The sequence below is a fragment of the Coptis chinensis genome, chromosome 3, assembly GCF_015680905.1.
Source record: "Coptis chinensis isolate HL-2020 chromosome 3, ASM1568090v1, whole genome shotgun sequence".
Classification (NCBI taxonomy): domain Eukaryota; kingdom Viridiplantae; phylum Streptophyta; class Magnoliopsida; order Ranunculales; family Ranunculaceae; genus Coptis; species Coptis chinensis.
The window spans coordinates 109,774,093-109,835,040 of record NC_141458.1 but is presented as its reverse complement, the minus strand read 5'-3'; the positions used below and the strand labels follow the sequence as shown (position 1 = coordinate 109,835,040).

Genomic DNA, 60,948 nt, shown 5'->3' with positions numbered 1-60,948 from the left:
TCTTCCCTCTCCCCTCACCTCCGGGTTCGATGCGCGTCGCGGTTTCCCCTTCTGCCCCCTCGTTTCTTGTGCCTCCACGTGTCTTTCGCTGGCTGGCTCCTTTTGGTGTCCCCTCGATTTCAGCACCCCCCGCAATTACCCTTTTGCCCCCACCTCTTATAAAAGCCCGCCGATTTCTTTTCTCTCTCACGCTCTATCTTTCTTTCTTCTTCGGTTCCTCTTCCCCTCTTCCTCCATCTTTCTTCTATTTTTCCGATTCGGTTGCTTTCGGTCGTTAGTTTCTTCGGGTTTGTAGGTGACATTCTTTGCCGGTTGCTTTCCGCTTCTCCTCGGGTTGGTCTCCTTTTCTCCGGCTTCCTTTAATTGCTATAGTGCTCCTTGCTCCTTTGTGTTTGGAACCGTTCATCTCCACTTCCTTTTCGCCTTTGGGGTGGCCGTCGCCTTCCACCCCGTCCCCCGATGTTCCGCTCTAGATCCGCCACCTCCTCCTCCTCCCTACACCGCAGCCTTTGCCCCCTCCTGACCGAGGCCCCCTCTACCTCCGGGCAAGCTTTTGCCCTTCCGCCGCCACCACCACGTAGTCGTAGACCTAATCTTGAGGCTGTTAAAGCGGCGTACGGGATACCCGCTGACGTCACCTTAGAACACGTGCCTGACTTAACTTATTACCCCCATTTGGTCCCCCACAAGCCAGGGTGTCTCGTGGCCACGGTAGGACAGATCGTCGCCGGCCTTCGATTGCCCCTCACCCGTCTTGATGTCGAGGTGTGCAATCACTTCAACATCCCCCCGTGCCAAGGTATTGGCAATTTCTGGAGGGTCATGTATGCCGCGAACCATTACAACCGCTCAGAAGTACCCCGAATAACGGTTCGCGACATGACCGCCCACTTCTACCTCAAAAAGAGTACCAAGGAAGTCAGTGTGGGCTATCACTCATTTTGCCTCCGCCCTAGAAAAAAGCACTTTATCCTTCGCATCACTTCCTCCGACAAATTGTGGCATCACTACCCTCTTTATATCTCCGGGAATTTCCTCTCCGCGGACCTCCCACCTGAGTTGAATCTCCGTCACCTGGCCTTCCTCCCCAGTGGTGAGTCCTGCTCTTTATCTACCCTCATGGGAGTATGTCTTTTGGTCACTAATCCAACTTGTCGTTTATCTATTTCAGGTTGGCGGCCCGACTCGAGATCGCGACCGTACGACAACATCTTTTCCACGACCTTCCAGAGGATTCGTGACACTGGGTCGCGGCTTTCGATCCGTGCTACTTTCTGATTGACCACACGCCACCGCTACTCCCTTATTGTCTGATCCTGAGTTAGCATCCATAGGAAAATACAGCGCCCCATTTTTCCGTCCTCCTCCCCCTAAAGAAAGAAAGCCCCGTGTCACTTCCCCTCCCAAGAAAAAACGCCGCACCGCCGACCCATCACTCCGCCCCCACTTGTTCGCGTCATACCACTCTATCGCCCGCAGCCCCTCTCCCCCGGAGACTTGGGAAGACCAATACTCCCCTCTCATTCCTCTTCCACCACTTCTCCCCGCTTCAAGCATGGGCGCTTAACAAACGAACTCTTTGATAGCGACTTCGGATGAAGACGTGGTCGCCACTGCCCCCAATCCACCGCCGTTCCTCCATCTCCTCCCCACCCTCCAACGTCCACGCCTTCCGTCCCGGAGAAGGCCCCCATCTCAAGGCAGCGCCTCCACCTACAGCGCCCCTCAAGTGGAACAGCCCGGAAGGAGGTGGCGTCCCAAACTGAAAAGGAGGCCGACGAACCCATTCCTCCATTTTGCCCCTCCTTCAAGCTCCGGAATCGCACCCTGACTGTCAAGGACTCTGCTCAGAAGAACCCGGCAGTGGCTTCTTCCCTGTTCTATGGGTCTCACCTCCCTCGCAGATATGGCATACCGAAGGTGGTTCCTTTGAGTCCCACCGGACCTCCTTCCGCAACAGCCGGGAGAAGGTACTCCTCTCTTTGCATTCAATATCTTTCTTCCCTCTCTTTAAGTATTCTGACTTTTTCTCCCTTCTTCAGATGAGTTTGGATATCTCCTTTATGATCCGCGGCCTGTTTGGTGCCAGGGCGCGGATTGATGAACTTGATAAGGAGGTGGCCCATCTAGAAGAGAAGAACTCTGCCGCGGACCTAGACAAGCTAAGGGCCCAAGACTAGCTCAGGACCGCAGAGGCCCTTTTGGCGATATAACGCGGCCACCCTCCAGTAGCGAGACTCTTCAAGAGAAACATGTTGCCGCTCGACTCCCTTTTCTCAAAAGCACCAAGAAGCTCTTTTGCGATACTCCATGCGCAAAGATGAGGCCGACATGGATAAGCTCCGGGCATTTACCGGGCCCAAGCCGGTAGAAGAGGGTGGCCAAGAAGGTTAAGGAGGAGATGAACCGCTCGCTAAAGAAGGCCGCCTTCCGGAAGCTCCCGCCACCTCCCGCATCCGAGGTCGTTGTGCCCATACAGACTCTGCCCGGCAGGGAGAGATGTCGCTGATCTGGTAGCTGAGGCTTTAGACGTGGCTGCGGACATAGTTATAGAAGAAGCCGCCGCCCGTGATCCTAGAAAGTGATATGTCTTGAAAATAGCTTTGTTTGTGCCCCTCGCTAGGCTTCCCTTGATGCTATGTTGTCATACTCTTTTAGCTACTTTTGCTCAGTATTCTCACTCCCCGGTTGGGATGTTTACATTATGCTCGCCCTTTTATCTCCTTTTTTATCGATTGTTTTACGCCAACCCTCCCCTGTTTGTATGTCTGACTCAGTACTAACTGGCCTCTGTGAGCGCACTCCCCCCCGTCGGTTGGGGATGTTTGACTTGCCTGCCCCATGTCCAGATTGGGGCTCCTACTACTCTACCTCCCGGCAGTTCCTCGCCTGCGGCACGCTGGAAGCCTCTTCGCTTCGCCTGCCCCCTATCTCCCGGGGTCCGGCGACTCCTCACCCGCGCCCCGAGAGACCTCACCTTAGTGTGGAAACTCCTTTGCCCCTCTAAGGTTTGGACCTCTCGTCCTCGGGGCTCATCCCCCTTCCCCTTCACTCGAGGGGTAATGAAAACTCAAACAATAATATTCCACCTCAAAAGTGCTATGGTTTTATATATGTACAAATAGCTCATGCAGTTTTCAGTCTCTCATTACATTCACTCATGAAATATTTTCAACAACCTTACATTCCACGGCTTGTCCACCGCTGTTCCCTCCAAGGTTCGTAACCTGTAGGTGCCGGTTCCCCCTACCTCGACCACCACGTAAGGCCCCTCCCACGTCGGGCCCAACTTCCCCTCACTAGCTTTTTTGGTGCTGGGAGTCACTCTCCGAAGCACCTTGTCTCCCACCGCAAATATCCTCACTCTCAGCTTTTTGTCGTACTGCCTCTGTAGGCGGCGGTGATAGTCCTCCAATCTGATGCGCGCTGTGTCTCTCCTTTCCTCTGCTAGGTTCATGTCCCTGGCCAAAATGCCCCAGTTTGACTTATCCTCGACAGCCGCGGTCCTAGTGGTCGCCACCACCATCTCTGTTGGTATCACGGCTTCTACTCCATATGCCAATGCAAAAGGGGTTTCAGCGGTGGATGTTCGGGGGGTCGTCCGATAGGCCCAAAGCACCCGACTTAGTTCGTCGGCCCAGGATCCCTTCCTGCCCTCCAGTTTCCTCTTGAGATTGTTGAGTATGGTTTTGTTAGAGGATTCCGCCTGCCCATTTCCTTCGGGGTTGTATGGCTGAGAATCCCCGCTTGATGTGATACGTTTGTAGAAAACCCTAACCTTTGAACCCGTGAACCGGGTTCCATTATCCGCATTATAGCATAGAGGCTAACCCAAACGGCAAATGATATTTTCCCACAAGAACTTGATCACATGCACCTCTTTCACTGGCCATAACGCCATGCGGCTTCAATCCACTTTGTAAAATAGTCAGTATGCGACCAATAAGAACCTCCTCTTACCGCGGGCCATGGGCAGCGGTCCCACTATGTCAAGGGCCCACATCGCGAATGGCCATGGGCTAAACACACTGTGCAGCGGCTCGGCTGGGGCCCATATCAACTGAGAAAATCTCTGACACTTCTCGAATTTTTTAGAGAATTCCACAGCGTCTCTCTTCATGTGAGGCCAAAAGTAACCCCGAAGCCAAGAATCTTGTCGTCACCCCCCGCCGGTGGCTCCCGCAATCCTCTCCATGTAGCTCACTGAGCACCTCTCGAGCCAGTCCCGGCCCCAAGCATTTCAACAAAGGTCCCTTGAAATTTCTCCGATATAACTCTCCCCCTACTAATGTGTATCTCCGAAACATGCGTTTTCTCCAACCTTCGCCTCTCTCGGGACCAATATTCTCTCCTCCCCGTCAAAATCGCTTGATGGGCGACATCCATCCTTCGCCGTTAAATCTCTGCGGTATTCATTATTCCAAATTGGCTCCTCATTTCTTTCGGTCATTCCCGTCTTCTTACTTCTATAGTCCTTCCTTCGGACCGGCATGGCTGGCCACCACATAGGCGGGGCATCGGCGTGATTGGTTCTCCCCACGGTTCAAGTGTACAAACCGAATCGCCCGTGAACTTCGACGCCAACCCGGAGGACCCCAAGTATCTACGCCATCCCTAGGACACCGGGTCGCGAATCCACCATTCGCCTCGCACACCACCAAATTGAGTCGAGTTACCACGGTAAGTTCCTTCACCCCAAGCCTTCCTCGCCATTCTCATGCCCGCAATTACCGCCTCATACTCTGCCTCGTTATTAGATGCCGCGAACCCTAATTTCATCATCAGCTCTAGCCTATTATTGTCTGGCATGACCAATACTACGCCGATTCCGCTGCCGGCATCCGTGGCTGACCCGTCGGCAAACACTCTCCAACCGTTACCTTCATCCCACGGATCCGCGCTTCCCTGTTCTTTTTCTCCCTCATTTTCCAAAACCATCTCCTCCCCCCAAGTAGGGTCCTCTGCGGGGAACTCCGCCAAGAACTCAGCCAAGGCCTGAACCTTCTCCGCTGTCCTAACCTGATATTGGATCTCATATGCACTCAGCATCACGGCCCATTTCAACATTCTCCCCGATTTCTCGCCCTCGAGCACAGCTTTTAAGGCGGGGTTCGTGGACTCCACGATCACTGAGTGTGCTTCGAAGTAGGGCTTTAGTTTCAGGGCCGAAAATATCAAAGGCGGTACTTTCTCCACGCCGATCGTACCTGGTTTACGCATCCAACATTGTCTTGCTCTCAAAGTACACCGTCTTTCTATCTTATCCACTACTTTCGAACGAGGATCGAAATGATTAAGTAATCCGTGACCCCTAGATACTGATACAATTTCTCTCCCTCTTCCGGTCGCGACAACAAAGGGATCTCCCCCAGATACCTTTTGAGCCCCTGGAACGCCTGTTCACACTATGCCGTCCATGAGAAATCGGAGCAGTTCCTCAACAATGATCGATGCCTCGCGCATTTGTCGACGACTTCGATATGAATCTATTGAGAGCCGCGAACCCTTCCGCAAACAACCGCTGACCTCCTTTTTATCGGTCTGCTTGGCGAGGGCATCTCTATCAATGACCTAATCTGCCTGGTTTGCTTCTATCCTCGGCCGTGTCACAATATACCCTAGAAATTTCCCCGTGGTCACCCCAAATGTACATTTCTCGATTGAGCTTCAAATTGTGGGTCCGCGATTATCGGAATGTCTCCTCCAACCCCTCCAAATGTTCCTGCTCCGACATGCTCTTTTCCACCATATCATCGATGTATATCTCAATGCCCTTGCGAATTTTGCCCTCGAACATCTTCTCCGCCAGCGGTATTTGGAATGTTGCCCTGCATTTTTCAACCCAAACGGCATTCTCGTGTAACAGTATGTGCCTCCTTCCACTACGAAGGAGGTCTTCTCCTGATCCGGACCATACATCGCCACCTGGTTGTACCCCATCGATGCGTCCATAATGAGAACATGCTGAACCCCGCCGTCCTGTCTACCAACTCGTCAACTCGCGGCATTGGATAACTGTCTTTCGGGCACTCTAAATTTACATCCGTGAAAGTCAACACACATCCCCGACCTTCCCATTCTTCTTCGACCGACCGCGACTATGTTGAATGACCGGTCCGCGTGAATTCCACGTCCCTTATAATTCCCGCATTCTTTAATCTGGCAACTTCTTCTCGGATTCCTTCCGCGTATTTGGACCTCATACCCCTCATCTTCTGTCTCACTGGCTTCGCGTCCTCCCTCATATGCATGCGATGACATGCGAATTCCGGATCTAAACCAGTGATATCCTCTATTTCCCACGCAAAGACGTCTTTGTTTCTCACCAAGCATTGTATCAGTTTCTCCCTCCATTCCACTGCAAGACTCGACCCTATCGACGTGAACCTCTTCCTCTCCCTGCCCGAGGTTTACCATCTCTATCTCATCCAAAGTTTTGGGATCACCGACTTACTTGCCCCCCCCCTTCCGCCCCCCACCGTAATTTGCTCTCGCGGACCTCTTTCCCCGGAGCTCGTCGCTTCTCCTCCGGGTCCGCGGGACATCCTCTTGATTGTATTCTCGTGACTATTTTTAGATGCCACCTGATCTCCAGCGGACCTCATATGTTCCCGTGGGGTAGGGAATCGAATAACTTGATAGTATGCGTCGACGGCAGACCGCCCTCATCTCATGTATCCATCTCCTCCCCTGTGATCGCGTTATCGAGCCGGAATCGACCACCATAAACCTTTTGAGAACACCGCCACCGCCCCGCAGTTATCGGTAGCAAGAGCTCCCCATAGGCCCGGACGCTCCCATTGAATCCGTATAAACTTGTCCGCGGAGGTCTCGGTTGCCCCGGTCGATCCCCATCTCCTCTATAGCCCTCTCAACAAAGAAATCCACGGCGCTTACCGTAGTCTATCGGGACCCTTTTGACCACATAATTACCCATCGCTATCGTAATGACCAACGATCCTCATCGCGGTGTATCTACGGCTTCGAGGGTCTGCCTTGAGAATGTAATTGCCTCTTCCATTGCCTCTTCTCTGTATCTCCGTCCTCGGGGGCGACTCATTGACTTCTTTGGATACTCATTTGTCCGTCGACCTTGTCCCGTGGGCATTATGGCTCGATCTTCCCCGCTGAAAATAACATTTATAGTTCCCAGATTCGACCCGGCCAGCGGCACCGCTCCCTATTTTGGTGGTTCCCCACAAATTCCCTCAAAGATCCCCTTCTCTACCAATCTCGGACTAACCATTTTAAGGCATAACAATCGTTGGTCTCGTGATTGTGCACCCGCTGATAGTCGCAGATGGCTTGTTAGGCATTTCACGGAATGGTTCGCGGACCTTCGTATCCTTGCACATTTTTATCAATGGTAATATCTCACTCAACGGTCTTATCAGTAGGGGCCGGTCTCCATTCGCTGTATGGCTTCCTCTCCCTCTGCTCTCTCCGAACTACTTCCCTCCCTCTTTCCGCCCTCGATGATTGTCCGGTATCTCTCTTTGCCTCGGTCATTTCCCCCGGTCTTACCGCGTTCCCTCTCTTTCTCCACTGCTGATACTGTCTTGCCCCCCCCTCTTCGATTCCTTCTGCATGGTATCTTCGTACCTGATGTACTTCTCTACCCGCGGGTATAATTCGTGCAAGGTCGCAATCTCGTTTTTAGCCACGGACTGATGGACCGCCATCCCGGGTCGCAGCCCCCTTTCGAACGCTATTACCGCCGTTCTCTCGTCCAGATTTTCCACCTTTAAGGTCTCGGCCTTGAAGCGACACAGATACTCTCTGACAGACTCCGCGGATCTTTGTCTAACATTGAATAAGGCCGTGATGTCTACCACCCTCCTTTTCTGATGTATGAAATGGTCAACAAATGCCTGTTCTAGCTCTTTGGAAATTAGTTATGCTCTTTGAGGGTAATCGATAGTACCGGTCGGAAGCCCCCACCCTTACTAGCCGGAACATCATGCACCGCAGACCATCATACCTTCCTCTTGCCGAGGGCATCTGCTGTCTGAAATGATGGATGTGATCCGCCGGGTCCCCGTCTTGCCATACCTCTCGAATCTCGGCCGGTTGAAGCGTTTTGGTACCTCGACGCGTCCATATCGCGGCGTCCGCCCGATTCGCGATTCAACCCGCCACCACTTGATCGGCGCCCGTTTGAGCCCCTTTGCGTTGAAGATTAAGCCTCATTCGCTAATCATTTGGCCGGACTCGCTCCATTGTTAACCCGGTCACCGGATTGTCCACTGGTCGGTCCTTGCTCCTCATCCTCCGCTTTTCTCTCCGCTTCCTCTTCCGCCTCATCCCCGGATTCTTCCTCCCTTCTTTTTCTCTCCTCGGCTCCTCATTTTCCTCTCTCAACCTCCCATTTCTTCTCGCATGAGCCGCTTTCCTCCTCCGCTCTTTCCTCCTCCTCGTCCCTCTCCTTCTTCCATCCCCGCTCCCAAGCATTCGTTCCGGGACTCTCTTCTTTCGGGCCTACCCGCTGCCTTCTTTGGTGCCATTTCTACCCTGTTGCTCCCCACAGACGGCGCCAAATGTTATGACACAAAGATCAATGGCAAACTCTTATAACACAAATGTAGATTTCCGGTGTTACAACTCAACACTAGTTACAATCCTATTCTTGCTTTTCTCTCTTGGCTGTGATCCAAAATTTCTCTTCTCTTTCCTTTCCTCCTCCCTTCCTTTCTCCCCTCTCTTCACTTTTATATCCCCCCCTCTCATCTCAACCCTCCACTGTCCCTTTATCTCAAGGGTCCACTCCCATCCATGTGTAGGGTTTCAGGTACCACCGACCACCACTTTGGTATCACGCTTCGGTGCGTAGCGGCCTCGTGGGTTATGTTACGTCCGGCCCCACTCCCTATGATATTCTAGGACGGTACCATGCCACTACATTTCTGATTTCCCGTTAATTATTCTTTTAAGTGAGTTCAATTCAATGCAGTTGCATCCAGTTTCTGATTTATCATTAATTATTATTTGAGATTAGTTAAATGTATTTGTATCAAGTTTCTGATTTTCCATTAATTATTCAATGAGTTTGGTTCAATGAAGTTTCATCCACTTTCCAATTTTCCGTTAATTATTCTTCAAGATTAGTTCAATGCACGATTTGCCCGGTTTTCGATTTTCAAGCATTACTCTTTGAGATTAGTTTAATGTATTTGCATCAATTTTTCGATTTTTCGTAAAATACATCCAGTTTCCGATTAACAGTTATCCAATTTTAGATTTTTCGTTATTCTTCGAGGTTAGTTCAATGCATTTGCACCTAGTTTCTTATTTCCTGTTGAGTATTCTTTAAGGTTAAGTCAATGCATTTGTATCCAGTTTATGATTTCCCGTTATTTATTCTATGAGGTTAGTTCGATGTATTTCAATCCAATTTTCGATTTCACGTTAATTATTCATTGATGTTAGTTCGATGCAATTGCATCATGTTTCTGATTTTCCGTTAATTATTCTTTGAGGATAGTTCCTTGCATTTGCATCCAGTTTTCGATTTCTTATTAATTATTCTTTGAGGTTAATTTGATGTTCGGTGCATTTTTATATTTTTTTTTCCAATTTTCCGTTAATTTTTCTTAAATATTCGTTTGATGCAGTTTCATCTAGTTTCTAATTTTCCGTTAATTATTCTTTGAAGTTAGTTCAACTCAGTTGCTACGCAATATAAATTTTACCATTATCTATTAAGTATAACCATCCACCAAGTGGTTGAAGCCCCTCAAAGCTTGCATAATTTACGTACATAGGTTTTATCACTTGGTTGTTTTGGGCTGACGGATTTTGTTATTGATTTCTCTAGATCTATATCAAGTTACCAACCTGTGTTTAAGTGTTATATTAATGTGTTTCATACTATGTTGGATGAAATCGAGCTTTATTTTGGCTTTTAGCTCAAATTACATCAAAAGCTGAGATGAAACTCGGGTGGACGGTTAAAACTTCCATGTGATGGGTTGGATTTGGAGTCAACTCAATAGCAACCCATCTATACATCTAGCTTGGGCCCAAAATGAGCCTAAAAAAACTGTAAGGTAAATCTAACACAAAATACAAATTTCTTATACAACCCATATTGTAGGGTTCATACACATGTACTAAATTTAGTTGCCCTATCAATGTCTTGGTCATTCCATTCCGCACCAAGACCAAATAATGAGTCATAAACCTAGAAGCTAAACTAATCCAAGAAAAAGATAATAAATGTCCAATAAAGAAACTGTCAATCTCTTATTTGTATGATTTTCCTTAGTGTCAATTCCTTATTTGTCAGAATTTTCTTTCAAAGTCTCATATTTTTTTTTGAATTAGCCTAAGTGTTTAGCAAATATTGGAGACTTTGTGAAGGCTCAAAAAATAGAGCCAAGAGAGTATAGCTATAATACATATCTAAGGATTTAGTGAATTACTAGATTTTGGACCCGGGCATACGCTCAGGATCTATTAAATATTTTGTGTGCTGAAAAGGCTTTACAAAATGTCTCACACAAATTTTCGAATCAGAATATATTTTTATTAAAAATAAATAGAAATCGTTAATGACCAAATGATTATGGTGCATAAGTATTTGGAAACTAAGGGATCAAATTGAGATAGCCTCTTCACTTTGTGGTTTAGGATATTAATCCGTAATTTTCAAATATAATTATCTTAAACTCTATCTAGCTTGTATAATAATTTTCTTAGATTTATGGTGATTTAGTGGCACATTTTTGAATAAGAATATATTTTTATTGAAAATAAACCGAAATACGTTAGTGAGCAACGATTATAGTGCATAAGTACTTGAAAACTAAGGGATCAAATTGAGATAGCCTTATCACATTGTGGTTTAGAATATTAATCCGTAATTTTTAAATAAAATTATTTTAAACTCGATCTAGTTTGTATAATAGTTTTATTAGATTTATGGTGATTTAGCGATAAATCATCACCATTCGGCTTATGTAATGTGTACAAATCACTAAAACAGATTGATTGTTTCCATATCCTCAAAGAATACACTACTCCCACTTGAAAAGATTTTTCACATGAACGTGTCCTACGAACGGGTGTCATTATATTAAATTATTCTAAAAAATATTAGCAACTATGCATAGCTATGAGATATGAAAATTATACTAATTACTCATTTAAATTTCTTGACCACTCTCTATAAAAAGGAAGCACCAAGCCTTGATAAAACTTATCGACTTCTTTTTATTGTTAAGTTTAATAATAAAAGTTTGATTGAAGCTTTGTGAGAATGTCCAATATGACGAAGATAATATTGAAGCTACTTGAATAGCAAGACATTCCCAATTACAATAAAAGAATTATAATAAACACTATTTAAAATGTAAAACTATATTTGTTGAGACATTTATTCTCCCTACATATAATACAAATATGTTTTAAGATTATTAGTTTAATGCATTTGCACCAAGTTTTTTATTTTCCATTAATTATTCTTTGAGGTTAGTTTAATGTAGTTCGTTGCATCCAGTTTCCAATTTCTCATTAATTATTCTTTGAGGTTAGTTCAATGCAATTGCATCAAGTTTCCAATTTCCCGTTAATTATTATTTGAGGTTAGTTTAGTGCAATTGCATCTACTTATTTATGATTTCCCGTTAGTTATCCATTAAGGTTAATTCAAGATGGTTGCATCAAGTTTTCGATGTTTCGTTAATTAGTCTTTGAGATTAGTTCATTGCATTTGCATTCAGGTTCCAATCTCCCGTTAATTACTCTTTGAGGTTAGTTCAATACATCTGCATCTAGTTTCTGATTTCCCGTTAATTGCTTTTCTAGGTTAGTTCGATAGTTTATAATTTGTTTGCATACATGTAAGAATCTGTTTTTATAAACTCACTTTCGTTTTGGGTTCCTAATTACTCGTAATTGATAATGTGAGAAGGCTAAAAAAGTGGACATTTATGCTTTGAGGTCAGTGCGATGCAGTTATATCTGACTTCCGATTTCTAGTTAACTATTTTTTTTAGATTATTTCAATGCATTTGCATCTAATTTCTGATTTCCCGTTAGTTAATTTCTTATTTTAGTTTAATGCAGTTGCATCTAGTTTTTTGTTTTCCGTTAAATTTTTTTGAGGTTAGTTCAATGCAGTTGCATCCAATTTTCGATTTTATGTTAATTGTTCTTTGAGGTTAGTTCAATGCATTTGTATCAAGTTTTTAAATTTATAATTTACCGTTAATTATTCATTTAGGTTAGTTCAGTGCAGTTTCATCCATTTTTCAATGTTTCATTAATTAGTCTTTGAGATTAGTTCATTGCATTTAGATCTAGTTTCCGATTTCCTGTTAATAACTCTTTAAGGTTAGTCCAATACATCTGCATCTAGTTTCTAATTATTTGAGGTTAGTTCGATACAATTATATTCGGTTTCTGATTTCCCGCTAACTATTCTTTAAAGTTATTTCAATGCATTTGCATTTAGTTTCCGATTTTCCACCAATTATTCTATGAGGTTAGTTTAATGCAGTTGCATTCTGTTTTTGATTTTATGTTAATTATTTTTTGAATTAAGTTCAATGCATTTGCATCCAATTTTCGGTTTCCCATTAATTATTATTTGAGGTTTTTTTTATGTATTTGCATACCGTTTCCGATTTTCCGTTAAATATTTTTCAAAGATTTGCATTCAATTTATAATTTCCCGTTAGTTATTCTCTGTTATTAGTTTAATGCAATTTGCATAAAGTTTCCGATTTCCCATTAATTACTCATTAAGCTCAGTTATGTATTTGAATCCAGTTTTCGATTTTCTTATAATTATCCAATGTGGTGTGTAATACAAACTTCTACTGATCCATCTGTAGTGTCCTTGCAAACATGACATAAAAAATAAATTATGCTTAATTTACTATGTGGGATCATCGAAGATTATCCAGTTCCCGATTTTTCGTTAATTATTCTTTAAATTATGCATGACTCATTATGTGAAATCTTCAAAGATTATCTACGAACGGGTGCTGTTATATTAATTATTCTGAAAAATATTTACAAATATATAAAACTATTATATATTGATATTATATTGATCACTCAACCAAATTTTTTATAATGTGAAAATCTCACTCTCCATTAAAAAAAACATAACTCGCCTTTGATAAAACCCTTTAACTTCATTTTGTTGTTTAATAATAGAAGTTTGATTGAAGTTTTATGAGATTGCCTAATAAAAAAAAGTTAATATATATTGAAGCTACTCGAATAGCAAGGAGTTCTCAATCATACAGAAAGACATAATATAAACATCATTTTAAATGCAAAACTATACTTATCGAGATATTTCCATAACATATAACCCAACTATATTTTGAGGTTAGTTCAATGCATTTGCATACAGTTTCTGATTTTCCATTATTTATATTTTGAGGTTAGTTCAATGCATTTCCATACAGTTTCTGATTTTCCATTATTTATATTTTGAGGTTAGTTCAATGCAGTTGCATCCAATTTTCTATTCCCGTTATTTATTTTTTAAGATCACCAATACTGATTTGCATCCAGTTTCGATTTCTTTAATTATTATTTTCGGTTAGTTCAATACATTTGCTTCCAATTTCTTATTAATTGTTCTTTGAGGTTAGTTCAATGCATTTGCATCCAGTTTCTGATTTTTCGTTAATTATTCTGTGAGATTAGTTTAATGCATTTGCATCCAGTTTCCAATTTTTCGTTTATTATTTGATAAAGTTGCATTTGCATATAGTTTCTGATTTCATATTAATTATTGTTTGAGGTTAGTTCAATGAATTTGCAACCAGTTTCCGATTTCCCGTTAATTATTTCTTGAGGTTTTGCATCTAGTGTATTTTTTTAGATTAGTTCAATGCAATTGCATCCAGTTTTCGATTTCTTGTTAATTATTTTTTAAGATTAGTTCCACGTATTTGCATTATGTTTCCAATTTATAATTAATTTTTCTTTGAGGTTAGTTTAATGCAGTTGCATCTAGTTTCCGATTTCTCATTAATTTAATCTTTGAGGGTTAGCTCAATGCATTTGCATCCTGTTTTCGATTTTCCGACAATTATTTTTTTATGTTAGTTTGATGTATTTGCATCCAAGTTTTGATTTTCCATTAATTATTATTTGAGGTTAGTTTAATGCAATTGTATCCATATTTAGATTTTCTATTAATTACTTTTTAAGATTTGTTTAATGATTGCATTTGCATTCAGTTTCCGATTTTTCGTTAAATATTATTTGAGGTTAGTTCGATATATTTGCATCTAGTTTTCGGTTCCCCATTAATTGTTTTTTGACGTTAGTTTTATTCAGTATTATACATATTTTAAAATATTTGTCATTATTGTTTTGCCGTTATTATTATTATTATTTTCATTTTCTATTATATATTTTGTGATGTTATTTTTTGTATAATTGTTTTTAACTATGTTTTAATGCTGTGTTAAGGATATATTTGAAATAAGTCAGTGCTTTATCATAGACACTAAAATTGTATGATTTGTAATAGAGAATTAGTTTTTACAAATCACCTATTTTTTAGCAATTTTTTTTTATTTGATCAAATATATAAGAATTGGAACACTAAAAGTGTTTGATTCGTAATAGGAAATTATTTTCTACAAATCATTTATTTTTTAGCATTTTTTTTTATTTGATCAAATATATAAAAATTGGAAATATACTCAAATTCTCTAAATATAAGAATTAGAAATACACTCAAACTCTCCAAAGAGGTCCATGTACGTGGAATTGTAGGCTATTAGAAAATACTATCTTTCATATTGCTATATATGATAGAGAAAAGGCTAACTCTCATATTAGAGTGCCACATAGGAGAGAGAAAATCCTCTTTTAAAGGTCTCTGCTTTAGTATATAGATAGTAGATAAGAGCAAGTCCAATGGGAACATGCTATATGGCCATATGGGCATGCTAAAAAGGTTGTACCACAATAAAAGTTCATACTATTTCATCTTGAGTACCGATCTACTAGAAAACTATAAGTTTTGAGTCGTTGAAGTTTTAACAGTTGATTTCATATTTTGAATCAGAACTTAGCTTATTTAACCCCAAGTCCTAACTCACGGCGTCTTTTCGTTGGATCTGCCTCACAAATATGCTCTTCGAAGCTTTGAACGATGAGGTTGTCCGGCCTGTAGTAACAATGACCGCATGATCGGGTTTATTTTTGGACTACACTCCAGGTTTTGGGCCCTAATTAGGTGGGCCAACAATAAATATTGAACGGTATATATTTTGTTATCGAGACCCTAGTACAAAATGTTAAGATATGAGTATTTATCAATATTCAATTTCTCGATATGTATCGTGGATATATTCCTCTCTTTTAGGATATTTGACATTGTTTCACATGCAAATATCGTGGACATATCCAAAATATCGACAAATATCGTGGATATTGTAGATATTTTTTGATATATCATGATACATTATTTATATTTATTTGAAATATAATGGTAAATATTAAATAAAATTATTACATACACAAAATATCCCCAAATATCGCAAATATCGTTAAAATATCGCCGATATTTGCAGTCGTATATATCTATGAACATATCATGATATTTGTATATCTTAATCTGAAATCTCGATAGATATCAACAAATATCACGATATTTTTGTACTATGATCGAGACTATGTCAAATTTGATTTGGGTTTTGTTGGCCTCAAAGTCCCACTGAGTATGAACAATTAAATTTATCTTCGGGTCTTGAGAATTTTGACAATACTAAAGCTGGACTTCACAAAGAAATGAAGAATGATAGTGGGTCTAGGCACAGCGGTGAGGTGCTCCAGTTCATAGTACAAAATATCAGGATATGGGTATTTATCGATACTCAATTTCTGGATATGTATCGTGGATATATCTCTCTTTTTGGGGATATTTGACATTGTTTCACATGCAAATATCGTGGATATTGTGGATATTTCATGATATATCATGATACATTATTTATATTTATTTAAAATATAATGGTAAATATTAAATAAAATTGTTATATATACAAAATATCACTAAATATCGCTAAATATTGCAAATATCGTCAAAATATCGCCGATATTTGCAGTCGTATATATCTCTTAACATATCGTGATATTTATATATCTTTTTCTGAAATCTGGATAGATATCTCCAAATATCGCGATATATCGAGATATTTTGTACTATGCTCCAGTCTGACGTGGAGATCAAGGATTCTAGTTTGGAAACAGCTACTCCGCTTACAAAGATAAACCTGGTGGAGCCTTGTAGACTGAGTTGATTCTTACTACACAAATAATAATGAAGATGGTTAGGAGATCCTACATCTTACTTCTTTAAAGAAAACGGGGGGCTCTACTGTAAATAATCATCACGTTATTAATTTTTCTTTTCTACTTTGCCTCTTGTCAAATGCCAATATTACAGTTCATGTCATTTTTTGTTTCATTTTTATTTTGTTTTTTTTTTGAAGGGGTAAAATTATAATTTCACGTTCATAAATAAATTATTAAAGAAAAATAAACTAAATTTGGATGGGGTCCACCACGTGAGAAAAAAAATTGGAAATTGTTTGGATTGATTAGGTGGCGAAGACTCGTACAAAAAGGCTAGTTTATATATATAGTTTGGAAATGTAATTTGTTGGGCTCAACGAAGAGAGTTGACTCGGGAGATAGTCAAGGCCCATGGTCCAAACCATTTTTTGTCCAAGCTGTCTTTGTTTATATTAATTATTTATTGTAATTTCACGTCCATAAATAAATTATTAAAGAAAAATAAATTAAATTCGAGTGGAGTTCACCACGTGAGAAAAAAAAAATTGGAAATTGTTTGGATTGATTACGCGTATTACGTGGCAAAGACATGTACAAAGAGGCTAGTTCATCATAAATTTTTAACCTAACCAACTGTAGTATACATAAAATAAAGTCTACCATGAGGATATCCCTATAGGGATGCCAGCCGAGACCGTTGGATCCGAGATCTAACGGTCCGAAAATTAAAAACAAACCCATATTCTCTCTCTTTCTTTTTGTTTTTGATTTTCGGACCGTTAGATCTCGGATCCAACGGTCTCGAAACACTCATCCCTATAAGGATATCCTCGTGGTAGCCCAGATCTAAAATTAAAGTTAGAAACAGCATGGAGCCATATAGTTCCTGACTTCCTGCACAGTCTGTAAGTAGAAAGGGTTAGCCCATGTTTACTTTACACCATTTTTCTCATTGGGCTTGAGCCCATATCTGAAATGGCAGACGGAATTTAGTGATGATATTATCGGTTTTGTTCCATTTTGATAGCTTTGGGCTTGAGCCCATTTCCGAGGCGCGGCAGAAAATATATCTTTGGCAACTCAACTACACGTCTACACTTGATGTTTCACTCATCACTCAAAGAAAACAGATCGAAGCTGTTTCAATGACCTACGTTGGCTACATAAATCATAAGTAATTCTAAGTGGATCCCAAGGCTGAGTTTAAATGCATTTTCAAACAACTCAATCAACCCACCTTCAAATAAAATAACAAACATTCTTCATTGTTCATCCATAGTTTACATTTATTTGAATGTATGACGGGCCAACATCCTTATCGCCATTCAAATAAATCTACACTTTTATGTGACTGAGCATAGTGTAGTAGTTATCATTCTATTAGTAAATGCTTATCTTCAATGCCTATGACTTCGAATTTGCTGTATGTAGCCTGTTTAATATTGATCAAGTAGAATCTCTTATGACCATCACTTAAAATTTGTTCCATTTTTATAATTTGCATCATGGAGCATAGACTATAATTCATACTCCATTAATCCATTATATTTAGACATGCTTATCTTAATTATTCATTATGACTTTGGGTTTGGTGTATACGGGCTTATAAATATATGTTTAGTTGTCCTGATGTTCATAATAGGGAATAGATAAAAAAAAGTGGGGGGGGCGGTGGGTCGGCGCCCAATCATTTGGTCTTAACACAAATTAATCACCATTTATTTTACAATGGGCCACTGGTCGGTGCCGGCTATGGCCCTTCTTAGTAAGCCTATGTGATGTTTAGGCACTATTTAAACCATGGACAATTGACCTTCAAAACTCAAACAAAACAAATAACTTTGGAAGAAAGTTTCCTGATCAACTCTTCTAAGCTAGCTCTTTATCCTATTGTAAGTAATTGAAAATGGTGAAGCTTGCTCTTGGAAGTTTTGGTGACTCCTTCAGTGGTGGGGCTCTTAAGGCCTACTTGGCGGAGTTCATCTCTACACTTCTTTTTGTGTTTGCTGGTGTTGGATCTGCAATTGCTTACAGTAAGTGCTGTTGAGCCCATTGCCTAGATGTCTACTAGAAAATGACAATGACAATATTCTTTTCTCTTGTATTTGACAGGAAATTAACTTAAAGGCATTTTTTCTTTTCCACTCCTAGAGTCTTGGGAAAAAAAAATCTCTGAGAAATGAAGATTGTCTCTCGATTACTACATACTTTTTTTAAGAACTAAAACGTAACAAAGGTGGCAAATTATAGATTTTTTCAGAGAGTTAGTTAATGGGATGGAATTGAAAATTCAAGATCACTTAAATTCCTTATCAGAAAATAGATAAAAATGTTGAGCGGGCATATTAACGGTTTCTTGTTACAGGTAAGCTAACATCGGATGCTGCATTGGACCCTGCTGGCCTTGTTGCCGTTGCTCTCGCACATGCATTTGCATTGTTTGTTGGGGTCTCCATGGCTGCCAACATCTCAGGTGGTCACTTGAATCCAGCTGTCACCTTTGGATTGGCAATTGGAGGCCACATCACCATCCTCACTGGCATCTTCTATTGGGTAGCCCAATTGCTCGGTTCCATCATAGCTTGTTTCCTCCTGAAATTTGTCACGAGCGCCGCGGTAATTAAGCACCTTAATATATTTGAGATTGTTCCGAGTGAAAATCTTATTTCTGCATATTTAGTTGACCCTTTGCTACATTACATATTAATCAAGCATTTCAAATCTTTTTGCAGACCGTTCCAACTCATGGTGTTGCTGATGGTATGTCCTCAATTGGGGGCGTTATCATGGAGATCATCATCACATTTGCTCTTGTCTATACCGTCTATGCTACAGCAGCAGACCCAAAGAAGGGATCACTAGGAACAATTGCACCAATTGCAATTGGATTCATTGTTGGTGCAAACATACTTGCTGCTGGTCCATTCAGTGGTGGATCCATGAACCCAGCCCGCTCATTCGGCCCAGCAGTTGCAAGTGGTGACTTCTCTGAGAACTGGATCTACTGGGTAGGCCCATTGATTGGTGGTGGGCTTGCTGGACTGATTTATGGTGATGTCTTCATTGGTTCCTATGCTCCACTACCCGCTTCAGAGGACTATGCTTAACTGCTTAAGTCATCTGTTGAGTTGGTGGCGTTTGTGATTTTTGAGTTTATGGTTTCTCTATCTAGTGAATAACAAATGTAAATTACAGTATGTTTGTGTTTTTCGTACTCTTCTTCAAATGTGTACGGGTTGTTCAGTTTCTATGATCTTTTTATTAAGAGAAAATTCTAGATCAAAGTTAAAATTTGCACAAATATTTTTTTTGGTTTTTGAATTTGTTATATTGTTCCACTTTTTCTTTGTCCAGAATATTTCAGTGAGATGCATGATGCATGATTTTAGATATCACAATTGACTGGGTTAATAAGAATAGGTTTTCAAGAAATATGCAAAGCCTAGTCTTGAGTTGTCGTATATATACTTTAGAACAGTAGTAAATGAAATTTAGGGAGGGACATAGTGAGTCAAACATTTGAAAATGTATAACCTTGATAAAGAGTTGTAGAATTTCGGACCATTGATGGAAATCTTAGAATTTGAACACAATTTTTCGCATAAATAGACATATTGAAATGAGATGATATTTAGGAAGATGATTGTCATGGACATCATCTCTACCGAAAAATCATCCCTTCAATTATTACCATTTTACTTTGTAGGGTCTGTTTTGAAGTAGAGTGGCTCTAAGGGAGTGGTTATAAGGCTCTCCCAATCAAATTTTGCCAATAAAGATAACAAAACAGGACTTTTATTATTTTGGACTTTTGGGTGATGATACTAGAGGCATGGAGTTCGAAGCCCACCGCATCAATAAATTACGTTTAAAAACATGAACATGAGTGCCAAACAAAACAAAAAACAAAATAAATAAATGTGAAAAGTTTGATACGTTTTCTCTTCTTTCTTTCCCAATATCTCATCTTTGATCAACCAAAATTTAGAAAATCAACTAAAAATGTTCAACAACAATTATCCCAAAAGAAATATAACATAATATAATGATGAAAAACACTACATTATTAAATCTCAATTAGATAGAATGTTAGTAATTATATAATAGATCCCCATAAATCTTAGTTTTTATTTTATTTTTTGATTGAAAGGTCCTCAATAGAGATAATGTATTACTAGCACCTAAAGGGTAAAATCGTGAGGGGGAAAAATAGTCGTAATTATATAAAGCAATAGAGACCCAAAATTTCAATATTATAAATGAACTGTACACCATCATTTGTTACATTTCATTATTGCAAATGAATAAATGATACCATAAAAATTTTGGTTTGCATTTCTTACTATGTCATTCTTTTGCTCTATAAAATCTATTTTGCTTTGCATACTTGAACTAATACATTACCTTGGATTTGGCAAACTCTTTAGACAAGAAAAAAAAAATTGGCCAAATCTATGCAGTATCAAAAGTTTAGAGGATAAGCACCAAAGAGTGAAAACTAGAAGAGTTTTGCATCTCATCCTGAAAATATAAAATATATAAGTTTTGTTGGTAGAAAAAAAACCTTATTTTGTACTAAAACAAAAGAATATAAATTAAAGCATATAATGCGCTGCATCTCACTCTAATTAGTTTCAGTTCTTCAATGACTTCGCCTACATTGTTTTCTTATATTTTCTCCATATCTTATTACATCCAACACATAAAACTTAGCAAAAATAATTACTTCAAAGAAACCAAAAGAAAAATCAAATCAAGGTAACATTTTCATCCCCTCCCCATAATATTGGTTTTGCCAACTTTACTTAGTGCTTTTGCACAACATATAGATCGAGCACCATTCAACTTGATAAAAATGTATGTAAAAATATTTAATAACAAAACGTTTCTCTTTTCACTTTTTAAGCAACATACACAAAAACCAAAGAAAACACCAAACCTTATCACAAGTAGGTTCGTTAGTTCATTGCAATGAATGGAAAATATAAAAATCGCAAGAAAGAAATGTAGTTTATTTATTAATTGACAACCAACATTCATTAAAAATATGAACTAAAAAATTAAAAACAAAAAACAAAACTATATATCACTAAGAGTATATTAAAAGTAGAACACGAGTTGAGAGATCTTGTGTTGCACAATTAAACTACATCATTCTGTTTTCTCAAAACCCTAAATATATATATCGCATAACTAAAATTATATTGGAATAAATGGAGAACAAGAGGGAGTTAAGTGACCAATTCAGCCAATATGTTCCAATTCTAATGGCAATTGTACTGATATTGTTTTTGATGAAAATAATAAGTTTTTGTTTTTGTTTTTCAAAGATACGCAATTCATAGATTTTCAAATGAGTACACAATCTTTTTTTTTTTTTTTTTTTTTTTTTTTTTTTTGAAGCGTCGTCAGTCTCATATCTAAACAACAACAATTATCGGATTTCATAATCATTTAAACTTATATCTAAATATCAAATGAAATTTATGACTTTAAGTTTAAACTTAATTGTCAAATGATGGTATTTGTATAATTGTATTGTTACCTTGTTTATTGAGAAAAAAAAATATATTAGAGGGTGCAAAAAGCGTTAGATAGCCAATGTGATAGAGAGCGGGTTCTCTCGAATATGTATTTAGGAGGATTGGTTTTGCTAATTAGAAGGGGCTAGCGGCACAATTAGTATCGCGACGCTTGACTAAATCTTTTGTTTGATTTATTTTTCATATCAATAAATAATATTTTTTTGATGAAAAAAAAATATGATTGTATTGTTACCCGACCTAAAGACTTCATTCCTTGCATGCAATTTTGCTAGTTATAATTATATATTAAGTAAATCGATCCATGGTGGGTCATTGGGTCGGGTAACATAGCAAAACATTGGGTTTCGGTCTGGTTTCCCACCCGAGGGTCGTGCTATGTTCAGCCTTTTTGTGGTGGAAAAAAAATTACAAACTGGAATGAGAGATATGAATTGAAAACACCCATAAAACTCGTGAAAAGATGAGTAGACATGCTCGTAATATGCACCGATCCACTGCTACCTAGGAGCCTCGGGTTGTGTTAGAAGCCCATCCAGTCCACGCACGCCTGTTTGCAAACCTCAGTGCTGCTTCAGCCATAGTTCACAACGCTTTCTTACCCACAAACAACCCTTTCCATGCACCTGCCCCTACCTAATGCAGTCTATGTATATCGCTGGGCATTACGAAGACGTGCTTGTATTTCTCAGTTTTTTTTTCAACCGACCCAATGTGGAGCTCGGCAGTACAATCTACGGTTCCTTTCGTGTTTTTATCAACACATGCATTAGGCTATTTTTTTCAATAAGCCTCCTAGGATTTATGTTGTGCCCCCCCTCGTTTAGTACTATTGCGGCGTTATGGAGATGCACCAATAAATATTCGAGAATGCAGAATCAGGAACATAACCCAATACAGATATGCAAAGTTTCAATAAGAGACAAGATTTAAGTAACACAAAGGGTATCAAGCTAAGCACACTCACTCACTCACATAGGCATAGCCAAGCAATGTTGGAGATAGTAGCCATCCGCAGTATAACGTGAGTGCCCATCAATAAAAGCAGCAGGGGGGTGTTGGCTTATGTCTTCTGAACCATTGCAAGGAAGGAAATGAAATTTTAAACAATGAATCTTGATTTTCTCATTGTCGTAAGGGAGATCAAAGTTGGGAGACCAAACAAGGCAGAAATATCGATCTTCTCCTGTATGAAACAGAAATGTCCCACTATATTCGCTATCAGGCGCACAAGAAAACGCATCCTCCAGACCAGTTACTGCAGAGCGTTGCCTAGTTTTTAAATCTTTGGCATAAATCAGACCATTAAAAAGAGTATACTCAACACCTTCAACAACAACAGGAGGGTGAGGTCTTGTCGAACAGCCACCAGTTACAGAGTAATGGGGTGTCCATGTTCCTGATGATGGATAGTAGGTTTCAGCAAACATAACATAAGAAGGTACATTATCACCATTTTCGTCCCTGACTAATCTACCATTGTCGTCGCGAGCCAAGGGATTGTTGTTAGTCTGCACATACAAACCGCCATCAGCAGTAGGATAAACTGTGGGAGAAAGCTTGGGTGACAACATAGGAGTTAGCTCTGTCCATTTCCCAGCTGTGTCGTAAACTAGAGCACGGTTTATAGCAGTACGACAGCACTGATCAAAACCGCCGAAAACGTATAACTTGGAGTCTAAGGCAGCACAACCATAAGAAATGTGGGAATGGGTAACTTGAAAAGTGGAGAGAGCTTGATTTTAGTTTTGTTTTGTCTTCTTGGTAGTGCTACGGAGCTAAGATCTATTGCGTACCAAAGAGTATCAGTAACACCTGATGGTTGCAAGGCAAGGACAGCAAGATAGATAATCATATTCTCTTTCTTCTTCTTATTCTTCACGGTTGTCATCTTATGATCTTCCCTCTTCTGGACGACGGTTGTCATCTTATGATCTTCCCTCTTCTGGACCACCTTCGACTTCGACGTCGACGTTTTTGTCGCCCTTAGGTAGTTTGGCTGATGATCACTGGTCGAAGTTGCTGTGATCTTCTTCCTTAATTCGCTCATTCCGCTCTTCTTCATCTTCTCAATAGAAATCTCAAAATGGGGAGGATTTTTTCCCTCTTCTTTCTCGGATCAGCTGCCAAAGTGGTTAGGACTTGGGAACAAAACCACTACAGTTTGGGATATGGTTATTAGGTAGGGTCCGGTTCACAACTCAGCCAACCCCAAGTTCACGACCATTGAACCCAAGAGGCCAAGACAAAGCCCAACACATCATGAACAATCGACGAACGTAAGTACGTAACACTCATCTTTCTGTTATTTCTCATCTTCCTCCGCCAACCTTGGGACACTTAATTACCTTGAGAAGTTGACACACTCTAGAAGATGCTCTAAATCCTAACAAGTTGTCAATTTAGATTCTAGAGTACAAGATGGAATTGCATTACCTGTACCGTACTACCGTGCAGTACAAACTACAAAGAATGATAATAAAGTACATTTCAATACAAACAAGATAGCATTTAATGAGAACTAATAACAGTCGATTGAAATTTGGGTAAGATATTTCCTTTTTGTACAAGTAACAACTTTCCTTCCATCCAAATCAATTACAATTTACAACAGAAAAGCCAAAGCCTAACCCACTTGCATAAAACTATTGCAAGTCTGGAACATTAACATTTTCTCGCGCCCAATTACTATACACGTCCCATCTCCCTCGTTCATCCACAGGAGCAAGACTAGCAAGAGCAATCTTAGGGGTGGTCACCGCGCGCTGTCTTGGGGAGTTGAGTTTGGAGGCTTTCTATTCTGGTTGATTCTGGGTCCGGCAGTCGAAGGTTGGTTGGTTCTAAGGCTGGTTTGGAACCCTTCCCTAGAAGAGGAGCTTCAGCTTAAGTAGCCCACTTGGTATTCAAGGAGAATTTGGTGGCCCACCACTTTCTTTAGGTGGCTTTGGACGTGACATACCAGTTCCCCTGCAACATAACTACCAACGGCAAAGCACAAAGAGAAATCAAATCAATGGGCTCCTCTTGGTGAAGGTGGCTTTCTGACTACCACTGCCATCACAAATGAAAACATGACAAACAGATTATTTCACCAAGGAGAATCATGTGTTACAAAAGTGAGTCTGACAAGTCGAGCAAATGAAGTACATTTGGGAACAAACAAGAATTCAGAGTGCAAATGCATGTATATAGTTAACATCTGCAAACCAGTCCTTTCCTGGAACACAACATACGATGACTGCAACAAGATTTTGATAAGTCATAGTAAGCCTCCTTAGGTTTCTTTTTTAAACTACCAAACAACATATAGCCATGTAGGTTGCATAAACTCAGTAACTCAAGCACATGAAATAATGATTCCTCAAATGTTAAAAAGATTCTTGTAGTGGCTCAGATACCTCAATTTTATCTCCATATTCTTCCATTTAATTTATGACACAATAGTCAAAGAGATTCAAACTCAAAAGAAAACTCTGAAATTTTTACTGTGTGACATCGAAATAGCACTTCAAAAAGATCTTTTCTTTTTTTTAATATGATGAAAAACGTAAAGAATCAATGTCCCATGCCCAAGCTGCTATTTTGCGGACCAAACATTGATCACAACTGAAAATCAGAAGTCCTATACTACAGTTCTTGCATTCCAACTACTATCTACAAATGTATTAACACGATAAAAAATGCTATCGCCAGCAAAAGTTACATCCAGTAGATTATGTTGAAACAATTTTTTTCCTCTTATAGTAACGCAATTGGATTAGGAAGAGTATGCAGGATGAATTAAATATCATATTAAGTGTGTAGTAAAAGTACCAAAACTTCAGTAAATCAGGTCTAATCTACTGCAACGTAGGACCTGCAATAATGTTCCACATATAATCAGAGTAAATACTGTTAATTCTAAATGACAGACACTAAGATGAGTAATACTACACAGCGTAATAGCTTACCCCAAAACAATGAAATCGAGCCCATGTTTGATAAGGCACAACCCAATGCTCCCAAAGCAAATGGGAATGCCGTGATGCAAACATTTATCAACTACACTTAAGCTCCACTGTCTACCCTGCAAAACAGTAAGAAAAAAAGAGGAAACAAAATATAAATTTGAAAACCTAAAATTGATTTAAACAAAAAAATAAATGAAAAAAACAAGTTTTAGTATTGTACCATAGCATCAACATCTCCATTCTCGTAAGAGTCCCCAAAAATCTTACACATCCCAATTACATCTTTAGCGAAGTTTGGCTTAGTTGCCTTCTTTCCTTTTCCTTTAGATGAGGTCCACAATCTCTCGCATATATAGGAATTACGAAACACGTACAAATGAAAATTGAAGTCGAGAGGAAATTGCATACGAAATTCATAATTAACTTCATCTACGAAGTCCTTATTATTAAGAAACTTGTCTAAAGTCTTAAAAAAGTGTGCTCTTTGAATTGCATCCCAAAGGGAGAAATGGTTCTCCACTTCCATTGTTTTCCTGAAAAAAAAATACCAATAAATGCTAAAATTGACAACCACAGGAAATAACAATAATAGTTTAACTGCACATATAGGAGGGCTAATGGGGTCAATTAACACAGGTGTAATTTAAGGATATAATAAGATGCATGAAAATAAACCTTTTTAACTTCCTATGCAATCTTCTTTTTTTCCCATTTTTTTGGTGTATGATAAGCCATCAGTCCATTAGTAACTGCACTTTTTACAACCTATCATACTCAAGAGATAAGTGGTTTGTGCATTGCCGAAATTTCTTTCAGAACTATATGGGGAGAATGCAGAACTAAAGGCAGATAACAAGCATTGTCAACAAAGTGTTTCTTCCTTTTCCGGCAGTAGTTTGCTTAAGTAGTAAAGCCAGAATTTTTTTGTTGGAGTTACATAGTGAAGTACCACAGATAAATCAACATAACTTCTACTGTTGCTACCCCTTTGTATTTAGTCATATGCAAATGAAAATTTCAAAACTTTAGTAATATAGACATGATAGCAAATACAAGTTGAACTTTCAAGTATTCCATGTTAACGTAAAACTAAGTACTACTCTGTTGTGGTTTTATGTTTTCCAGTTGAGTGATACTATTTATGTGAAGTGGTAGTATTGAATTTAAAAATTGGTTTCGTCTCTTCGCTGACATAAGTTCAAAAACGTGAGTCATGTATTTAAGCCACAACAAGAAGAGTCCTTAATAAATTCAACCCACCAAAGAACTGCGTAGTCCGTCCAATTAAATAAAAAGTAACTCCTGTTATTTCATGTATACGGCAACAATTAAAATATTCACGTTAATAACTCTTACCCTTCAGGAGCATCAAGAAGGCTGAATAGATGTTTAATCTCATCTGGTTCTCCCTCAGTTGGAATATTGAAGTGATCCATAATGTGGAGAATTAACCTTTTCAAATCTTGATAGTCTCTCCTCCAATCATCACCTAAACATAATATAAAGAAAAATAAAATTGTAAGATGTAACATATATTAGACGTAACTTATAATGACAAAAAAAAAAAAAACAGGAAAGGTACGAAGTCTCTGACAACGCGAAATATCAAAAATTGAGGTAAATCACATACAATATGTGTCCGACACAGATTTTTTTTCAAAATATGGTGTCCATGTAACATGGGGTAAAATACAACTTAACATAAATTTCCTACAAGCAAAATAATCGCTTTTATCGTGGTTGTTAGCGAAATCTCACTTAAGGCAGTCAACAAACATTGCTTATGATGTTTCAGCGGAAACATCTCGCTTCAACACTTGAGGACGAGGGTAAGTTCGTGTTGTTGTAAGAATGTCTGGAGTTATATGTGGGAGAAAAAGGAAAAAAAAGTTAAAAACACTCTTACAATAAGGTGTGCCTCAGATCTGAGACGTATGCATGTAATAAGGTACGAATACAAGAGACTATGCAGAGTCTAAATTACGAATATGCAAGATTTAGACAAGACTGCAACAAGACCTGAGCTGATGGACGATGGAGATCCTGGTAGCAGACTGAATTTTCACAACATCTAATCTTTTGAAATTCCGTCAATGTCTCAACCTGATGGGTTCCTTGTTACTCCAGATTAGAAAGCACATTACATATTTACCACAATGCTAGTTAGGCGTCATTAACAAAACACACCTCAGAAAACCAATCATGCTAGATTGAAATGTGGGGATTAGGACCATCGCTATTCAGATGCGAGATGCTACAGTTTGAAGATAAAAGTATAACACAATGCCCCAACTTACAAATGCTAGTAAGTTATAGATGATTCTGTGTTTAACCTTTTCCAGGTGTAGTTGTATTATCTAAGTAACATTGACACTAAAAATCCTAATATACTATGGGTTCTGGACATTAAACCATAAACAAAAGAAATTAAATTAAATTAAAAACCATACCAGGTATTCCAGAATCATCAATGTAGTGGAAATGAACTTTTGTAGAGTCATCATCATTGAGGAAATAAATATTTCCTAAATCAGCCACATGTCCACAAACCAAATTTGAATTATGGAACTTACGCAAAGCTTTAACAATTGCCCTATATTACCAGAGCCACACAAAAAAAAACGTTTGCTATTAATCAATACACGAAGTATTTTTTAAATGTAAATGTTTGAATTTTGTTACATTGAAAATAAATTTACCTAAGAATCTCTTGAAAAGGCCTTGCAAATCTATACACAACATCTGTTGAACCCACCAGACAAGGTGGTATTTGTGTAATGTGAGAAGGTAATGCTTTCACGTTTTGTTGATATACTGTAGAGATGTTGGGATACTCGGTGAAGAAGAATTTTTTGCCTTGATTATCCAGTTTTTGTTGCAGAGTTTTTGACATATTGTTTTACCCTCCAGCATGCAAATAGTGGAGACTTGAATGCTGACGAATTTGGATTAACGGATATATTGGTAGTTTAAGGGGTTATGCTACTTTCTCTATTGATGCTTTCTGCCATTGGTGCAGCAAAGGGAAAAGGTAACTTTCCAGGGTGACCCATTTGGTAATGTGGCGGTAAATGTGTAACGCACGCCACACAGACCACGGCATAGTACAAAATATCAGGATATGGGTATTTATCGAGATTCAATTTCTGGATATGTATCGTGGATATATCCTCCTCTTTGGAGATATTTGATATTGTTTCACATGCAAATATCGTGAATATATTCAATATATCGACAAATATCGTGGATATTGTGAATATTTTTTGATATATCCTGATACATTATTTATATTTATTTGAAATATAATGGTAAATATTAAATAAAATTGTTATATATATAAAATATCGCCAAATATAACAAAATATCACAAAATGTCACAAATATCGCAAATATTATCGAAATATAATTGATATTTGCAGTCGTATATATCTCTAACATATCGTGATATTTAAATATCTTTTTCTGAAATATAGATAAATATCTCCAAATATCGCGATATATCAAGATATTTTGTACTATGGACCACGGACCAAAATGAGAGTTTTAAGATTGAACCATGTTACCAAAATAAATGAATAAATCGATGGAAAGATAAATACATGTTCAATTCAACAAACATAGGTTTTACAGTAAAAGTCTTTCATATTTTTCATTACAACAACCAATTACGTCATGTACTAATGTTAGATACTAAACTGAAAGGTAGAAATGTTGTCAAACAATAGGTCCTTCGACTGTTCCGGGTGAACCAGGCGGAGAAGAATCTGATGAATGAGGAAACACTACATGCTCATATAAAAGCCCAGCAATTGTAGCTCCAATCAGAGGCCCAACCCAGTAAACAGCTTGGTTCTTGAAGTTTCCACTGACGAGAGCAGATCCAAATGAGCAAGCTGGGTTCATGGATCCACCAGTGAAAGGTCCTGCTGCTAATACATTGGCTCCCACCACAAACCCTATAGCGACGGGCCCAATAACACCAAGTGAACCTTTTCTTGTGTCTCCTACTGCGTACACAGTGTACACCAGAGTGAATGTTAGCACACTTTCCAGAATTGCTCCTCCAAATCCGGTCATTTCCTCCGCAATTGCATGTGTAGGGATTGGCTGGCAAAATAATGTTTTCACGTTAGTCTAACATATATAGCATACTTTGATATGGTTCCATGTTATATCATACTATAGTAAGAAATGTACTGCGGTGAACAATTATTCGACAATTCTGTTCCAGCATAAATTTCCGATGTAATATACCATCCCGAAGGTTAGATACGAAAAAACAAGGCAGCATATGTCTGTGATTCGTCACACTGCGTGGTGCTGCACTGCTACTGCCCATCGTGGCAATATTTCATACTTTTCCTTACGTAAATAGCAATCACCTAATTCTTCGTGAATGAGCTACATTGTGTGCATTACTGCATACATACCCCTATGTACAAGTGTACAACAACATGGTTACTTTATAAATTCACCACAAGTACAAAAATAACACATTATTTCTATCTCCCATTATACCCTATTCACAACAACTCATACTTTTTGAAACCCTATGCACAACAACTATATTATTAGATGAAAGCCACATTGTTCATACATCGATCACTAGGAAGAACTACGTATTAACCTAAATTGTGAAATAGATAGGAAAAAGTACGTATTAACCTAAATTGTGAAATAGATAAAAATTAGATGATACTTACATGGCCAGCGGTAGACAGTTTCAATAGAAAACATGCTAAGATAGAACCAAGTAATTGGGACGCCCAGTAGAAGATGGTAGTTACAGCACCAATATGACCTCCTATAGCCAATCCAAAAGTAACAGCCGGATTAGCGTGACCACCAGATATATGGGCTGCAATATAAACTGCTGATGATAATCCCAAGGCACTTGCAATGCCGATAACAACCAAACTCGTTGGATCTGATGTGGCATCGGGCATCATTTTTTCTGTACAAGCGCAATAACAAACCCAAATTGTAATTACTGAAACGTGTATGTGAAATGAAAAAGCAAAAGAAACAACATTCACTGCAGAAATAATTACGTAGACACTGTGTTCACACTTCACAGTAAACTCAATTGCAATGATAAACGTTACAACATTTCTGATAAATACAAGAAATGTGTATTATCAGGTTGCAGGAAATTTGATTTTGTATTCCATTATGAATCAAGTGGATCTCACTTTTTTTTTTTTTGTGAATGCTTGTTACAAAAGGGTTGGTACATCGTATGGTAAACATATACAAACACAAATGAATGTGAAATATTTAACTTTAAAACTATATATTTAAATCCATTAAAATGGAAAGAAATGGTGTTTGAGAAAACTAACGTACTTGACGCCATAGTAGAACCAACAACAGCAAAGACGAAGATGAACGTGGAGATAAACTCCGCCAGATAAGATCGAAGAGCATTTGGCGTGAAGGACTGCTGAAACTGGATTTTCAATGTAGTTGACGAAGCCATCTTATCAAAACAGCACGGAGGAGAATCAGTGTCCAATGTGTTTGATGAATGCCTACTCATTTGTGAGTTCTGAAAAATAATAACTGTGAGTGCGTAGTGAAAAAGAAAGAAAGAGGAAGTTGATACAGTTATATAGAGAACCATGAGTTGTTCTCCAAAGAGGCGCGTCTTTTCTAATAAGACTCGTGTAGAAAGAGGAATTTAAATTGTAACCGCCAGCCTACATGGCAAGCGAGACCGTTGTCAGACCATGTAATAACTGCCCGGACATATCCATACAATTTGAAGATTGACCTGGAATTTTCGATTTTTGGGGCCCTAAGGCCAATTTTTTCCCATCATGGGCCTTCCCGGATAACACAATTGAGAAGCGGGAACGAGAAGTGAAGGGTCAGCCACTCATAACCAACAGCCCACAAGCCTAAACAGTAAATGAACATAGTCCAAACAGAGCTGTAAGACTGTCAACGTTTTGATGACCATAAGTTTTGTCAGTTTGTTGTGTTAAACTTCCATGAGCCGCTTTTCATATTGGAAATAGAAGCATATACATTGGCCTATTATCAACTAAAAAGTGTCTTATTAAAAAAATAATAATAAAAAGAAAAAGAAGAATTCTAATACTTTTTGCTTCATCAAGAATACAACAGTCTTGTTGTCCTCGTAAGGAAGCACCGAAGCTCCATAATAAGATTTAATTGCGTTTGCCAAACACTGTTTTCTAGGTTCTCAGATTTCTGCACAAAGCTCTGCAGGTTATCTCTGTGGGAAACTCTTTCAACCTGCATAATGATGGTGAAAGATATTTAGTCTCCTCGTATGGCATTTTGCTTATTATATATGAGACCATTGCACACAAAAACAGCACCTACTTAACATGACGGCATACAGCTTAATGTTTTCAAGTGGGTATATACTAGACAGTAAATACTTAGCATAAATGGACAACCACAACCGGGGTTGAGTTAACTGTGATCACTGGCGCCTACTAATACTCTTTAGACTAGCAGGCTTAACTTATATTCAGGCTTCACAAACTTAACAATGTCTACCAAAATAAACGTAGACAGAACTGTGATCACTGACACTACTAATACTATGAGACTAGCAGGCAAAACATATTCAGGCGTCCACGACTTAACAATGTCTACCAAAATAAATGTAGACAGAAATATATTTCCATATAAAGATTTCCTTAAATTACTTTGTATTGAATTTACTTCCACTATGCTTAAGATCTCGTTCTACAGCAAAGGTTTTTAGTTATAGACGACATGGATGCAAAACTCAAGTCCCTTCAACTTTGATGACACACATTGGAACCATAAATAGAAATCAAGAACCTTCCATACTCTTTCCTTTCAAGTATGGTTTACCCACGAATTGAACTTTCCTGCTATTCAGTCTTACTCTTACATATACAACTTTAAACTTAAATAACATCCTTGTTCAGCCAAGACAACAACTAACAGAGAAGATTGAGACTCTTTAGTTTTACACAAGACCCTCACGACAAAAGCTAAATCATCTAGAGTTCAATTTGTACAAGACCCATAATTCTAGAGTTTCAGTGTTTCACCCATTGGCAAGGTCATATAAAAACTAAAAAGTTGTACACACAGTATAACTAATATTACTACTGTAGCTAAGAGTATTACCATTTGTTAGATAATTGGCCCATCAAGTTCTTCAGTTACAAAGTGACTTGTAAGCATTATCAATTTTACACCAGCATCAAATGCCTGAAAAGTTTGTTCATGAATTATTATCATAACATAATCATGAACTAATTGACATAACCAACTTCCCAGCTTAGTTTTTCTAGCAGTAAGGACGAACTGACCAGTCACAAGCAGTGTTAAACAGGAATTCATTAGGTTGGATGCCAGTGTAAATATAAAGAACTAATTAATAAAGGAAAAGTAGCCATTAAAAGGCCTGAAATGAGAAAGTCATAGGAATTTAAAAGACATTGTTAGGAACTATACCTGTTTAGAAGGGTAACCGCCCTTAAATGAAGGTAAAGACCATGGTGAATGTTAATAACATCCTTCCCATAGCTATCCAGAAAGTTAAGCCTGATACTATCTGAAAAAGTATTGATGTTATTTGACTTCACACATAGCATACGATGATATTACTGAATCAGTCCTACAATAAGCTAAAGAATAATATCACACGGGTAAAGCATGGTGATTTAGCTGTGGCTTGCTATTGAGTTATGTGTACAGACAGAAACATATTTCTCCATAATACCTTTACCAATGGAATGACCTTTGATCTCAATCTCTTTCTCTCGGTATCTAGGATTTGAACTGGCCCTTCGGATGGTAATGTCTTCTTCTAACTCCAGCGATTCCAAATCGACAACATGTAGGGGATCCGGCTCATACTTGCGTAGCATCGAAATATGGAACACGTTATGGACCGCGTGATAACCTTTCGGTAACTTTCAAGCCTATCGCCAACTCCGAGATCTTGAATAATCGAAACGGTCCCACATATCGGTGCAAGTTTCCCTTTCATCCGAACCTCTGAATGCCCTTCTTTCGGAGATACTTTCAAGAATACCCTATCACCTTCATAAAATTCAAAGGGGCGTCTTCGCCTATCCGCATAGCTTTTTCGGCGACTACGGGCTGTGAGCAATCGATTCAGTATCACTCAATCTTCTTCGGTTGGTGTCACTAACCATCTCGCCCTAACATAATACTATCTCCGGTTTTGATCCGGTGAGAGGTGTTGCGCAAGATCTGCCATACAACGCTTCAAATGGTGCCATACCAATACTAGATTGGTAAGCTATTTATTGTAGGCAAACTCAATGATGCCAAATGAGTCTTCCAACTACCCCAAAATCAAACCGCATGAAGCCGAAAGCATATCTTCGATGATTTGGATGACTCTTTCCGATTGCCCCATCGGTTTTGCGGATGAAATCTTCATCTTGAATTTCAATTTGGTTCCCGATTCCCTTTGAAGACTTCTCCAAAATGAACGGTTAAATTGAGTACCTCTATCTGAAATTATCGATAATGGTGCCCCATGCAACCTCAATTATCTCGACATGTAGATTCTACTTAACTTTTCGGTAGAGTTAAGTAGTCTTCCAATGGTATGAAATGGGCGGACTTGAATTCGACCTATCAACAATGACCATATAGAATCCGTTCCCTCATCGGGTCCTTGGTAACTTGGGATACAAAATCCATGGTTATATTCTCCCACTTCCATTCGGAATCTCAGGGGTTTAAGAAGACCAGGTGGTCTATGGTGTTCGCTTTCACCGTTAACATGTGGCACACTTCTTAACATATTCCATGATGTGTCGATTCATACCCGCCACCAAAGCCCGCATTTAGCGGATCTACGTACATTTTGTCTTTGCCGGGATGAATTGTATACTTCGATCTATGTGCCCGGCTCAAGATATCATTCCTCGAGAGAGTGATCAAAGCGGTACCCAAATTCTTCCTCTGAATCGATACTTTCGTCTCGTGTTTTTCCCAATCGACATCCCCGGCATTCCCACATATCCTCGGTACCTAGGTCCCGTCCGCCCGATGTGATACGGGGATTCACAATCTCTGGACTAAGGTGTTTTCTGCCGTCTTTGTCATTTGTGCTAAATAATGACAACTTCGAGGGATTTCCACTTCCATTTCCATTGATTTCAAAACCATAGAAGCGGCGGACTCCGGTGAATTGCTACTCTTCATCATCATCCGAGCACAAACATGTTCTCGATTTCTACTCAATGCATCGGCAACTACATTTGCTTTACCGGATGGTATTGCAATGAGAATGTATAGTCCTCCATGTACTCAACCCATCTCCTCGCCTCATATTCAAATCTTTCTGAGAACAAATTACTTGAGACTCTTGTGATGGAGAATATTTCAAACTTCTCACCATACACATAATGCCTCCATATCTTTAGAGCATGAATAATCGCCGCTAACTCCAAGTCATGAGTAGGATAATTCTTCTCATGGGCATTCAATTGTCTAGACGCATACATTATCACTTGGCATTCTTGCATTAAGACACATCCTAACCTGGTGTTAGAGGTACAGTATAAATCATATAACTTTTCTCCGGATCTGGAATAGTCAAAACTGGCGCTGTTATCAATCGCGTCTTTAACTCTTGAAAAGCTTTTTCGCATGCCTCCGTCCATTCAAACTTCACCTCCTTCTGTGTCAATCTAGTTAAGGACGACGCTATGCTAGAGAATCCTTCTACAAAGCGGCGATAATAACACGCCAATCCCAAGAAGCTTCGATTTCCGTCGGCGTCGTCGGTCCGACCAATTATTCCTTTGCCTCTATCTTTGAGCGATCAACTTTTATTCCATTCTCGATACATCCGCCCTAAAACTTCATCTCATTCACGGAACTCACACTTGCTAAACTTGGCATAAAGCTAATGATCAACTAAGGTTTGGAGAACAATCCTCAAGTGTTCCTTATGTTCACCCTAGTCTTGGAATAAATCAAAATGTCATCTATGAAATCGATAACAAATTGATCTAAGTATTTCCACATCACTTTCGGTGCATAAGGATCTATAAGCGAGGGCTAGCGATTGGTCAAACCGAATGGTAACACCAAAAACTCAAAATGCCCTAACCGTGTTGGAAATGTCTTCTTTATATCTTCTTCACCGAATTCTCATCGATGGTAGCCTGTTGCGAGATCTATCTTGAGAAATACTTGGCACCCCTTAACTGGTCGAATAAGTCATTGATCCTAGGCAGCGGATATTTGTTCTTGATAGTCACATTATTGACTTAGATAATCCACACATAGCGAAAAGACCCATCTTTCTTCTTCACAAAATAACACGGTGCTCCCCAAGGTGACTTGCTTTCCCTTTCCCAATCTTTTCAATTCATCTAATTGGGACTTGAGCTCTCTCATTTCGAGGAGGAGCCATTCGATAAGGAATCATCGAAATAGGTGACGTTCCCGGTAGTAGATCTATTACAAAATCTATCTCACGCCAGGGAGGCAATCCCGGCAATGCATCTGGGAACACTGCCGCAAACTCACGAACCACGGGAACAAGCTTGGAAGATTCGAACTTCGGCCCTTGGAGACTAAGACCAGCTAACAATCCGTATCTATTATACTTGAAGTCAGACTTGGCTTTCACAACCCGAGATACCGTCTTTCTAATCCCCTTAAACACAACTTCAGGTTGCCCCGGTACTCTAAAAGTCACCGTTTTTGCAAAACAATCTACATGGGTATGATACTTTCCTAACAAATCCATCCCTACGATGATATCGAAATCTTTTAGGTCCATCACCGTTAGATCGACTATCATCTCCCTATCACCTATCTTTATCACACAATGGTGACAAACTTCAAAGAGCATAGTTTTCTTTCCTAGAGGAGTAGATAAAATAAGCTTCCTCCCGGTATTAACTACATCCAACCCAAGAATTTCCACCATATTTTTAGAAATGAAGGAATAAGTAGCACCAATATCAAATAAGACATGCACCTTATGTGTAAACAAACATATCATACCTTCAACCACTTGATCGGTAGCGCTGATATCTGCCCCCATAGCATTATATACCGTGGCTTCCTCTTGGACTGATGCAGGATCCACAACTTCTTCTTCTGGCACTAAATAATACACCTTGCCATGTGGTCTCTGTTCCACCCCTGAATTGGACTTGGGACAAAATAGCTTGATATGCCCAGCTTCACCGCAACTATAACAAACCACACTCTCTCTCCCTGACTGTGTACTCTGTGGTATTACAGATTGTAATCTAGCTCTCTCGACCACGAGGACCTCAAATTCCACTGCGGTGATCCAGTGCGAGAAGAAGGGAGGGCACCCTCGGTGTCATCTGTGATCCACTCATCGGTCTCGCAACTGGTAGACTCTGTGCTGGCCTAACCACATTCAAACCTCTATGTACGGTGGTGCCCCTCCTTTATTTATTGCCTGCTGGATGACCGGCCTATACATCTGTTGCGATCCGGAACCACTGCCTTGATAAATTTGCCTCTTTCCCATATCTTGCCTGCCCTGAAATGTCGACTGTCTTACCCTTCCAACCTCTTGCCTCTGGAGCAATAACTGATCATCAACTCTTTCAATGCCTTGAGCCCTTCTCACAGCCTCAGCATAAGAATCGATCTGAAAGACCGACATCTTGCTCTGCATATACGGTTTCAGCCCGTCAATGAATTTCCTAGCTTTAGCTTTTTCTGTGGAAATCAACTCCTTCTCGTATCGTGAAAGAACAATGAATTTCTCTTCGTACTGTCCCACGGTCATGTTTCCTTGTTCCAATTTGAGAAATTCCATTCGCTTCTTAGCTCTCGCCGCCTCGGTAACATACCTCAAAAGGAAGAGTTCCTCAAATTTAGCCCAAGTCATAGGAAACGTCTCAACATCCTTAACACTGATCCACCAGTGTTTGGCTTCACCTCTAAGCATGAAGGTAGCCAAAGTAACCCGTTCCACATCGGTACACATCATAGAGTCTAGCATACTAGACATGTCTAACAACCAGTCTTCGGCTACTTTAACCTTAGAAGATCCCACAAATTCAGGTGGACGTAACCTGATGAAATTTGCAAGCAGAAAACCTGATTGACTTTGTACTGGTGGCCTGAACTCCTCAACTCTCAATGTGGTTGGGGATGCTACCTCTGGTGTTACACCAGGTGGAATAACAGTGGATGTCAAAAGAGGTTGGGGCTCGTTCCGACTAGCCCTCAAACTTTCGATCTCGGCCCTCATTTCATTCTGGGCTTGCGTCATCTGGTTCATCATAGCGAGGAGCCTATCCAATCGGTCCTCCCGACCACGATCCGTAGTATCATCGCCACTAGTACCTTCTGGATCCATGGTAACTATTCTGCAAGTATACAAAGAGCCGACTCAGTGTTTGATAATTGAGAGATAGAGTTTTCAAAATTATGCAATAGGCGGTCCATGAGGTTAAAGGCTTAGGCAGCGGCGAAGTATACAATGGAACTCACATGCACAGAATAAGCGCGAGTAGAATTTCAAGAGATGAGCGCAGGTGCGCTCCTACAGAGGGCAGGTCGCACCTTCCACCTCGAAATGAAAATTCACTCCGACCTTATAGTGTCCGATTCGTCAAATTTTTCTGACTCGTGTCCGCGCTCTCTGCTGTGACAAGACAACTAACCGTGCGACGTTTTGCTATTGCCCAGCTAATATTAACGCTTAACGTAACGTAAACACTACTTAGGGTTTTATTGGGTTTCGACTAAAACTTGAAACAGCGTTGTAGTGAATCCCCACTCTGAGCTCAGGCCGGATCTAATAGTGGATGCTCGATACCGCGTTCGACACTCTCGAGAGACCAACACACATCCAGGGGCGTGGAATGAATCTCGAGGCGTCGCTATCGATTCTACCGAAATTTGGCAAAAGTTTCTTTTGTTTAATCGACATTCGTAAACCCTAAAACCTGTCATAAACCTGGACATTTCATAATACCCTTCCAACAACCATATATATATACAAAATCTTCACCCTATACACAACTGTGATGCCCATATACATATCCAAAATGTTTAAGATTAACTACACTCCAATACATCGGGTATTACATCCAAAATGAGCTAGCTCTCAATATATACAACAAAAGAATGAACTAGACTATCTCTATACAACCCAAAATATGAACTTGACTCTGTCCTCGTCAAGCATAAGGGAATCCTCCCAAATCCCCATAACCATCATCGCTAGGGTTAGGAAAAGCCTCCTCTGCAACTAGCTCGTTTGAAATGTTAAGTAGGACGAGCAAACAACTATGCCCAGTAGAAACGCACATAACCAATAAATAGTCTACTTATAGAAAACATTTAAAACATGCAGGGTTTCCATAAAAGTATTCAAATATCGTGACTATATACATACATCACTAACTAGCAGAAATCATTTCGACATGCTTCGTTAATATTCAAAATATAGTTTTCACAATCATCATACAACTATTGTGGCATTTGCATCCTATTAGAATGGTGGCGTCGACGGTACTTTCATTGATCCACAAGCAAATCTCGGTTCAATTACTTTCGGTGTGAACCATGCGGTTGTTTTCCGATTTTACCCGGGAGGAGCTGAAATGCCATTGTTGTGTTCGTACACACAAAATCCCCAAAGCTTTTAGGGCTCGGTGGGCCTGTGACCCCCGACCCCACATCGGCTGTCACCTAAATTACGGTGGTCAACCGTTCGACGACTGCAGACTGCTCAGGATCCTGACACACATCCAGAAGTGGACTAAACTCTCACTCCTCGCGTCTAAACCTCATCGAGGTAGCATGTAACCTCACACAAGCTAATCACCATACAGCGTGACACGTACAAACATGGTTATCTGGAAAAGTAGAAAAGAAATTCCCGGACTACATCCTGTGATGCATCCCTTTAAAGGTGGCCCACCACCTCAAAAGACACCACAGTTGAAATCCTAGAGCGAACTGCCGTCTTCGGAAATGCGACAACAGTTCCTTCTTTATAGGAATTCACCAATTCTTTTCTAAATCTCCTCGTGATAAGTATAGTAATATATATATATATACTCGTATTACCAGTTATTTTAAAATACTATAATTACATATTTAGTTTTCCTTTTAAACCGTTGATTCTGTAGGTGTGAGTTCCTGGATTTCCCACCATCAAGTAAAAGCAACCTATGACTCCCAAACGGGCCAGTCATATTAAATAACAACCGATGATTCTGAAACGGCGAATCATCGTAAATAACAACAACCATCCCGGGAATAATCCCGAACCTCACACCTAGTTACAAACAACCGGGTAATCTTTACCCGCATTACAAAATCCATCTCTCTGTCTCCTTACTGAGACAAGAGACGAGAACCCTTCCCAAAACCAGTTTTGCTCTTCTAACAAGAAAATAAATCTCCGCTACTCCGATTTCACAAAAAAACCATTTCACACTAAAGCTATCCCTATATATAGTTTATATCGAGGAATACAATACAAAACATGGATATCACATATACATGAATGGTTGATACGCAAACTATTTTTCTTAATGTAAAACAATCAAATCATGCATGACAATAAGCATGCTATATATTGGTATGTAAGTTCCTACCTTAGCAAGCTCCGTTCTCCTCAAGCCCACTTAACCGAATCAAGCCCACTTAACCAAATCCACTCGAGATCACTCCTATAACATCAGATGTATCGTCGATTCGTTTAGAGTTTATCAAACTGACGAGGAAATTCTTATCTACGAAAGTCGAGAAGAATCTCGACGTTAAGAATTTGGTGTCGGGTAATTTTCATCTAACTACCGTTAACAGAGCTACAGGCCATTTCTGACATTGTTACTCTGACGGTCTCTACGGGATATTTCGAGCCACTGCAGGCCCACACGTCAATGCCAATCATATCGCGTCCCATAACGATTAAGATTTTTCTCGACTCCGACAACAACAACAAATTCCACTCTTCCATTCACATTTAATCCAATAGTACTAAGTGGGTGTCCTTTCTCACTCACTCGATACTCAACGTGATCTTAAACAAGTGTGAACTAACATCAAGGCTCTAAAATAGCTTGAATATTTATAATTCTTACCGAGTCCGCACAAATAGCTCCTTAGCTTGCTTCTCGATCTCCCAATTTTCGCTCACTCTAGCTTCTCCTCCACCAATTTCACAAGCTCTCCTTCTCCAAACAAGCTACTGCCGACATTAAAACCCACCCCATTCACTTATCTTTCATCAATACAATCAGCTACATCGAAATCGAGTTTAAACATCTAATTAAAACGAAATTACACTCACCTTTCTCTGCGATACGATGAAATTCCCGAAAATTCGAACTCTTGCAATTGAGGTTATGGTTTCCAAGGGATTGGGTGCGAGAAATTTGGGTTTGGTCGATTGAATTTGGGAGAATGAGTTTTCTCTCTCCTAGGTTTTCAAGAGATTGGCGAAATTGGAGAAAATTGGGTGCGATTTGGTTTCGCGATTTGGTTTTGTTTGGGCCGATTTATTAAGGCCCAAGCCCAATATGTCCCAATTAGGCTTAAAGTCCTAATTCACTCCTAACCACTAACTCTTTTAACGTCGTGTCGTAATTATTTTTCCGGCCCATCCCGCTGAATTTAATCTCCTACATTCTATCTCACCGCAGGCTATAACGATAACCCACTCATGCGTGTTAAGTACATTAACTTCGTACAACGCTTGAGAAAGCCGCTTAAGGCATTTTGTTCAATTTCGCATATGGGTCGCTTACCTAACGTGACTTATGAGCCAGAGTTAAGTTTCATTAAGCTACGTACGTTTGAAATATAAACCCGACGACCAATTTACATAAACGACCCTAGATTTGATATGAAATTTACAAAAATACCCTTAATAATAATTTAGGACTTTACAGCGTCCCAGGGTTTCTCCACTAAAAATGACATTGATGGTACCTAGAATTCTAGCCAGAGCAGGCACTCTCTCGGCTTGGCGAACCTCTGCGACAAACTCCCTGAGCATCCCCTTTTCAATCATTCTCTCCACTAACCACTTCAAAGCATAACATTCATTCGTGGCATGATTCCTGATTTGATGATAGGCACAAAATGGCTTCCCTTCTATTGCCACCGGTGTGCTCCGCGGACCCTCAAAAATCTCTTGCTTAATTAATTAGGTAAGATTTCCTCTAAAGGGTCTGTTAAGAGGTGTCTGCTCGATTTCTCGGTATGGCTTCCTCTCTCGGATATCCCTTCTGCCGCGGTCTCCCGTCCTATCCGGACCTCGGCTCTCCCCTCTGTACGCTCCTTTCTCTCTTTCTTCCATTCTGCTTTTTCCCTTCCGATCATCTCGGTCGACAGCTTGCACTGCCTTTCCCGCTCTCTTCTGTTCCTTTGCGTTCCTCTGCATTATATCCTTGTAGCGTATGTATTTTTCTACCTTGGGATACAAAGCAAGCAACGAAGTGATTTCGATCTTGGAAACCGACTCATGAACCCTAGTTCCCGCCCTCAAGCCGTCTTGGAAGGCTATTACCGCGGTATGCTCATCCAAGTTTTCCACTCTCAAGGTCTCCTCCTTGAACCTGCACTGGAACTCTCTCAATGATTCAGCGGACCTTTGTTTTATGTTGAACAGAGCTGCAATATCAACCACCTTTCTTTTCTGATGTATGAAGTGGTCAACAAGCAGGCTCAGTTCTTGAACTTTTGATGCTCCGCGAAGCCAACCGATAATACCAATCCGAGGCTCCCCTTTAAACTTGCGGGGAACATCATGTGAAGCCCATCATACTTACTCTCTTGCCACAACGGCATCTGCTGCCGAAAATGGTGCAAATGATCCGTCGGGTCTCCCTTCCCATCATACCTCTCGAACCTGGGTTGGGAGAACCTCTTGGGCACTTCCGAATTCCATATCGAATCTGTCAGTGGGTTTTTGTTGAGGCTTGCAACCTCCTTACGTAGCACTCGGGTTTTGTTTTTCGGGCCGCGGGTTATCTCCTTATCCTTCTCGATCATAGCCTGTACTACCTCCAATGTGATACCCACCGTTTGTTCTGCGTCCGGTGGTGGGTGCTCCTTATTTCCCCCCTCCACTTCGCTGCTTCGATGATCATTCCGCTCCGTCTCACCATGTGTAATCTCTCTCTCCTTTCTCAACTCGTCATTCTCATTTCGTAGCCTGACTATCTCCTCTTGGAGGAGTCTGGTAGCGTCCGCCGCCACGTCAGATACTTCTTCCTCTCCTACTCTTTCTTCCTCTCCTGCCCTTTCCACCTCAGTGCTCTCCGTTTCCTCCACCACTTCTCTAACTGTTGCTTTCTTAGGTCTCCCTACTCCTCTTTTCACTACAGTAGCCATTTTTCTTTCGGGTCCCCACAGACGGCGCCAAAATGTAGCTACAAGAATTACAACCTCTGGAATTACTAGTCTCCTCTCTCTTTTTCACCCCCCTTTTTTCTCACTCCCTTTTGTCCTTATACTTTTCTTCTTTCTAACCGCTCTCTCTCGTCCGTCCATCCACCATGATCCTACATGCATCAGCTTGCCACCTGTCCCACAACATACACCGCAGTTCTCGGCAGTTAGGGTTCCTCGGCTCCTATCCGATGCACCCTGCAGTACCTTCATTACTCAGATTACTGCCCACTCACCACCCCTGCCATGCCCCGCAGTTCTCGGTGAATATGATGCCACGGCTCCGATCCGTTGCACCTGGTCTTCTCATCAATATTCTGCATACGGACCCTTAGCCACCAACGATGTCATAAGTCACGAATTTGACCCCTACATTATCCTTAGTTTTGGTGAATGTGTTGGCATGCATCCCTTATCTTATAATCGTTTTCCTTCTCATGTGACATGTGTTCTTTTAACTTTTAATTTAATTTATTTTTCATGTATTGTTACAGATATTAATGGAAGTGTTTTCGTGTCAATCATGCATTCAGTATATGTTGGAAAAGGTATATCAGCTATTTTATCCTAACAGTTTCACTGGTAGACAACTACCGGATGAGATAATCGTGGACATCTTTGGTAGACTTCCTGCCGAATGTATTGTCCGTTGTGGTCATGCATGTAAACCATCTCATGCTTTGATGAGAAGTCCTGCTTTTGTTTACAAGCACCTCAATCGGGCTACTCCGGTCATTGCTTTCAGCTATCATGGGAAGTCATATCGGAATCCTGAAATCCCAGAAGTTAATGTTCATTTCACTGATGGCTTAGCTAGGACAATCTCATTGAAAAGAGTCCCCCTAGAGGAGTATTCTTTGCCTGTCCTTTTTGGTTCCTACAATGGGTTCCTTCTGTTCAGAGGATCTAAAGAGGTGTTTATATGGAATCCAATATCAGAACTTGTGGGAGTGACTTTACCTTTAGGGTCTTGTCTTTGCGGGTTTTTTATATACCCACGAACCATGGAGTATAGAATTATTCACCAGAGTCGGGAAAGAAATTACTTCAAATTTTTTGTGTACGGTTTGATGTCGAAAGAGTCGAAAGAAATAACCTTCTCTCATCCTCCAACTACTGAAAAGGCCCCTATACTGCTACATGGAGTTTTGCATTGGATGGTCAGCGACGATGCTTACCAGATAGTACATGGTGTTCAGCCAGATTGTTCGAACTCTATTGTGTTGTTCAATATCAACAGTGAAGATTTCTATACCACTCCGCACCCTGGAGTTCAATGTGGGTTGAAGAAAAAACATGGGAAAATGGAGCTCATAGAAATGGAAGGGCATTTATGTTTTTGCGATTCTTCCTCAAATGAAAATGTAGTCATATGGATTTTAGAGGATTATGAAGATATGATTTGGAGGAAAAGATTTATTGTCATGATGGAGTTTTGTGGTATACAGTGGAGGTATGGGTATAATGTGAATGTGGGAGGTTTTCAGATCTACAATAAGGAGTTGTTGGTAAGAGTCTCTAAGAATGATATTATCCTGTATGATCTGCAGACTGGTGTTTGTAGAAGAGTTGGTAACCGTGTTAAGAATGATTCGCATGTGGTTGCAGTCCCTCACATAAATTCCCTGGTTCTAGATATTGATTAGTATCTCTTTCTCCGTGTGCCATCCTGAAGAAGCAAATTATTTTGGCAGACCATTTCCCTTTTTTATTTGTATTACGAATTTTATCAATTTATGTGAAACTGCTACATTACTTCGGTACTGATCTATCTATTATTGCGCTGTATTTCGATTTCTTTTGAGTATTAATTGACGTTCTATGAATCTATGTTGTTTAAATATCGTTGCCCATACAGTTTCCTATTCAGAAAATTAGTCTAGAGGAGTTAGTTATAAATATTTAGTAGTCCTAAAACTCTTCATAAATTTTTTTAGAATTTAATACCCCAATTTGACCAGAATATGGAACTAACCACATGTTATCCAACTTTACCAGGAATAGACGAAAATATCCTCACTTGAAAACAAACATAACCGACTATCTACCCAGTAATATAGTGGGATACAAAACAAAAAATTGAATTTCACACAAAAATTTCACTTATAACTACCTGCCTTTACATTTAAAAATGCATATAATGAAAAGAAGGCATCTAGGGTGCATCAGAGTGTATGAGTGCGCAGGAATGAGAGCCCTTGGACGATTCTTTCTTTTGGATACGATACAAGATACTTGTGCCTATATGAGTGGCTCAAATACTATACGCTGAGTACACCCTGCGCACACTAGCTTTTCGGTAATGAAAAAACTAAAAATATTATGCCTCCAATATTTTGTAGAGGCATTTAACACTAGTCGTTAAGTCTAAACCCCAAACCACTAGACACTAAACCCAAAATCTTTATAAACTAGACCCTAAGCCTAAACCCTAAACCTTAAGACACTAAACCCTAACCCCTATAAACTAGACCCTAAGCCTAAAACCTAAACCTTAAGACACTAAACCATAATCCCTATATCCTAAATTTATAAACATTAAATCCTAAACCAACCCGTTTCATTTAATAGTAATTAATCAAACCCACAAAATAAATAATCAAATGCATTTTGTATCTGCATTTTAAAATGCGTGGTGTGTATGCATTTTAAAATGTATAAGTTTATAACGTGGTGCATCTGTATTTTAAAATATATAAGTTTATAACATGGTGCATCTGCATTTTAAAATGTATAAGTTTATAACGTCCACATTCGGATGAAAACAGGTAGTGTCAAATTTAACTTTTGGAGCAATACACGTTACTTTTTGCTAAAAATTCTATTCAAACCCAAAATATACTCTTTTTGTTCTAGTAGTTATCTTATCTAAAGGTAGTTATCTTATTCAATCTTATTATGGTAGTTATCTTATCTACAATTAGTTATCTTGGAAGGGTGAAAAAGAGAATAATTTATATTAAAAAATAACAGGTGGCGCCTGGTCTCGAGTCAAAAGCTTAGATTCTAAAGATTTTCTATAAAAAAACACTTACGGAGGATAAAAACAATATAGGGGTATTAAAACCCAAAAAAAATATGGATAGGGCTTTTGAGTGGTTTTTTTTAAAAATGAGACTCTCTAGCCCAATTTCTTGGTTTCCTATTTGTGTTTGCCAAAATGCCACGAAAACACAGTGAATGAGTAAATCGGTGAACTTTGAAGATTGAAAGGATTATCTTTTTGTATGATGTGAAGTCTACCGTTATGCTTTTCTCTAATTTCGCTTCTATTAAGTCGATCTAACTTCATCTTCCACTCAAATTTGTCATACCGATCCATCCGCTTTATACTTAGTTTTATAAACAGTGTTCAACTCAATGAACTCTCATGCCCTCTAAATCAAAGAAAATACCCAAAATTGAAAGGTATTATGACAAAAAAATACATTTTGAAAGTTCGTTTTTTTGTGTTACTTTTTTTGAAACCAAAGTGAAAGTTTGATGTTTTTTTTGTCATCTACTATCTATATAGTAAAGTAGAAACCTCTAAAAAAGACTTTCTCATTCCTAAGTGACACTATAATATGAGAGATAAACTTTTCTCTCTCTTAGGTGGTCTCTCCTAATAGAGTTGTGGTAACGTGGATATCTACTTGGCACTCTCTCATAAGAGTTCATTAATTGATTCCAATTCCTAATTCCTCAAAAATAGGAATTTTATTTCAATTTGGAATTTATATTAATTATTTCCTAAAAATTAGGAAACATAATCTTATAAAATTGTGAATCGCTTAAAGCATTCCAATTCCTAATTCCTCAAAAATAGAAAAGAACTTCCAGAAATAGGAATCCTCTTTCAATTTGAAATTTATATAAATTATTTCCTAAAAAATAGGAAACATAATCTTATAATTACCTGTACACATAGATTTTCCTTTAATGTTGGAATTAAAGATCAACATAAGCATGTATATTTTTCGTTAGCTGCAAGAAAATAAATATAAAAATTAAAGAATCTAAAGTCTTTGCATTGAATCTAAGGTATGCAACTCTTATTTTGAGACTTAATTGAAGATGGAAACATTATAGATGAGTCTATTTTGATAAGGTATTCACCAAAATATAGAAGATCTATGTCTTCTCACGTCTAAATAATCCTTTCACGTTCTCAATTATGATGACTTGAGTGGTGACTTCATATCATTAAACTAAACCACATTGTCGTGGGATTTTCATTCACTGTTGATTGATTATTTTTTTGGTTGAGAATAATCAGACGATGCTAATTAAGCTATAGCAGTTGGCGTTGGATACCAAAGAACAAGAGTAATATGGCTAACTCTCCTAGAATTATTAACCTATTGAATGGTACTAAGCAAGCACCCGCCCTAGCTTGGTACTCTTTCAAACACCTTGGTACACTATCTATGAGAAACTAGACGGAGATGTTCAACAAGAGTTAAAAGCCCAGAAGCTGGACCATTTCTAGAGCCATTTAAGGGAAATGGAAGGTCAAGTCGGTGACGCAAGCTGACCGATCTTGCACCCTTAACAGTCACCATTGCACCATTAGCTAAGAATTATAGAGAAAACTACTAGAGTATAAGAATATCGATTGTACTACTCACTTTCGAGTTTATTTGTCTTTGTAAATATCAATACGTTTTGAAACTGGGTTCGCTCGGTTCGCTCCCCTTTCTCCACCTCTCCTGCATATTTACAGCCCGCCAAGAGGTTTTTCCATGTTTCATAGGCTATGAGAGTGTGGTGACTCAATGGGGTGTTAGTCGCCTTCTTGGCAAGACTCATAGGGATTTGCTGAAGGTAGCATGTATTGGTGCTTGCACATCCAGCTAGAGTTTCATTCTCTATAGCTAGGGTAGAGAATAATGGGTATCACTATTATACGTAGATGAATAAAAAGATATACAAGCTTGGAAAGGCTTATCATGGGTCACATGCATACTGTTGACAGTGAGTATGATAGGACTAAGAAGGACATTACTCCGATGGGAGGTTTAATTTTCCCCAAACTTAATAATAAAGGGTTGTTGTGCGGGACTGAAGATGCATGTTGTTACTCTGAGACAATCACTGTTGAAGCAGACTTCAAGACCGTCTTTGGAGGAAATCAAGCTCAAATTCATACACTTAAAGTTTGACCATATATGGTGGAGAAGTCCAAGTTTTATAGCCAAGTCAAAGCTTAGAAATCACAAAATGTTGGCTGCCATCCCGTTTAGGGTGGGTGAAAATATTGCGGACTTGAAAAGATAGGGCATAAGAAGACGTGTCGTTTTAGGGCTCAGTGTAATGATGACTTGCATTGGGAACTGAACGGGTGGATTGTATAAGACGATTGGGGAACTGAAGAGTTTCTACTTTGCTTTATTTTCTTCAGATTCTTGAGAACATTGAGTGCTCAGGTTAGTGTTTTATGCAATAGAGAGTGAGTTGCTAAAGTGAGCGTTGTAATATCTTTAAGCATGATGCTCTAGTGAGTGTTGTAGCTTGAGGAAGCATGTGGCTCTAGTGAGTGGTGTAGCTTGAAGAAGTATGTGGCTCTAGTGAGCGTTCTGCACTAAGTTGATCCTAGAAGTGTAGGACCTCAACTAGCGAGAGCGTTTGAGCTGTGTATCCTTTGAGATCGAGTGAGGGTTTTGATGTAGAGAACATTTTAGCTCTAGGGAGCATTTCAGTTCGAGTGGTTGTGTTGCTCTAGGGAGCGATCTGCGCATTCGTTTGTGAACTTTAAGAGACTACTGTGTGTTGAAACAAACAAAGTATGTATGCATTGTAATGACGATAAGAGTAAGAACTCATGAAATCTTTATTGATAATATTTCTTTAACAAAAAGGTATTCCAAGGATGTGGTAACGTCTGCCCATCCTGAGTTTTGATCAAATACGCTCCATTGCCAACAACTATTTCCACGATGTAAGGGCCTTCCCATGTTGGAGCCAATTTTGAGTCATCCTTTTTCAGGACTAGGTCGCCAGGTTGAAAGTTTCGAGGATTTACTCGTTTGTTGTATGACTTTCTCAGAGTTTGGTGATAAGAGGCTACTCGAATGGCTGCTAGGTCACGACTTTCTTCAAGTAGGTCGACTTCTCGGGCGAGAATGGAGTTATTGTGACCAGATTCAACGATCTCAGATCGAGTCATTACGATTGTCAGCTTAGAAGGAATGATGGCCTTAGTACCATAATATAGTGAGAACGGTGATTCGCCTGTACTAGAGCGAGCTGTCGTTCTGTAAGCCCATAGAATATTTTCTAATTGCATTGGCCATTGGCTTTTGTTCTTCACAATCTTTTTCTTCAGATTTTCCAAGATTGCTTTGTTGCTTGCTCCTGCTTGGCCATTACTCTGAGCGTATTGGGGGGGGGGGGTGGATAACGCTTGAACGATCTTCCACTTTGCCAAGAACTCCTTGATTGTATTGCCTTTGAACTGGGAGCCATTGTCCATTACCAGTGTGTGGGGGAGGCCAAACCTGGTGATGATGTTGGTCCAGATGAAGTTTCTGACATGAGATTCTTTAACATGAGCTAGGGAGATCGCTTCCACCCATTTGGTGAAGTAATCCGTTGCAGCTAGGACGATCCAGAAGCCGGTGCTTTTATATAAAATGAATGGACCCATGATGTCCAAACCCTACATGTGAAATGGCCAAGGTCTGGCAATGTTGATGAGCTCTTAAGATGGCTGGATGATGTTATGCACAAATGTTTGGCACTTAATGCATTTTAGTACATACTTCTTGGCATCGATCTGCATTCTTGGCCAGAAGTAACCTTGCGATATTGTTTTGTGAGCCAAAGAGCGACCTCCTGCGTGATATCTGCATTCTCCCTCATGGATCTCTACAAAAATCATCTGACCCTGTTTTGGGCTTATGCATCTCAGATATGGTCCTCCGGCAGACTTACTTTGATTGGATGTGCTTGGAAGTATGCCCTGAACTTTCTTGCTTAGTAAAGTAATGCCAATATTGCCTTTTCAATATAAGAGTAGTTCTTCTCAGCCGGCAATAATGTCTTGCTTGTGAAGTAGATCAGTTTTTCTGCATTCGATCTGTTCCTCTTTGAAGATAACTGAATTGATATTGAAGTCAGACATGATGAAGTATATGCCCCAGTGTTTCACTATAAATTAGTATTGCTAGCATGGGTGGTGTTGACAGGTAGTCCTTGAGAGTAGAGAATGCTTGGTGGCATTGGTCGTTCCATGAGAACTGTTCACCCTTCTTAAGAATCTGTAGGAAAGGTCGGCATTTATTTGACGCTCTCGATATGAATCGGTTTAGAGTTGCCACATTCCTGACAGTTTTTGTATTTGTTTCTTTATTTGTGGGTCGGGCATCTCCAAGAACGCTCGAATCTGATTTGGGTTAACTTCTATCCCACACTGTGAGACCTCCAAAAAGGCATTTCTAGGGGTTCAGTTTCATCTGAGTTCGCCGCAGTCTGGAGAACGCTTGTGCGAGATGATCTAAGTGATCTACAACTTTCTTACTTTTGATGACCATGTCGTCTATGTAGACTTCCATGCATGGTGTCTCCTAACATGTCCTGGAACATGTCGGTGACAAGTAGTTGGTAGGTCGCTCCAGCATTCTTAAGGCCAAATGGGTGGACGTTGTAACAATAAAACCCTTGTTCTGTTATAAATGAGGTTTTCTCTTGGTCTTTTTCTGCTAAAGGGATTTGGTTGTAGCCATTGTAGGCATCCATGAAGGACAAGAGTTCATGGCCACAGGTCTGGTCAACAAGGCAGTTGATTCTGGGCAATGGGAAACTATCCTTAGGAGTTTCTTGATTAAGATTAGTGAAATCTACGCAAAGGCGGACTGTGTCGTTCTTTTTTGGGACTGCTACTATATTAGGACCCATTCAGGGTAATCGACCTTCTTAATAAAACCAACTTTTTTGAGATTTTCGACCTCTTCATTGATTGTTTTTTGAAATCTAAGGGATAGTTTTCGAGGTCGTTGGCGAATTGGTTTGACATTTGGGTTAACTTTTAACTTATGGCATGTAACATTGGGATCAATCCCAGGGATGTCGATGTATGACCAAGCAAAAACATCTTTATTCAATGATAAAAAGCTTGCAAGTTGTGCCTTGAGAGTAGGATCAAGGTTAGCTCCTACATAGACGAACTTAGGGTCATCCTCAGTTCCTAGGTTGACCTTTTCCTTCAGCTCGGTCTGAGTTACCGCATTAGTGGGCAGAGCGACCTCAGGGGTCTTGGTATTTTGTGCTGCTTCGTTGACCGCGAGGGTTTGAGCGATCTCTGGGGCCGTGGCTGCAGGAGCCACTTCTTTGACTGAGCCCCCAGCGTTATGTTTTGTCAGGCCGCGATGAGGATTTGTTGTCAGGGATTTGACTTCAAAGATAAAGTCTTATGTCTTCTTTTCTTTATTGATCTCCCACTTGTTACTAGCTGAAGTCCTGATGGGCTTACTGACTGAGGAGATCTGATTGCAGTTGTGAGCATCGAGCTGGTTACTTCGAAGCTCCATCATGCTTCTGGGGCCAGGGAAGCATAGCACCTGATGGAGTGTTGATGGTACTGCTTGCATCTTGTGGATCCAATGACGTCCTAAAATAGCAGTGTAGGACGAGTTGACATCTAGAACGCTGAAGCGCGTGTTGATGCTGACTTTGTCCTCCCGTGACCCAACTGAGACAAGTAGAATAATGTCTCTAATTGGGTTAGCTCGAGATCCATTGAAGCCATAGAGGGGGGCTATTGGATCTATCATTACCGACTTGGGCAGGTTCATCTCCCTGAGAGTCTGATAGAACAGGATGTCGCATGAGCTACTTGGGTCGATCAGGATACGCTTTAAGGACGTCATTATGCGGGAGGCACACCTTGTTGAAGTCGGCCTCAGTGAAAGTGATGTCTCTTGAGCTGCAGCCAGTTGTGCGTGGGGCAGGGGCCGCTTGTGAGGAGAATTGGTAAACTTAATGAAGAGCACATACCCGTCTCATTTTCTCCCTTGTGGATGTGATAGAGTTGTCTTGGAATGTGATCATGTTGATAGTCCTGTTATTATCTCTGTCGGATGAGTGCTGGCTGCGCTCATGGTGAGATCGCTCACGTGAGCGTCCTCGAGTTTGAGAACGATCTCTGTTGTTGTTGCGTGGTAGAGTTCGGCTTCGCTCTCTGCGAGCCATGAGCTTATGGAGCAGGTCGCCATCGGGATTATCAGTATAGTGTTTGATATGTCCTGCCTCAATGAGGTCTTAGAGGAAGTGTTTGAGCCCCCTGGCATTCATTGGTCTCATGGCACTTTGCTTTATGGAAAGTGCAGTATGGCTTTCCTGGTGTGTCTTCTGGCCATTTTACCTCCGGTCGATAATAGGTTTTTTTTTTTTTTTTTTTTTTAAATTATTTTCTCCAGTATGTAGCTTGGAGATTTTGATAGCATAACGAACTCGCATTTTGTGTGCGTCTTGGTACCAGACTTCTGTCCTTGTTGTCTGGGTCGTTTCTTTGAGGATGGGGCAGCATCTGAGATTGTCGTGACCAGTGTTATCAGACTCGGCCCGGCCTGGAGGGTTGATCCGGTCCCTTAACTGGGTTGGGTTAGAGGTTAGATCGTTCATGCAATCAACCCAACACGAACCTAGTTAAACCGTCTGGTTTTTGGCCAAACCGGATAGACTTGGCCGGTTTTGACCAACCCGGTCAGATTCACACATTTTAATGGTTGGAAAAATTAATTATGTTGGGCTGGGCATTCGAACCTAGAACACAACTTATAAACTCACATAACGACTCACCAAGTTACCAACACGCCAAACTTCATTGTTTGTGTTGAGAATATGATTTATTATTTACTAATATTAACTTATTAGTATTTAATAATTAATACACTCAAATAGATTTCTTTTCAAAGCTAAAAAATGGGTTATGTGGGGATTGGTTCGAACCTAGGTTCTCAAAAATAACAATGAGGCCTAGTTCCCACCACACTACATTGAGTTTTCAATAAAAAAAAAATAACTAGCTAGATATACATTATAATTGTTATCCAACAACCTACTGGTTAGACCAATGACCCAGTGACCCAGTACCTTTATCGGGTCAGTGCCCAGGTCGGGTCTGATAACACTGGTCGTGACCTCTTCGTTCTCCCCTTCCTGGTCTAGTGCTTCTTGTAGCTTGATATACTTGTACACGCGAGTGTACAAGTTTTCCAATTTTTCAGGGCGCTCTTTCATAAGCGACCTGTACAGCCAGGATTGTTTCTTGATAGCCTTGGTGAAGGCCAGGGTGGCGAAGGACTCGGTAAGGTCGTTATCAATGGATAACAACTCAGTATTGAATCATCCTAAGAAAGAGTGGATTGCCTCGTCGCTCTTTTGGGACAGCAGGAAGAGTGTGTCGAGGTCGGCTTCCTATTGTGGACATAATGGCTAACGAACTGATCCGTTAGCTTCTCAAAACTATCAATGGAGTTTGGTTCCAGTGAGTAGAACTAGTCTAGAGCTCCATCTTTCAAGCTTACAGGAAACAAGCGGCACTGCAAATGATCAAACTTTTATGCACTATAGAGTGTGAAGCTTTGAATATAGCGAGCTACGTGTTGACCTGGACACGTACTGCCATCATACATCGTGAAGCACGGTTGGATGAAGTCATGAGGGGAGGGTTTACTGAGTACCCCTACTGTGAATGGGACGCTCTGTACGTCTTCAACATCTTTTGAACGATCTGCGTGGCGTCCTTCTTCACAGTACTTTGATCAATCCTGTGGGAGAGGTTATTGATCTGTTGATTGACCTCGTTGATGTCGTCTGCTGCAGTGGCACCATTTGGGTTGTGAGTAGCGATCTGATCTTTTAACGCAGCGTTTTCATGTCGGAGCAGGGTAATGCTGTCGTTCATCGTGCCTGTAGGGGGGATTTCCCGTCAATGAACAGATGACACATGTATGGGAAATAACCTAAGACTATAGATGTCCAGAATGAGATGAGGACCATCGGATCAGTTATGTGAATAAGTGATCTCGTGCTTAGCACGAGTGTTTAGCGGACATGCCCGGCACATGGTATTTGCCTTCAAACATATGATTACCCGTCATTAGGAATTGATATAGGCGGTTCTAAAACGTATGAAACGAAGATGGCGATTTTTTATGATAAGGAAGGAATCGTGATGACATATCTTAGGAGTTACCTTTTAGATATAATCTTCCCATACACAATGGAACATTATGATCAACAAGGAAACTTACCCCCTATAAGATATGGTCTAGATTAAGACTTCTATAAGAAGAGGAATCCTAAAAGGAAGGCAGAGTCCAAAGATGGAAGGGAACTCACAAGTGGTGAGGACAGCCCTAATTAAACCCTTGGACTCTCGTCACACTTCTTATATAAAACAGAGGGATTCGCTCTTAGGAACTACACAAAATAGGGTTTGATTCTCCAATATAACAAAGGAGATACGTAGGCAGCCGTCAGATGGCTCAACCCTGAACTCACCATCATCTTATCCCTTCTCTATTCAGCAAAGGATTCCAGATCATAAGGCACAGAGGAAGATCAGGGGATACTTGGAATTTCCCCTACATTTTTTGGCGCCGTCTGTGGGGATGAAAGCAGGTAAATATTTGTTTCAAACGATCAATTTATTCTAAAAACTCTTACTATTGTGATGGCAGGAGCAAAGAAAACAAAGGGTGGTGCTACCACGCGCAGCGTCACTATCAGAGAAGAAGTGCACGAGATGCCTGAAAGGGGTGAGAATGTCGGTCGCCAAGATGCGAATGATCCCCAAGGACCTATGACCAGCACCGATGAACTAGTTGTTCTTGGAGCAGGCCCTAGGAATAACGCTCAGGAGGAACGTTAAAATGGCGAGAATGCTGTCCTCACCAACCCAAAGTCTGTTCAGGCGAGTCAGGCGGTGCAAGCTCTGGAACAGCAAAGGAGCAACCTCGAACGAGAATTATAGTTGCTAAGGCACTTATATCAGTCTGACACAGTGATAAGAGCCCAAAACTGTAATTTAAACCCTTTAATAGTATTTCTATTTAGCCAATTATGTTATTAATAATATAGGTTTATCACTAATTACGTGCTTTTGAGTATTTCAGGCTTCGGAGTTGAATAAATGTCAATTCATTCCTAATTATGCGCTAAAATGAGCTAAAGTGATTGCTAGAGAAGTTCCATGAAGAAATCCAAGTTTAATAGAGAAAAAACCCTTAAAAATCCCAAGTCAACTCTGTTAAGTGAAAGTCAAACCAGATTAGAGAGCTAAAGAAAAGTCAACAAAACTTCAAAAGACCATATATTTGGACTCAGGCCTCGGAATTGAGCCCATTTTATATCAAAATGACCGTCTCAGAAAGCTCTTTCCAATGATTTAGAACTCAACTCGATCAAAGTAGTATAAGTCAGTGAAAACATATGTTATAGTAACACGACAAGAATTGAAAGTCTTGGATTCAACCAATTGGGCTATGGACTTGATTTATCGGTCCATAACCTAACCTAAAAACCCATGTACGATTTTGTATCATTATATAAGAGAATGAAAATCTTAAACTTTGATCTCCCTTCCATTAGTTAGAGTAAATTAGGGTTCTCTCTCTGTCTCTCTCCTTTTTAGTTTTAGTTTATGAGTTTAGTTTGTAGCCTCCATTAGAACCTTTTAATAAAAGCCTTAATTTATTCAATTCAATAATTACTTTTCTTTACATTATGTCTTCTTTTCATTATTTTAGTTTAATTAATCCAATGATATTAAGCTAATCATCCCCCCATTAAAGGGAGTGATTATGAAACGTAATGAGGAATAGATTGCTTAGTAGAACTATTGAATTGTGTATGTATTTCAATGAGTTTAGTTTATTGTATGACTTCCAAAATAAGCATATAGTAAATTAAACTAGGGATTGTTATAATTAAGTCGAGAAACTTAGTTGTAATAATCATACATGCTAGTAATAATGACTATAGAGATGTAGGTTGTTGCTAGGAATGATAAAGTTCGAGGCTTTAGATTGGATCATTGCATCAAAACCTAAAGATGATCTCTTTTCAATAAATAATTCTATTCTTGCTTGAAACTAATTATTAGGTAGATTGATTACTCTTCTTTATACCTTTCTCTTCCATCAAAACCCTATTTCTATTAGTTTAGTTAATTTAGATTTATTTGAATCTGTAGTATAATTGTAGAATAGAAATCTCTCAACATAATATTACTCTCACCTAGGGCAGGGAATCGGGTCGGGTAGACCCGAATCCGACCCGACTGATTACCGAATACATCGGGTTCGGGTCGATTTTCATATCCGTTTATGTATTCGGGTCGGATTCAGATTCGGGTATGTCGGGTTTGGGTTCGGATTCAGATATAACTTTTGGGCTTCTTTTTGAATTTTTAGTGTTATCCGATCGGGTTAGTCAGATTCGATCGGGTTCGGGTCAGATTCATATATTAAATTTTGGATATAATCGGGTTTGGGTTCGGATTCGGATACTGTGAAATTATTTGGATTCGGATTCGGATATAGCCATACCTGAACCCGATCCCGATCCCTGCCCTACTCTCACCATTGTTTCTTTGTGCTAAATTAATTTGATTCTATTTAGTCTTGATAGATTAAGAGTGGAACGATTCCGTACTCTATATATTGCATAAATATATATATGAGAGTAGGAAATAAAATAATTGATACCATAAGAATAAAGTTAGAAAAATCTAATTGAGTTTTTACGGGTTATCAAATGGCACCGCTGCCATCTTAAACTCTTTCAGGACAAGAATTCAATTGATTGAATCCAAGGGGCAATCCCCATTCTCAACCCACCCACCCTTTTAATTTTTCATTCCTATTTCTTGTATTTTTGTTACTGTTCACTGTTTTAGGCATAAGGGCGCCCGCCCTCTTTTGTGTCTGCGGATTCACAGTGAAGAACATTGCAGTAAAGGTATTTCTAAATTTTCGAAAATTCTGAAATTTTTCAGGCATAATATTTACGGTGCTGTTGATTTACTGGAATATTTTCAGATTTTTCCTAGTTGTTTTACCTAGTGAACTATTATCCATATTTACACTGCTATATTTCAGCTTTCACACCGTCAGTGTCGGGCAAAACTGACTAGTAAGGTTACTTAGGCAGGTCTAAAAATTCTAAAATTTTGAAAGGAGTATCTATCATAGGTCAGGAGTTTACAGTAAAAGTTTGAAGAGTTTTTGATTTGTTTTGACCACCTAACTAGTTGATTGTTTTTAATGTGTTTTTGCAGTTTTGCAACACTTAATTTCTGGAACAACAGCCGATAAGGAGTGTTTATAGAATTCCAATTGCTCTTAAAGTTTTACAATAACCCGCATGATCTATCAGAAGTCTTCAGTAAAAGTTTGGCAATTTTTGGCTCTGTTTTGATTGGTTAACCATTCGGTTGTTTGTGTTGTGTCCGAACACTATTTCACAAACTTTGCAGGGCAGTAGAAGGACTTTCACAACTCTGATTGATCTAAAATTTTACAAGCGACTTACTGATTGTCTTAGTAAACTACTGTAAAAATTTCAAAGTATTTAGAGCGCGCGCCCGCGCCTATTAACCATATCATTTGAGCACGCCCTGGCTAAACTCATTGGACATTGTCTCAGGCAAGAGCGCGCCCCGCGCCCTGTTTAGACAAATTCCAAGCGCACCCCACGCTCAACTCACTAGACATTGTCTCAGGCAAGAGCGTGCTCCGCACCCTTATTAGGCTAATTCCAAGCGCGCCCGCGCCCTCTTCTGAATAAGCCCGATTTAACAGGTTAGTTCAAACTTTCGGTTATTCAAGTTATTCAGTGTTTCCATCTTCTTGAATACACTGAGATCGCATACACAAGACGCTATTCAAACGTGTAGCAAGGAGGCATTCAAGTACTCCTTCTTTCACTCCTTGTTTCTTCTGTCAGAGGAGTTTAATTCTAGTATAATTAGGCTTGTTTTTCGTAGACATAAATACCACACGCCTATCTAGAATTTCACACACTACACTTACATCAATGGCTAAAGAACCAGAGACTTCTCTATCTGATTTTTATAAAACCCTAAATGATGGCCCTAAGTCGTGCATCGTTCTTGCAGGCCTAGTGGGGGATTTTTGAATTCCTCTTAATATATTTAACGTGTTACCGGTTTTTCATGGTTTAGACCATGAGAAGCCTTACCAGCATATGCGTAGGATAGAACAAGTTCTCACTACATTCCATCATCCTAGCGTAAGTCCGGATCAAGTGAAACTTAGGGTGTTTCCTTTCACCCTAGCCGACAAGGCGGCGTCTTGGTTAACTACCCAAACGCCAAACTCTGTGGACTCATGGGCTAATCTTGTTCAATTGTTATTGGAACAGTTTTACCCACCCCTGAAGACAGATGAAATGCTTCAAAAGATTTATTTCTTCTGCTAGAATCTTCATGAATCCTTTTCAGAGGTCTGGAATCGTTTCATTGATTTTCTCATTGAATGCCCGCATCATAATCTTGCGAAAGACACGCTTGTTCGTGCCTTCTTCAAGGGGCTTTTACATCGTCATAAGGAGGTTCTAGATATCATGACTGGGGGTAGTTTTCTTAGTAAAGGAGCCTTGGAGGTTTATAAATTCTTTGAAGATCAATCTAAAAGGAACAACAATTGGGGCGATAACGACTCTTCCCGCTCCACTCCTTCTTTTGAGGTTAAACATGATTCCGAGCTTAAAACTCTTATCGATGCCCTCACTAAAAAGGTAGGTAGATGTTCTCTCTGTTCAACAACAGCCCACTCCAGTCATGAACATTAACTCTACTCGTTGTAATATCTGTTTTAGTCTTGAGCATTCCGACTTCTATTGTCCTTTTGTCTATGCACAACCACCACCACAACCATCACACTTTAACTAGTTAACTCAACATCAAGGACAATGAAACTTAGGTGACCAGAATAGAGGTTTAGTGCCCATGACCCAGAAATATCAACATCAAGACATGAACGCTCAACAAGCCTTAATTCCAGTCCAACCATCTACAGACAAAGTAGTAGTGACATTGTTGGAAAAACAAAATCAAATTATGCAACAAAACTCAAACTTGATGAAAGATCAGCATGATCAAAACTCTAATATGATGAAACAAACGATGCAAATGATGCAGTCTTTGTGCCAAAAGGTTATTGACATGTCTCCTAACCAAAATAATAACCAAACAGGCGTGTTTCCAGGTCAAGCAGTGCCTAATCCTAAGTCAACAAACACCGCTTTCGAAATAAATAGTATTCAATGTAATGGTAATATAACCCCAGGGGACCTATAGGTAGTCACTACCCTTCGTTCAGGGAGAGTAGTTGATAACAAAGTAACTATGCCTAAAGATCGCCTGCAAATGGAAGCTGAAAATGAAACCATACCGAATACTGTCATAGAAACTGAAGACCCTACAACTGTAGAAGTTCCAGTCCAACCACAACCAAAAGGCACAACCTTACCGAATACCACCATAAAAATTGAAGATCCTACACCTGTAGAGGTTCCAATATGGACACCTGGATGGAAAACGGCTAAAGATAAAGCAAAGACTAATAATACTTTTGATCCTTATGCTAAATATAGAGATAAACCACCGTATCCCCTGAGACTAGTTGTGTCTAAAAAGGACAAGAATTTTGATGAGATTAGGGAAGTGTTTAAAAATCTGACTATAAACCTACATTTTCTAAATGCTATAAAAAGTCTACCTAGACACTCTAAGTTTCTAAAAGAGTTGTGCACCAATGCAAGAAGAGAAAAACCAATATACCCCATGAGGCCTTCTTAACTGAACAATATTCCTCTTTATCTGAACATAACGAAATTATTAAGTACAAGGACCCTGGTCGTCCTACTGTACAATGCACCTTGGGAGATTACTTCATAACAACTGCTCTATTAGACTTGGGGGTGAGTGTTAACTTAACTCTTTTTTTATTTATATAAACAACTAGGTCTAACAAAACTTCAACCAACCAAAATGACTTTGCAGTTAGCCGATCATTCTATTAAGTATCCTAAGGGTGTAGTAAAAAATGTTCTCGTTAAAGTTCAGGATTTTTACTATCCAGCCGATTTCGTTATTCTCGACACAGAAGTTGCTCATGATTCCATTCCCATCATCTTAGGGCGTCCTTTCTTGGCAACTGCCAATGCTCAAATCAATTGTCGGGATGGCTCAATGACTCTTTCTTTTGGAAATCTTTCTGTGGAAGTTAACATATTTAGACAAAAGCAGGGACATGCAATTAGGTTTGCTTGTAGCAGGAGAAGTGAAGTCCATTGAGAGTTTTGTATCTCACATTAGTGCGGCTGACACTTTCGTCCCCACACTAGTAGATACACCTCTTATGGAAGAAGACAAAGATCACAATTTCTACTGCCTAGATGTAGATAACATCGAGGAAGATTTTCTTCGACTCTTTTGCAACCCTTCTTTGCCACCTCACAAGTCCCCTCCTATTGACATCCATTCAGCCCTAGACGCTATGACAGAAGAAGAATTTTTCACCCTCTATCCTAGTAATTCTTCTGACCCACCTATTGAGAAATGTCTTGCATATCTCAAGGCCTCTGATGATATATAACTAAGAACACTAGTGGAGCACCATTTACCCACCTTACATCCTCATGTCACTCATTCACCTTCCATCACCAATATTCCCCACCTTCCATTTTTTCAAAGGAACCTTGAGTTTGCACTTGACCTTCTTATTTCTCCTGTGCTTCATGATTTTCTAAAC

General features: G+C 39.7%; 5 protein-coding genes across 8 annotated transcripts; 2 read left to right on the top strand and 3 right to left on the bottom strand.

Annotated features, from left to right (window-relative positions):
* Positions 1 to 17,910: 17,910 nt before the first annotated feature.
* Positions 17,911 to 19,559, top strand: LOC147512883 (putative aquaporin TIP-type). Its single transcript, XM_086595896.1, has 3 exons — positions 17,911 to 18,308; positions 18,641 to 18,891; positions 19,008 to 19,559. Exons 1-3 carry the CDS (start codon positions 18,182 to 18,184, stop codon positions 19,380 to 19,382), a joined length of 753 nt encoding a protein of 250 aa, XP_086452022.1. The 5' UTR covers positions 17,911 to 18,181; the 3' UTR covers positions 19,383 to 19,559.
* A 4,769-nt stretch (positions 19,560 to 24,328) lies between these two features.
* On the bottom strand, positions 24,329 to 28,805 carry LOC147512882 (uncharacterized). 4 transcript variants are annotated; one of them, XM_086595894.1, is made up of 7 exons: positions 28,468 to 28,805; positions 28,219 to 28,361; positions 27,125 to 27,257; positions 25,989 to 26,301; positions 25,769 to 25,884; positions 25,632 to 25,674; positions 24,329 to 24,869 (listed from the first exon to the last, which is right to left on the bottom strand). In XM_086595894.1, exons 1-6 carry the CDS (start codon positions 28,659 to 28,661, stop codon positions 25,653 to 25,655), a joined length of 921 nt encoding a protein of 306 aa, XP_086452020.1. In that variant the 5' UTR covers positions 28,662 to 28,805; the 3' UTR covers positions 24,329 to 24,869; positions 25,632 to 25,652. The 4 variants fall into 4 exon arrangements, with proteins under 4 accessions (XP_086452020.1, XP_086452021.1, XP_086452019.1 ...); XM_086595895.1 differs by having other exon boundaries at positions 24,329 to 24,796; XM_086595893.1 differs by lacking the exon at positions 25,632 to 25,674.
* A 520-nt stretch (positions 28,806 to 29,325) lies between these two features.
* LOC147512881 (putative aquaporin TIP5-1) lies at positions 29,326 to 31,525 on the bottom strand. The gene is made up of 3 exons (XM_086599499.1): positions 31,115 to 31,525; positions 30,472 to 30,722; positions 29,326 to 29,875 (listed from the first exon to the last, which is right to left on the bottom strand). Exons 1-3 carry the CDS (start codon positions 31,389 to 31,391, stop codon positions 29,483 to 29,485), a joined length of 921 nt encoding a protein of 306 aa, XP_086455625.1. The 5' UTR covers positions 31,392 to 31,525; the 3' UTR covers positions 29,326 to 29,482.
* A 4,615-nt stretch (positions 31,526 to 36,140) lies between these two features.
* LOC147512880 (uncharacterized) lies at positions 36,141 to 36,707 on the bottom strand. The gene has a single exon (XM_086598814.1). It carries the CDS (start codon positions 36,705 to 36,707, stop codon positions 36,141 to 36,143), a length of 567 nt encoding a protein of 188 aa, XP_086454940.1.
* Positions 36,708 to 43,683: 6,976 nt separating this feature from the next.
* On the top strand, positions 43,684 to 44,829 carry LOC147512879 (F-box protein CPR1-like). The gene has a single exon (XM_086598813.1). The coding sequence runs from the start codon at positions 43,684 to 43,686 to the stop codon at positions 44,827 to 44,829; it is 1,146 nt and encodes a 381-aa protein (XP_086454939.1).
* The last annotated feature ends 16,119 nt before the right edge of the window (positions 44,830 to 60,948 follow it).

Bases quoted from the DNA above. Each gene is read 5' to 3' on its own strand.
- LOC147512883 (XM_086595896.1), top strand. From the start codon at position 18,182: ATGGTGAAGCTTGCTCTTGGAAGTTTTGGTGACTCCTTCAGTGGTGGG. The intron at 18,309-18,640 runs GTAAGTGCTGTT...TTCTTGTTACAG, and splicing joins TGGATCTGCAATTGCTTACA to GTAAGCTAACATCGGATGCT. The intron at 18,892-19,007 runs GTAATTAAGCAC...ATCTTTTTGCAG, and splicing joins AATTTGTCACGAGCGCCGCG to ACCGTTCCAACTCATGGTGT.
- LOC147512882 (XM_086595892.1), bottom strand. From the start codon at position 28,661: ATGTCAAAAACTCTGCAACAAAAACTGGATAATCAAGGCAAAAAATTC. The intron at 26,302-27,124 runs GTAAGAGTTATT...TTTTTTTTTCAG, and splicing joins CTTCTTGATGCTCCTGAAGG to GAAAACAATGGAAGTGGAGA. The intron at 25,885-25,988 runs GTACAATACTAA...ACTGTTTTGCAG, and splicing joins ATGGAGATGTTGATGCTATG to GGTAGACAGTGGAGCTTAAG.
- LOC147512881 (XM_086599499.1), bottom strand. From the start codon at position 31,391: ATGGTTCTCTATATAACTGTATCAACTTCCTCTTTCTTTCTTTTTCAC. The intron at 30,723-31,114 runs GTACGTTAGTTT...GCGCTTGTACAG, and splicing joins TGGTTCTACTATGGCGTCAA to AAAAAATGATGCCCGATGCC. The intron at 29,876-30,471 runs GTAAGTATCATC...TTATTTTGCCAG, and splicing joins AACTGTCTACCGCTGGCCAT to CCAATCCCTACACATGCAAT.
- LOC147512880 (XM_086598814.1), bottom strand. From the start codon at position 36,707: ATGGTGGAAATTCTTGGGTTGGATGTAGTTAATACCGGGAGGAAGCTT.
- LOC147512879 (XM_086598813.1), top strand. From the start codon at position 43,684: ATGGAAGTGTTTTCGTGTCAATCATGCATTCAGTATATGTTGGAAAAG.